We start from the raw sequence: 72,089 nt of genomic DNA, 5'->3' as shown, positions 1-72,089 counted from the left end.
TGTATGCAAAGAGTGGAATTCTGTCCTTGCAGACAAAAGAATTGGACTCCTTTTCGGTTTCACTCAAAAAGTGACAGAAGGAAAAGTTACGCAACTCTTCTACAAAGAACAAAATGAGGAGGAAGATTACTACACGATGATGGGAGATTTCTATCAGATGTTATTTGGAAACAATGGTACCTGGAATATTATCCGATCCTATGATGAAAACTTGTCACACCCAATCGTTGGATCTTGTAATGGTCTGGTATGTTTTTATGTTTCACACCACGGCATACAAGATCCTATCTATATTATGAATCCAACAATGGGTGAGCACCTCCATCTGCCACAAATATGCGATCCAACACCAATGCCACAAATAAGTTGGGATCCATGATTCTTCGTAGGGGGTTCGGCTATTGTCAACATACCGGTGAATACAAAGTATTTCAAATTCAAGTGGACGGTAAAGTGGACGTACACACTCTAGGCGACAACAAGGGATGGAGGAACATCAGATATTTTCATGGCTCAATAACCTATTTATATGAGTAACAAACTGACTCTCAAGAAAAATAACTTTCCAAACATAATCAAACTGTAACAATGAAACTTCTAGACAATTCTCACGTAAATAAACTCTTAAAACCAGTAATACGTGCAACCCAAATAAACTTCTATAAACCGTACCATGTCAACCATATTGGTTTATTCTTCATAGTATCTTGGTTTATTCTTCAAAAATTATAATAAAATCCGAGAGGGGAAAAGAAAAATGTAAAAAGAAGTGAGAATTTGAGATGCAAATGGTATAAGTGATTGATAGACAAATCAATGATGATATTCTTGAAAATGCACACGAATGAAAAAGATTTTGTGACTAATCGGGATTCTTTGTGTAGATGAATTATTGATTTGAAACTGGTGTTTGACACCAAAACACAAAACCAGAACATAAATGGGCAAAAAGAGAGATACTTAAATTATGGTACCATTAGCCCATATTTGTAGTGATAAATTCACGTTTTGTATTTTATGGATAGTTCATGTTTTATATTATCAACCAATGTCGTTGTAAATATTAAGATGTTGTCGTGACGGGTATTCTAATTCCAGGAGGTCAGCATTAGTGAATTGGTGTCTTTTCATACCTACTTCATGACGTAATGGTTATCCTTTAGATTTTGTTTCCTTTTAAATAAAAATTCAGTTATAGGTTTAAGCTATAACCGCTTATAAGATAAAACGGGCAAATATGCTTTAATTTCCTGCTCATTAAGGACGCGACCTTTCAAAGATAAAACATGCAAATATACGTTACTTGTCTGCTCATTAAAGACGCGACCTTTCAAATAATGCCTGCTCATCAAGGATGCAACCATTCGCCAACAGGTGTATTGGATGTCTATATAAGCATTACTCGAATATACTTGTAGCATTCTACAATATTAAGAAAATCTTAAATGCTTTAAAAAAAATTATAATCTTTCATCAGTATAATAGTGATGGATATGTTGCCGGAATTAACTACCGAGATACTACAGCACCTCCAAACTGCATAAAGCATTTTAGCAAGCAAATGTGTTTCCAAAGAGTGGAATACTATCCTCGGGGACAAAAGAATTGGACTCCTTTTTGGGGTCACACCAAGAATAGGGAAAGAAGTTACTCAACTCTTTTATAGAGAGGAAGATTTCAGCCCGATCGTAACAACCAACAATCACGACGCCCCGAATGATTGAACCCATGAAGATTTGACTAAGTTGCACCCAATAGTTGGATCTTGCAATGCTCTGGTCTGTTATTATATTTCACACCACGGCATACAAGATCCTGTATATGTTATGAATCCAGAAACTGGTGAGCACCTACATCTGCCACAACTACTCAAAGCCATGCACAACAATTCTGTCCAGCCAGTCTAGTTTTTCCTGGTATGAATGGTTAATATATCAGAAGTTTGAGGGAATTACAGACTAGGTTTTTGGGTCATGTTTTGATGTGAATCTTGTGAATAAGTTTGATTGTAATGGAACTACTAAGGAATTAGGGTCTTTTTGTAAATATGGTGGGTTTGACTAGTATTTGTAAATCTGGTTAATGGAATTGCAATTACGGTTTTTTTTTCGTGTTGATTTGAATATAGTGGGTTACATTTGGTATGCTGGAGATGTCTTTGTGATTTCTAATGGAAGGAACAATGGTATGTTAAACTGTGGTATGTTGAAATGTATTATATGATCTATGAATTTACTAAAGCATTATCTGAATTCTATCCAGAACTATAATCCTGGTACAAGGTAAGGTACTAATCCTAATTCTAGACGCATTTCATCTAAAGTGCAAAAACTGCTTCTCAAAACATACTACAATCTTGATTCACTAATGGTAACAATATCCTACACCCAAACATTATAACTGAGTCTAAGTTTATTAACAAAAGGTATAACAAGCAGTAGATCATCTGTCAAAGTCGTAATAACTTGACTCAAGATTGAGTCCGGTGAAACCTACATGATTCCACTGACCCACAAAACTACTTGGTGCTGGTGGAGGCATATACACATCTAATTCTAATCTAGAATGTATTCTGACCACTGAATTGTGTTGACTCAACGAGTTAATTACAAATGACTGATTAACAAACAAATATCAAGCAAAGAATTTAAAGAACCAATATTTTATAAAACTAAACCAAGCAAAATAATACCAACATCCTCAATATTTAAAAAAATAATTAATCAAAATAAACAATTTCTAAAAAAAAAACCACATTATTCAAAAGTTTCTTTGATTATCTGCTCAACTAAAATCATCGCATCTGGATCTGGTACTCGTGTTGCAGCATTAGCAGGCTGTGCTGGAACTTCAAGTACCTTTTGCTCTAGAGGTGTCTCCCTGGGTATTTCTGGTGCGCCAGACACAGTTTCACCAACAGGCTCATTCGAAGGAATGGGAGCATGGACACCATCCATTTCAACAGAAGCAGAAGCAGGAAGAGTAAGATTGTCAACGTGAGCTTGAACTTCAGCTAACAGGGGCATGCCAGGAACCTTACACACGCCATCAATGTTATGGTGATCCTTAGCTTTGTAGGTACAACCATTACTATCCTTGGAGTTGTTTTAATCCTCTTATTGGAACTCATTTTCTTCCTCTAATATATCAATCTATCTTTTATGCTGGTGTGGTATATATATATATATATATATAGAAAAACCCTAATTTTTTCTAGGTTAGGAGCATTATCTCCAATTACCTAATTTAGTTGTATTCCGCATATCACTCTCAAATAAACAAAATATAATTTCCATATTGATAAATATATTCTCATATACGCGTACAACACCACATTGATTTTAGTATATAGTATGATTTATCTAAATACGGAAAAATACACGAAAAAATTGCGTAAACACAACCATGTTGATTGAGTACATATATGCTTTATCTTACAGTAGATCATAATCATGTACTCTTCGCTAATGTGCATGCCTTGGCTAAACTCTTGCCAAATCTGTAGGTATCTGAAGTATCTCTCTCCATGATTCGCCATGCCTAATCTTCTCTGAACAAATTTCTATTTTTGGTGTAATTCCCTAATTCACACCTACTCAAAGCCATGCGCAACAATTCCGTCCAGCCAAGCGCTATAACCATGCCCAAATTCTCTTTTGGCTTTCGTATATTGGTCAACACCATAAATTACAGCTATATATGATTGGCAATAGCAATTATATTGGGATCATTTTTTTTCTTCAAAAGATTAATATATATGGTCATAACCCTAATTTCTTGTCTTCAAAAGATTAATATACTATGGTCATAACCCTAATTTTTAAATTTGCAATGGACACATAAAAGAATGTTGATAAACTGGAATAAATCTCACACAAACACGTGAAAATATCCGTTTCTTGTTTGGATCATGGATTTTTAAATAAGGCATGCTGATTAAGGATGCGACCATTGGCCAAACGGTGTAACGGTTCGCACCCCTTCGTATTACGCTTCACATTAACCGAATAGATTTTGAAACACCAAAAGACGTGAAAATTCCAACAGGTGTGTGTGGGGACACATATTGCATCCATTGGATGTCTATATAAGCATTCAACAAAAACGAAATCCTAAATACTTCTACATTAAAAAAAAATATTTCACCAGTAATAGTAATAGAAATGTTTCCGGATTTAACTCCCAAGATACTACACCTCCTCCCAAGTACAGAAGGTATTTTGGCAAGCAAATGTGTATGCAAAGAGTGGAATTCTGTCCTTGCATACAAAAGAATTGGACTCCTTTTCGGTTTCACTCAAAAAGTGACAGAAGGAAAAGTTACGCAACTCTTCTACAGAGAAAAAATTGAGGAGGAAGATTATTACACGATGATGGGAGATTTCTATCAGATGTTAGTTGGAAACAATGGTACCTGGAATATTATCCGATCCTATGATGAAAACTTGTCACACCCAATCGTTGGATCTTGTAAGGGTCTGGTATGTTTTTATGTTTCACACCACGACATACAAGATCCTATCTATATTATGAATCCAAAACGGGTGAGCACCTCCATCTGCCACAAATATGCGATCCAACACCAACGCCAAAAATTAGTTTGGATCCACGATTCGTCGTAGGGGGGTTCGGCTATTGTCAACATACCAGTGAATACAAAGTAGTTTGAATTCAAGTGGACGGTAAAGTGGACGTACACACTCTAGGCGACAACAGGGGATGGAGGAACATCAGATATTTTCCTTTTACTTTTTGGGATTCAGGTGTGTACGCACATGGTTGTATTTTTTGGATAAATTATTATTTTTATGACAATATTCAGATAGTGTCTTTAAATTTTGAGAATGAGACATTACAGTCACATTCGCCACCCCCACATCATATTTATGAGAATGGTGGTTTCAGTACTCCAATACCTGGAATGGTCTTGTCTGGAGTTCGCCTTTTATTTTACAACATTCACGGTATTTATGATCTCCGGATTGATTTTTGGGCACCCATTTCGGATAATGATATTCATGCACGGGCACCCGGTTCAGAATGGAATTGGTAACTTAAGAGGAGCATTGTCTTGGAAGAGCCTTCGAATCTATGGTGGCCGCCTTATAAGCTTATAGCCTTGGGAAAGAACAACGACGTCCTATTGCAAAACAACCGATGTTTAGCGCGTTATAATGAACTCACCAGAACTTTGACAGAAATTGCGGAGATAAGGTGGGAAAAGGTTAGAGTTATTCCTCACATGAGGAACGCCGTCTGGTTGAGGAATTTTGGAGGACAATCGGAAACATGTACTGACGATGACCATGCCACAAACATATTCCAAGTGTAGTGTTTTTGTTTTTGTTTTTGTTTTGATTAGAGTAATGTAGTTTGGTGTTCAATATATATATATATACTATATATTTTTAAAAGTACTATTTCTCATCTTTGATTTTTTTTTCGTATCTTGTTTGGACTAAAAGTTGTTTTTGAAATCTGAAGAATCAGAGTTGGTCTTATTTTGGGTAATAATAGTTGGTATTTTATTTAATGGAGTTAATGCTTTTAAACATATTCCCGACTAATTTAGAGGGGGATTTTCTTTTATGGTGGTCAATTTGGTATATAGGGAGGCATTTCTGTATTCCAGTTATATTTATGGTTATAAATTTTGCGAATCTATAGGGAGACTTTTATGTGTTCATTATTGTAGAAAATATGATATCAAAGACTTGATGAAAGGAACACAGAACTAAAACTCAAACAAACTTCTCTTCATTGATGTATTTCGACTCATGGATTGATGTATTTCGACTCATGGCTCAACAACCTGGTTATATGAGTAACAAACTTGACTCTCAAGAAAAATAACTTTCCAAACATAATCAAACTCTAACAAAGAAACTTCTAGACAATTCTCACGTAAATAAACTCTTAAAACCAGTAATACGTGCAACCCAAATAAACTTCTATAAACCGTACCATGTCAACCATATTGGTTTATTCTTCATAGTATCTTGGTTTATTCTTCAAAAATTATAATAAAATCCGAGAGGGGAAAAGAAAAATGTAAAAAGAAGTGAGAATTTGAGATGCAAATGGTATAAGTGATTGATAGACAAATCAATGATGATATTCTTGAAAATGCACACGAATGAAAAAGATTTTGTGACTAATCGGGATTCTTTGTGTAGACGATATATTGATTTGAAACTGGTGTTTGACACCAAAACACAAAACCAGAACATAAATGGGCAAAAAGAGAGATACTTAAATTATGGTACCATTAGCCCATATTTGTAGTGATAAATTCACGTTTTGTATTTTATGGATAGTTCCTGTTTTATATTATCAACCAATGTCGTTGTAAATATTAAGATGTTGTCGTGACGGGTATTCTAATTCCAGGAGGTCAGCATTAGTGAATTGGTGTCTTTTCATACCTACTTCATGACGTAATGGTTATCCTTTAGATTTTGTTTCCTTTTAAATAAAAATTCAGTTATAGGTTTAAGCTATAACCGCTTCTAAGATAAAACGGGAAAATATGCTTTACTTTCCTGCTCATTAAGGACGCGACCTTTCAAAGATAAAACATGCAAATATACGTTACTTGTCTGCTCATTAAAGACGCGACCTGTAAAATAATGCCTGCTCATCAAGGACGCAACCATTCGCCAACAGGTGTATTGGATGTCTATATAAGCATTACTCGTATCTGCTTGTAGAATTCTACAATATTAAGAAAATCTTAAATGCTTTAAAAAAAAATTTATAATCTTTCATCAGTATAATAGTGATGGATATGTTGCCGGAATTAACTACCGAGATACTACAACACCTCCAAACTGCATAAAGCATTTTAGCAAGCAAATGTGCTTCCAAAGAGTGGAATACTATCCTCGGGGACAAAAGAATTTGACTCCTTTTTGGTGTCACACCAAGAATAGGGAAAGAAGTTACTCAACTCTTTTATAGAGAGGAAGATTTCAGCCCGATCGTAACAACCAACAATCACGACGCCCCGAATGATGGAACCCATGAAGATTTGACTAAGTTGCACCCAATAGTTGGATCTTGCAATGGTCTGGTCTGTTTTTATGTTTCACACCACGACATACAAGATCCTATATATGTTATGAATCCAGAAACTGGTGAGCACCTACATCTTCCATAACTATGCATCCCAATTATTGCACGAGATCAAGTACTTTCTTGGTATCCTGTAATTGGGGGTTTCGGATGTTGTCAACGTACCGATGAGTACAAGGTAGTTCGAATTCACATGGATGGTAAAGTTCAAATACACACTCTAGGAGACAAGAAAGGATGGAGGAACATAGCATGGGAGATTCCTTATATTTTCCGGAGTTCAGGTGTGTACGCACATGGTTTTATTTTTTGGAAGGATTGTTGCCAGTGGGATAGTGGCATAGTTTCTTTCAATTTGGACACTGAGACATTTCATCAACATTCGCGACCCCCACATCATATTCCTAGGAGTGAATTACCATCAGTTGGGATGGTTATGTTCGGAGTTCGCCTTTTATTTTACTACATCCATGAGGCCTGCTGTGATGAGGGGATTAATCAGCCCCGGATAGATTTCTGGGCAACCATTTCCAAAAAAAATATTCATACATGGGCACGTGGCAGGGAATGGAATTGGAATCATAAGATAAGCATTTTCTTGGAAAAGGATGAGGATGAAGGGTCGCCGGCCTATTACCCGATAGCTTTTTGAAAAAACAAGGACCTCCTATTGTGGCAGAATGGGCGTTTATTGCGTTACAATGCACTCACCAGAACTTGGACGGAAATTTGGGGGACATAACTGTGGGAAACAAGCAAGGTTGCAATTATTCCTCATATGAGGAGCAGTGTCTCGTTGAAGAATTTTGGTGGAAAATCGGAAACATGTACTCATGATGTCCATGCCACTAACACATTCCTTGGGTTATCTATGTAGCTTTTTTTTTCTTGTAGTTGTGTTGTTTTTTGTTTTTTTTTTTGTATTTGGATTTGGATTTTTTTCCTATGTACAATTTATTCCTTGGGTATGTAGCTCTTTTTTCTCTGTAGTTGTATTTTTTTTTTTGGTGTTTGGATTATTTTCTATGTTGAAATGTACAATTTAGTTTGGGTCATTGTTTAACTAGACAACCTTTGGTTTTTTTCCTTTTTTTGCGTTACACCTATGGTCCAGCCGTCCGGTCCACCCCAACCCACCTAAGTAGTTAGTCGAAAAGTAGAACGATTATTTGGGTATTTCCTAAGAGATCATGATTTATTTTAGTTTGTTATGTTCGGAATGTATATATTAGATTAAAAAGGAAATTAGATAAACATGAAAATATTCATTCCATATCTCATTATACTGCTACAATATCTCATTTTTATTTAGTAATATGGAAATTGAAATATTCGGTGTAAATACCAAAGAATCGTGATTTAAGATAATGATGCAAAACCTAAAAAATTAGAGTTTTCAAATTACACCAAGCATAGAAAAAAATTAACATAGAGTATTAAGAGGGATTGTTGATATGAAATTGACGAGAGGATCCAAAAACGCCATAGACTGACGCGACCATTCACCAACAGGTATATTGGATGCGTATATATATATAAGCTTTATACTCGTATTTTCTTGTAGCATTCACAATAAGAAAATCCTAAAAGCTTGTAATTTTTGTTTACTACAAAAATCGTTTTAGCAAGCAAATGTGTATGCAAAGAATGGAATACTATCCTTGGGGACAAAAGAATTTGATTCCTTTTTGGTGTCACACCAAGAATAGGGAAAGATAAAGTTACCCAACTCTTTTATAGAGAGGAAGATTTCAGCCCGATCGTAACAGCCAACAATCATGATGCCTCGAATGATGGAACCCATGATGATTGGACTATGTTGCACCCAATAGTTGGATCTTGCAATGGTCTGGTTTGTTTTTATGTTTCACACCACGGCATACAAGATCCTGTATATATTATGAATCCAGAAACTGGTGACCACCTCCATCTGTCACAACTATGCATCCCAATTGCAACGGATCAAGTACTTTCGTGGTATCCACGATACAACGTAATTGGGGGTTTCGGATACTGTCAACGTACCAATGAGTACAAGGTAGTTCGAATTCACATGGATGGTAAAGTCCAAATACACACTTTAGGAGACAAGAGGGGATGGAGGAACATAGCATGGGAGATTCCTTATACTTTTCGGAGTTCAGATGTGTACGCACACGGTTGTATTTTTTGGATAGATTGTTGTCAGCAAGATATTGGCATAATATCTTTCAATTTGGACACCGAGACGTTCCATCAACATTTTCCACCCCCGCATCATATTCCTGAGAGTGAATTTTGGATAAATACTTACCCATCACTTGGGATGGTCATGTTCGGAGTTCGCATTTTATTTTACTACATCCATGAGGGAATTGATCGTCCCCGGATAGATTTTTGGGCTCCCATTTCCAAAGAAAATATTCATACATGGGCACCTGGCGGGGAATGGAATTGGAATTATGAGATAAGCATTTTCTTTAAAGAGGATGAATGGCCGACTCATAACCCGATAGCCTTTATAAATAACAAGGAACTCTTATTTTGGCAGAATAGGTGTTTATTGTGTTACAATACACTCAGCAGAACTTGGACGGAAATTTGGGGGGCACTACCGTGGGAAACAAGGGTTGCAATTATTCCTCACATGAGGAGCGCTGTCTCGTTGAAGAATTTTGGTGGACAATCGGAAACGTGTACTCATGATGTCCATGCCACTAACACATTCCAAGGCTTATCTATGTAGCTTTTTTTCTTGCAGTTGTGTTTTTTTTTTTTTGGTATTTGGATTTTTTTGTATGTTGAAATGTACAATTTATTCCTTGGGTTATTTTTTCCTTGTATTTTTTTTTTTGTTTTGGTGTTTGGATTTTTTTCTATGTTGAAATGTTCAATTTCGTGCATCAACATGAAAGTGTTTCCTCTAAATGTTGGGTCATTGTTTAACTAGCCAACATTTGGTTTTTTCCTTTTTTTGTGTTACACCTATGGTCCAGCCGGCCGGGCTACCCCAATCGACTTAGGTAATTAAATTAAAAAGGAAATTAGATAAATATGAAAATATTCATTCCATATATCTCATGAGATGATAATTTACTTTAGTTTGTTATGTTCGTTATGTATATTAGATTAAAAAGGAAATTAGATAAACATGAAAATATTCATTCCATATCTCCTTATATTGATAGAATATTCGATGTAAATACCAAAGAATAGGTGATTTAAGATAATGATGGAAAACCTAAGAAATTAGGGTTTTCCTTAGAAATATATATAAATTACACCAAGCATAGAAAAAATTAGCATAGAGTATTAAGAGGAAAAAATGAGTTCTGCTAAGAGGGATTGTAGAGATGAAACTGAAGAGAGGATCCAAAAATGTCCTCGGCTGATGGCTGGTCCTCGTAAATTGAGGATTATCATTACTGTGGACGGAATAACTACTGCTCCTGGTGTTCCTCTCGACGTTGTAATTAGTTCTGTTGTCAGTAGTGTTGACAATGATGATGTTCCTATTTATGATGATGCTATTCCTGGTGTTCCTCTGGACGCTGTAATCAGTAGCGTTGAGGATGTTGATGTTCCTGCTTATGCTGATGTTCCTACTGTAAATGATATGCTCCTGCTTCTATTATTGAAATTATTGATGAAGATCGTCCCAATGTTTCGGATATGGAAGATAATCCAAAAGTTAACAAGCATGATCTTAACAAGCATGTGGAGCCTGATGAAGCAGAAAATGACAAATCTGAGGATGACAAGGCGCCCAAGCCTGCTGGTTGGAGTGATCAGGTTCACCTCAGCATTGCAAGAAGAATTGTTTGAAGATGGGGGATGGTTCATTTTATATGTTTTTTTTTGATGATATGGTTTGATTTATCGATTTCATTTTGTGGACGCTTTGAAAGTTGTTTTCGTTTCTTGTTTCGTTTGCTAATTTTGTCATTCAGAAGAAGGTGATGTTTATGAATTCTTTTATTATTTAGGTATTGGAATCATGAAATAAATCAGATAATTATTTACAAGTTCATAGAGTTTACAGAATGCAATATACTCTTGCAAATTTATTTATTTATGAGGTGTGCATTCTTTTGGAAAAATAAATATAATTAGCTGAAAGAACGGAGGAAATGTAGAAAAATACAGTTTTCCCCCCTGTAAACAATAAGAATCAATTTATCACTTTAGGTTTGATCTTATTATCTCCTTGCCAATACTTTTAACAAAAATACGAGTTTGAACAAGTAAAGTGCTATTGAAAGTAAAGTACTGCTATACGACGATGTTAATGATAATGATCTTTGCGTGGAATTGGATGAGAATGAGGAACCAGAATAATGATCTTTGCGTGGAATTGGATGAGAATGAGGAACCAGACTAATCTGACAAAGAACCAGACTCATCTAATAAGTTCTTTGCTTTTTAAACAAGGTTTTTGATGACCATTTTGTTTTCAGTGGTGGTTTTATTTATTTTTTAAGTACTGCACTAGATGGAGGCTTTTTACGCTGATAGATAGGTTGACATTTATGTGATGAATGATTCACGTTGAACTTTATGTTTTCTGAAAATGATGAACATGAAAATGGATGGGTTTAGTTTATTTATCTTTATTAGCTTACTGTATGATTAGAATAATACGTTTCCTACATAGGTGCCACTAATGATTCGTACGTTTCCTCCCTAAACCAAGAATAATACAGGAGAAAACCCAGCTTAAAATTATTAAGGTAAATATTAAACGAAATAGGAAAGTACTTTTTTCTATAGCCTCTTCTCGAGTTGGTTAGAGATAGGAAACAAAATTTCGAAAATTTTGGGAAACAATTTTATCATAACTGTCTACGATATACTCTCTCATAAAATAAGGAAACTAACCATATTGGTTACACATCAAAAATTTGGAAATAAAAAAAGAAAAACACCAAAACTCTTTTGTTTGGCGGGTGATGAAAATGGATTTTACTGGGCGGGATGATTTCAAAAGGAAAATCAATTCCCGCCTGATGGTTTGGTTAAATTCCAAAAAGAAAAAGAAAGATGAGTTCGATCTACTTTTTCAGTTTTTATTACTCGGTTCATTCTCTCTATGAAATCATAATTCTACTACTGTCGTCTCTAATCTTTACAAGGAACCTACCTCTTCAGACTCGATCTTTGTTGTTGGTATTATTTCTACAACCCACTATCGAATGAATATTAAATTGATGTTAGATTTTTTGTTCGATCTCATGGAATCAGATGTTAGATCTTATAGGTTTACTAGTTAAAGCATGATTAGGGTTTTTATTCTATCACTTCTTATAGGTTTACTAGTTAAAGCATGAGTAGGGTTTTTATTCTATTACTATCTCTAATCTTTACAAGGAATCCACCTCTTTAAACTCGATCTTTGTTGCTGGTAATATTTCTACAACCCATTATCGAATGAATATTAAATTTATGTTAGATTTTTTGTTTGATCTCATGGAATCAGATGTTAGATCTTATAGGTTTACTTGTTAAAGCATAATTAGGGTTTTTATTCGGCTGTATCAAAGAACAAGTTAATGACAATCACGGGTTGTACGATGAGATGTGATTTCATTTTGTTACAACAATAATATTTTAGGCTTAAGTTACATACATGAACTATTATAAGATTTAGGTAAGGATCTTTCTTTCATGTTACTTAGTTAGGCTTTACTAGTTAGTTGTGTTTTACAAAATAAAAAAAAATAAAAAACTTAACGATGCTAATTTTTTTCTAGGGTTTTTGTTATTGTTTGGGTTGGATTTTTATTGAGATTTAATAACTCTACTTTGATCGACGATGTTGTGTCAATCATATTTATATACAAGGCTTCTCAAGATTTAATCATTTGAGTCTCTGTTACTTGGCGAGCCTGTAACGTCTGTATTTTAAGTTGCCACTTTTAATAATACCATGTTGTTGGTTGGCCAATTTGACTATATCTTCAAGATAAAAATGGATAATCATTATCTGGTGCTTTAGTGCGCTTGGATTTTGTAACAAAAAGTTATATAAGACCGTTTAACCGGTACCTTTCGCTTTGTGGATAACACAATAATCATGAGGAGATTTTGTGTGTTGCAGTGATGTTTTAGCCTCAAGTTAAATGCATCACTGAGTTCATGTTTGTTTTCTTTTCATATAATAGAAAATAGGTATAATACATGTTGCCTATCCTGTTAGGTTTAGCTAATATTTTCTAAAATAAGCTCAAATTCCTAACTGAGATGCACGTACCTACACAACTTTTGTCATGGCAGAAGATGATGATTACAACCAATGGAGGGAATCAGATGTTGAGGGGGATTCTGATGAAGAAACAGTGGATTTAGATGAGAGTCATGATGAGATTGTACAATCAGATGACGATGATGGTGGAGATATGCTCCACACTGCTAGATTTGAAGACTTAACAGGTAATGTGCGAAACCTTGTACTTACTTGTTTCTACTTAAACATCACATGGTTTCATATGTTGCCTCGGTTATTTCCAGAGTCAGAAGATTCTGAAAATGATGATTTGGAGGTGTTAGAAGAAAAAGAATTGGAAAATGCTCCAGAAGCAGAAAAGCATCCACAACAAGAAGACTCTACAGAAGTGATCATAAAAGAGAGGGGAATGACAAGAATGTTGAAGCCGCATAGAGACTTCTCGATAAAAGATGCCAAAAGAAGGGATATTGAATTTGACAAAATGTTCCGGCCTATTGGTAACCATAGAATTGAATTCAGTAGTTACCTAGGCTATTTGGCCCGTGATATGGTTGGCATAAAACATTTATGTTGGAAGGAAGTCCCTGCAACAACAAAACAAAATATGTGGGAGGAAATTCTGGTATGCATATGTGGTTATCAATTTGTCGTTTTTGTTGTCGAACTGTGAGTCTGTGATGAACATAAATTAGTTGTTATTGCAGTTTCAATATGAGGTGCCCCATGAGCTGAAGCGAGTGGTCATGAAGCGTCTACCTGTTCAGCTGCGGGACTTCAGAAGGAAATTGTACAACAATCATGTAAAACCCTTCCTGGAAATGCCGCACAAACTAAGAACTTTCCCCAAAAAGTACGAAACGGTAATGGACCAAGAGAACTGGGATAATTACCTTAATCATGTACTAAAATCGACTATATTTAAGGTATGGAATACACATTGCTTTTTCTGATTTTGTGTTTCGTTCTTATTGTCTATCCCAGCATACTAAAAATTATTTTTATTTCCTCTGCAAGAAAAATTCGGAGAGGGGAAAAAAGGCAATATCACAATCCAAGTTCCCACATCGGACGGGACGAGGAGGATACTCGGGATTAAAACTAAAATTAGTAAGTCTGTTGTCTTATTTATTATACACTGCACAGTAAAACCGGCCATATCAGATACTTCTGTTTTGTATGTCGTGTTGCGTGTCTCATATATGCAGAAACTTAAAACGGTATAGGGATGTGTCCTCTTACACCAATCTGTAATTTTGTCACATTAGACGCTTTGGAATAGGTTTTCTGTTTTACACAGTTAATATCTGTGCGGATGTAAATCCTTACTTGTTTCTGGTAACTACTAGGTCCAAAGCGGAAATGTTGCCGAAGAAGATCTTGAAGACCGGTGCTTCATGTGGGCAAGAGCACGCGAAAACAAAGACGGAATTGTTCCAGACGAGTTTGTCAGGAAGAAGACATCTGAAGTTGTGAGAAAACAGAAACTTTACAGTCCTCATGTTTTTAACCAAAGTAAGTGCACAGTAATTGCGCAAGGTTTAAATCAGAATTTAACACATTATTTGAACAGGAAGAGAAGCGGAAGATGATTCGAGAGGGAACTCTAACGGTTGGTCATAACGAGGATGCCCTAACAGTTGCGATCGGCCCGGATAAGGGTGGACGTGTCAAGGGGGCTGGCTTTGGAGTGACGGCAACCCTTTACTTTCCAAATGGAAGAAAACCAAGACACTCGAAAGAGAACGATGAACTGCGTGAAAAGCTGAAAGCTAAGGAGAAAGAATTAGAGTCTACTAAAAATGCGTATCAGAGATTGACAGATAACTTGTTATCTCAAGGAGTCGACATTGCGAAAATTGTGGGCAACAGTATCAGCAAGTCTGGAGGAGAGGTAAGTGAACCGAGTTTTGATTAGATTGTGTAATTTATTGAAAACATTGGCAGACAATATCTGATTTTTTCAAACAATGTGTTCAACTATAGTCACAGGATGCAGGACCTATCAACGCCTCCAATCGATCTAAGAATAACATAGGTCCAGAATCAGTTAAGAAACTTCAAAAAAAAACATGGGAAATCCGGTACGCAGAAGTCATCTGAAAACACCAAAGGGTCGGAGAAGCGGGTCTCTCCTTGTACTAAAACGCCGACCGTTTCTACTGAATCCCAACCGTCTTTAGTATCAAAAAAGAAGTCTTCGTCTCCTTCATCCACTGGGGAATCTCAGAATGTGCCATCTGAAAAAGTTACCATTTATGTATGGTTTTCCAACGCGTTTAAATTTTGAATCTTCCATTTACTATCTCTCATGCGCCTTGTGTTTCTGCAGGGCACAGGATGCAAACTTTGGTTTGGAGAAAAGGACAACATTTGTTGCCATTGGTAGAGCTTACACTTCAAAGAATGTATCTTATAAAATGAAGTCAGGAATGAAGAGTGAGGTTACATGCTATATCGTCATGGTTAGTGAAGTACTAAATGAAACCATCAAATTACCCTTTGGCACATCTTCTGGGATAAAAACTTTAAAAGATGTTGGTGATGCTGAAATTTGTTGGCCATCAAATCAAACCATCTTGGATCAAAAGGTTGGTTGCTATGCTTGTTTGCTTTATTAACTCATTGGATATGTTTTTACACAAACCAGTTATATATATATATATATATATCTTGTTTGATATAAGAGACGAATATGTTATCAGCTATATGAATCACGGACGTTAGTGTATATTTTAGAGAACCTTATAGAACGAGATATGTGGTTAGTTATTTGATTGTGAGTCAGTTGTGCATTTTTCTTAAATGGTTTCACTGCATAAACAAGGTACAACTTTCATTTCAATTTTCTGATGCAGGTAAGTCAACCAAAACATTCTGAGGCTGTGAAATCACCGGATCTACTCAACGGAAGCCAATCTCGTACCGCAATATCTGAGAAAGTTCCGAAGGTATGTATTTTAAACCAGTTACATGATCTTAAGACCATATGAGTCTGAAATATGCTATCAACTACTATATGAATCACGGATGCTAGGGTGTATTTTGGAGAACCTTGTATATTTGTTACCTATTCATCCGTGTCTTCACATTCACGGTAGAATTTGGCATATTTGTCACCCGAATATGGAATATTACTCTACTGCTGCAGGTAAGTCAACAAAATTCGGGGAAACATACTCTGGATGTGACATCAAAAGATCCACCAATTCAGAGCCAATCTGAGATCACGACAACTAAAGCAGTTTCTCCGGTATCTGTTTTATTTTTACATGCATTTTAAATCTCAATTTATTTTGAAGTTTTCGCTTGAAGATGTTCATATGCCATATATTTCCGCAGGGTAGAAGGTGCAACCTTTTTGACGAGCTGTCTAAGGCAGACGTCCTTGCTAGAGGTAGAGCTTTTATGTTAACAGGAAAACAACAATTACATGGAAAGGATGGGTTGGAGGTTGATTGCCATAAAATCCTGATTGATGAAGTAATAAAACTGAATTTTTGTTTACCCGTACGATTTGCTGGTATGGAAACATTAGGGCAAACTTTTGGAAAAGCAATTCCTTGGCCAAAGTATGGTGTTCAGTTTACCGAGCCTGCTAATAAGGTTAGTTTCTTGGCTTGTTTGATTTGTAAGTCGAATATACATAAACCAGTGTATCAATTATATAAATCACCGATCCAAGTGTAAATTAGAGAACCTAGAAAAATAGAAACATGTGTAACTTTCAAAAGTAACTAATAACTCTTTTAATCTTATGCAGAACCCTACCAGTAATTCACAACCAACTACTTCTCTGCGGAAGTCTCCTTCATGTAGCAACCCATCTGATGGATCTAAGAAGCAGTCTCCTAATCTTATGTAGAACTCTACCAGTAATTCCCAACCAAATCCTTCAATATCTCTAGAGAAGTCGTGCACATCTACGGCAAAACATCTGGATAAGACATCTAATGGAGTATGTTTTTTTTTGTTTTTTTTCTTCATAAATCTATATTGGTAATTCTAGCATCTTCTTTTTATATGATGTTCATATGCCGTATCTCCGCAGAAAGCAAAATACGACTTTTGGAATGGATCTAGGGGAAACGTCGTTGCTAGAGGCAGTATTTTACCTATGGTGCCTAACCAGAAAATACATGGACAAGATCTTCCTAGTAACTGTTATGCTGTCAATATTCATGAGGTTATAGTTCCATCGTTCGTGTTAACCGAACCAAGTGGTGAGTTTAAGTTATTAGGGGAAGCTAAAGATGGTTTTGTGGCATGGCCAAAAGATAATTGTTCCATCTCTGATGACAAGGTTAGTTTCTTAGCTCTTTTGCTTTGTTAATCAAGTATATAAATAGTTTTACATAAATCGTGTATTCAGTTTGATTAAAGAATAAGTACGAGACAGAAATATGTTAACACCTAAATGGAACATGAATTCCAGTGTAAATTTGAAAATTGATACTTGGTTACGGATTTTATTATGGGCGTCAGCTGTGAAAAATGTCGCGGCCTTCAGTGAAGTTGGCTTTATTACATTGTTGGAAAAAATGACTTTTGTCTGTCTCTTGTTGAGAATTCACATGACAGACGAATTTGCTTTGGATTTAGAATATATATATATATATATATATATATATATATATATATATACACATTTAATCTCTTGCTGCAGGAAACTCCACAGCATGGAAAGCCTCATGAGCAACCAGAACCAGTTTTAGATTCTGAGAAGAAATTGGACAGTGAAAAACTGAATGAGGAGCACCTAGCAGTCAATCCATATTCGGGGAGTCATGCATCCTCTGAAAAGATTTCTCAGAAGACTAAAAAGGCGCAGAGAAGGTTATATGTACCAACTGTGCAGAAGGCATTGAAACTTTCAGCTGCGCACTAGAGGAAAACAAGGTTTGGCACGTCGAGAATGTCACAACCTGATCCATTTCATGCAGAGACACCACCATCAAAAAAGTTGAAGAAAAACTGATGATTTTTGGATAAATGCTCATCTAACAAGTTCTATGCTTTTTTAAACAGGGTTTTTGATGTGTGAACTTTTAGATTACGTATTTTTTAAGTACTGCACTAGATGCATGCTTTTTACGCTGATAGATAGGTTCACATTTATGTGATGAATGATTCACGCTGAATTTTTATGTTTTCTGGAAATGATGAACATGCAAATGGATGGGTTTAGTTTATTTATCTTTAGTAGATTACTGTATGATTGATTACCAATCCAGATGAACCGTGGGCTGTTATTATGAAGGAAAAATATTTTCATGTTGTTAATCCTTTAACTGATATTGTGAACAAACAGGGGTCTTGGATTTGGCAAGGCGTATGCACAGGTTTGAATATAATTAAAAGACACTACATATGGGAGATAGGTGATGGTACTTCTGTGCAAATTTGGAAAGATACTTGGATTCCAAATATGCACAGACCTCCAGATAGTCATTTTAGCTCTTTTAATATGAAAACTGTGAATCAGCTCATTGACCAAGATTCTAAGTCTTGGAATTATGATATTTTGAATGCTTTGTTTGATGAAGATACTGTTAAAAGGATTACTGACATAAGAATTCCTATTGCAGGTAAAGATAAGCTGAGATGGGAGCCTTCCAGCAATGGAATGTTTACTATAAAATCTGCTTACAATGCCATCTTGAATGAAAACTTAGATACTAAGCCAACTAAGAACAACTTAGACATCTGCTGGAAATCCATTTGGAGATATAAGCTACCTCCCAGAATTCAGTATTTTATATGGAAATTCCTATATGGTTGCATTATTACTAAACATAGACTTGATAGGCTCACTAAACATAAAGATAGTAGATGTTCTATTTGTAGTGGTAACCTGAAACTATTCAACATCTGTTCTTTGATTGTCATCATGTCAGACATATATGAGATTCAGTAGACTCTATATTATCTACTATCCTCCAGGGTCTAGACTTACAAAATTGGATAAGTGGTTTCTTTCTAAAGGCAAACAATGGTATGCCCAAGGATTTTAGTCTGTATGAGAGTGCCAGTTTCATTTTGTGGCTAACCTGGAAGGCTAGATGTGATACAGTTTTTGAAAACAAGCCATTTAACAGTAACATTGTTATAAACAATATTGTCAGGCAGATTGAGGACTGGAAAAGGGCTAAAAGTATGCAAACTAGTAGCAACAGTGCTTTGAGAATAATTGATAAGAACTGGAAGGCTCCTATAGATGATATATACAAATTGAATTTTGATGCTTCCTATATTGATAAAACTGTATTATCAGGATGGGGACTGATTTGTAGAGATTCTGCAGGAAACACCATGGACTGCGAGGAGGTGCATCTCTAGCCATTGATCCAGAGCAAGCTGAAGCGCATTCTCTCCTAGAAGCAGTACAATGGGCTCACATTAAGGGATGGCGAAAAATTCACTTGGAAGGAGATTGTCAGAATGTTATAGCAGCTGTGAATGGGAAGGCTACAGCAGTTAAATGGACAACATATAATTTAATCCATGATGCATTAGTTATATTAAGTTATTTTGATTCTTGGGTTTGCACTTATGCCCATAGGGATGCAAATCATATTGCAGACTCTATAGCAAAGTATGCAAGAACTCAAACAATTTGCTTTTGTTGGTTTAATAATCTGTCTGTATGGATCAATCTTCTGATTCAACAGGATAAAAACAATATGTAAGCTTGCTTATCAATATATTTATTCTTTCCTATTAAAAAAAATATATTGTATGATTAGAAGAATACGTTTCCTACATAGGTGCCACTAATAATTCATACGTTTCCTCCCTAAACCAAGAATAATACAGGATACAACCCAGGTTAAAAATTTTAAGGAAAATATTATTCGAAATAGGAAAGTAATTTTTTTCTATGGCCTTTTCTCGAGTTGGTTAGAGATAGGAAACTAAATTTCGAAAATTTTGGGAAACAATTTTATCATAACTGTCTACGATATATTCTTTCATAAAATAAAGGAAACTAACCATATTGGTCACACATCAAAAATTTGGAAATAAAAAAAGAAAAACACCAAAATCTTTTGTTTGGCGTGCGATGAAAATGAATTTTACTGGGCGGGATGATTTCAAAAGGAAAATCAATTCCCGCCTGATGGTTTGGTTAAACTCCAAAAAGAAAAAGAAAGATGAGTTCGATCTACTTTTTCAGTTTTTATTACTCGATTCATTCTCTCTTTGAAATCATAATTCTGCTACTATCTTTAATCTTTACAAGGGACCTACCTCTTCAAACTCGATCTTTGTTGTTGGTATTATTTCTACAACCGAATATTAAATTGATGTTAGATTTTTATTCGATCTCATGGAATCATATGTTAGATCTTATAGGTTTACTAGTTAAAGCATGATTATAGTTTTTATTCTATTACTTCTTATATGTTTACTAGTTAAAGCATGATTAGGGTTTTTATTATATTTTTACTATCTCTAATCTTTACAAGGAACCTACCTTTTCAGACTCGATCTTTGTTGTTGGTATTATTTATACTACCCATTATCGAATGAATATTAAACTGATGTTAGATTTTTTGTTCGATCTCATGGAATCAGATGTTAGATCTTATAGGTTTACTAGTTAAAGCATGACTAGGGTTTTTATTCGGCTGTATCAAAGAACAAGTTAATGACGATGAGAGGTGATTTTATTTTGTTACAACAATACTGTTTTAGGCTTAAGTTACATGCATGAACTATTATAAGATTTAGTTAAGGATCTTTCTTTCATGTTACTTAGTTAGGCTTTACTAGTTAGTTAGGTTTTACAAAACTTAACGATGCTAATTGTTTTCTCGGGTTTTTGTTATTGTTTGGGTTTGATTTAGATATAACTCTACTTTGATGGACGATGTTGTGTCAATCATATATGTATATAAGGCTTCTCAAGATTTAATCATTTGAGTCTCTATTACTTGGCGAGCCTGTAACGTCCGCATTTTAAGTTTCCACTTTTAATGATACCATGTTGCTAGTTGGCCAATTTGACTATCATCTTCAAGCTAAAAATGGATAATCATTATGTAGTGCTTTAGTACTCTTGGCTTTTGTAACAAAAAGTTATATAAGACCGTTTAATCGGTACCTTTCGCTTTGTGGATAACACAATATTCATGAGGATATTTTGTGTGTTGCAGTGATGTTTTAGCCTCAAGTTACATGCATCAATGAGTTCATGTTTGTTTTCTTTTCATATAATAGAAAAGAGGTGTAACACATGTAGCCTATCCTGTTAGGTTTAGCTAATATTTTCCAAAATAAGCTCAAATTCCTAACTGAGATGCACGTACCTACACAACTTTTGTCATGGCAGAAGATGATTACAACGTGCCCCCAGAGGAGGACCAATGGGATGATGAGGTGGATTCTGATGGTGGCCATAGAATTTAATTCAGTAGTTACCTAGGCTATTTGGCCCGTGATATGGTTGGCATAAAACATTTATGTTGGAAGGAAGTCCCTGCAACAACAAAACAAAATATGTGGGAGGAAATTCTGGTATGCATATGAGGTTGTCAATTTGTCGTTTTTAATGTCGAACTGTGAGTCTATGATGAACATAAATTAGTTGTTATTGTAGTTTCATTATGAGGTACCCCATGAATATAAGCAAGCGGTCATGAAGCGTCTAGCTATTCAGCTGCGGGACTTCAGAAGGAAATTATACAATAATCATGTAAAACCCTTCTTGGAAAGACCGACAAACTAAAAACTTTTCCCAGAAAGTACGAAACGGTAATGGACCAAGAAGACTGGGACGAATACCTTAAGTATGTACTAGAATCTCCTATATTTAAGGTATGGAATACACATTGCTTTTTCTAATTTGTGTTTCGTTCTTATTGTCTATCCCAGCATACTAATGAAATTATTTTTATTTCCTCTACGAGAAAAATTCGGAGAAGGGAACATAGGCAATATCACAATCCAAGTTCCCACATCGGACAGGACGAGGAGGATACTCGGGATTAAAACTAAAATTAGTAAGTTTGTTGTCTTAAACCAGTTACATGATCTTAAACCATATGTCTGAAATATGATATCAACTATATGAATCACGGATGCTAGGGTATATTTTGGAGAACCTTGTATATTTGTTACTTATTCAATTCATCAGTGTCTTCGCATTCATTTTCTAAGAAGCAGTCTCCTAATCTTTTGCATAACTCTACCAGTAATTCCCAACCAAATCCTTCAATATATCTAGAGAAGTCGTCCACATCTATGGCAGAACCTATGGATAAGACATCTAATGGAGTATTTTTTTTATTATTATTTTTCTTCTTCGTAAATCTATATTGGTAATCCTAGCATCTTCTTTTTATATGATGTCCATATGTCGTATCTCCGCAGAAAGCAAAATACGACTTTCGGAATGGATCTAGGGGAAACGTCGTTGCTAGAGGCAGTATTTTCCCTAAGGTGCCTAACCAGAAAATATATCGACAAGAGCTTCCTGAACACAGTTATACTGCCAATATTCTGGAGGTCATAGATCCATCATTCGTGTTATCGGAACCAAGTGGTGAGTTTAAGTTATTAGGGGAAGCTAAAGATGGTTTTGTGGCATGTCCGAAAGATAATTGTTCCATCTCTGATGACAAGGTTAGTTTCTGAGCTCTTTTGCTTTGTTAATCAAGTATATAAATTGTTTTACGTAAATCAATCGTGGATTCAGTTTGATTAAAGAATAAGTACGAGATAGAAATATATTAGCACCTAATGGAACATGAATGCCAGTGTAAATTAGAAAATTGATATTTGGTTACGGATTTTATTATGGGCGTCAGCTGTGAAAAATGGCGCGGCCTTCAGTGAAGTTGGCTTTATCACATTGTTGGAAAAATGACTTTTGTATGTCTCTTGTTGAGAATTCATATGACAGTCGAATTCGCCTTGGATTTAGAATATATATATATAATACATTTAATCTCTTGATGCAGGAAACTCCACAACATGGAAAACCTCATAAGCAACCAGAACCAGTTTTCGATTTTGAGAAAAAATTGGACAGTGATAAACTGAATGAGGAGCACCTAGCAGTCAATCCACATTCGGGGAGTCATGCATGAAGCCTCTGAAAAGCTTTCTCAGAAGACTAAAAAGGCGCAAAGAAGGTTATATGCACCAACTGTGCAGAAGGCATACCAACTTTCAGATGGGAAAAAGATGAAGACAAGGTTTGGCGCGTCGAGAATGTCACAACCTGATCCATTGCATGCAGAGACACCACCATCAAAAAAGTTGAATAAAAACTGATGATTTTTGGATAAATGCTCTTTAAATTTTTTTTTGCAAACTGTTAGACCAAAGCTCAACATTTTTTACTGTGTTATTAATAATAATATGAATTTTTGGCATATATGAATTTCAGATTTAACCACAATTTATAAAGTATATAAGAGAATTTGGATAATGCCAGGTGGATGGTTTAGATGCGTCATATCTGAACGGCTTAGAGGCGTCACACGCGTAATATACACGTTTCGAGATTAATTGGCGTGGCTAAACATAACATAAAGACACATTAAGCAGATATAAATTGGCATGGATAAATATCAAAGAAAGCCACGCTATATGGCGTATCTATAAGTTCTCCGATGAACGTCTCCCAACGTTACATATGGACGGTCAACGTTACATCTGAACAGTCAATATTGCATCATCTTAAACGAGATCCAATGATACCTAATACATCCACGTGGATGAAGGTAATTGTAAATTGGCGTGGCAAAATATCACATATAGCCACGCTATATGGCGTATCTATAGGTTCTTCAATGAACAGCTCACAACGTTACATGTGGACGGCGTAGGATGCATATAATTTAACGCTCAATATTGCATCATCTAAAATGAGATCCAACGATTCCTAATACGGCCACGTGGATCAAGGTAATTGTAAATTGGCGTGGCTAAATATCACATATAGCCACGCTCTTTGGGGCGTGTCTCTAGGAAATTAGTGAACGGCTCACAACGTTACATGTGGACGGTGAAGGATGCATATAATTGAACGGTCAATATTGCATCATCTTAAATGAGATCCAACGATTCCTAATACGGCCACGTGGATCAAGGTAATTGTAAATTGGCGTGGCTAAATAGCACATATAGCCACGCTATATGGGGCGTGTCTATAGGATATCCAATCAACGGCTCACAACATTACATGTGGACGGTGAAGGATGCATATAATTTAACGGTCAATATTGCATCATCTTAAATGAGATCCAACGATTCGTAATACGGCTACGTGGACCAAGGTAATTGGAAATTGGCGTGGCTAAATATCACATATAGCCACGCTATATGGGGCGTGTCTATAGGATATCCAATGAATGGTTCACAACGTTACATGTGGATGGTATTCATCGGTTCCTAATGCAGCCACGTGGATGAAAGTAAGTGAAATTGGCGTGGCTAAAACATAACATATAACCACGTTAAACCTATATGGCGTATCTATCGGATAACCAATGGCTACGCCAAAAAGCAATTTGCGTGTCTAAAGTGAACCAAATAGCCACGCCAAAAGCAATTTGCGTGTCTAAAGTGAACCAAATAGCCACGCCAACAAGCAATTTGTGTGTCTAAAGTGAACCAAATAGCCACGCCAAAAAGCAATTTGCGTGTTTATAGTGAATCAAATAGCCACGCAAAAATAAATTTGTGTGTCTATAGTGAACCAAATAGCCACGCCAAAACAATAAATCGTGTGTCTATAGAGTACCAGTGCTTAAGTTTTTGGGACCCTATATAGCAACGCCTATATGGGTCTGGCGTGTCTATTTCATGCAGAAATAGACACGCATGGCAGGCGTGGCTATAAGCTACCTAAAACCACGCCATGTTGTCTAAAACCACGCAAGCAGAAGTCACGTCTAGTCCAAACCTAAATGGCGTGACAAAACCCCTATGGACACGCCAATTTGGCGTGGCAAAAGGGTCTCTGTGTACTAGTGTATGCCATGAAACAATGCCCTGTGCAGTCAAAAAGCTTGGAGAAGTTGAAGTTATCTTCATAAGAATTCGATGAAAAGATGGAAGATCCAAACCTAGCAAACTATATCAGAGTTGGTTTTGAAAGAAAAGATAGAACAACGATTTCTCCAATAGTTATTCCGGCAAAGATGAGTAAGCCACCTGCCCAAAATCACGAAACTCTAACTGCAAAACAGACAATCTACAGGCAAGAGAGACATGGGGGACATCGGAATGCTAATACGACATAATTTATAGTGGTGCAGAATATCAATGCTGCAACCCATCAACCACCTTCAATTACAGAAGTCATGAGTATTGTATGTGGGCTGGAATCAAGGGTAAAGAATGGATTGTTGAACGCTTCAACCATTCAAGGAAACAACGATTTGGATAAGGCCACATGGAACAATCAACAAAGGTCACGTGAACAAGATCATAGGGGGAGGTTACGTTAACTCTAATTTGAAGAAAATAACGGAAGTAACGGTACACACGTCATCACCCAGAGAGAAGTTAAGGCCAAAAAGGGGATAACAACTCCAGATACGCAACCCTATTAGCTTTAATTGATGAGATTCAAGATAGTATTCTTAATAGTACAAACATTGCAATTGCAGAGCAAAACCCTAAATTGGTGACAAATATTCAAAATTCCACAATTAATAATAATGATTATGAAAGTGATGATGGTCAATACAAGTCTGAATCTAAGGAAGACAAAAATGCAAGAAGAAGGAAGGACAATGGAAGAGAGAAGCTAGAAGGATAAAGAAGAAGAATTCACAAGAAACATGGGTGGAAGAGGAAATCATATTGGGGAAAAGTGTTATTCTTCACTAATGGATATCGATCAATTAACCCCTAAAACTAAAACCAACTTATCAGTGATGAATGATTCAACTACGGGTGTGGTGGCTGCTCTAAATCAGCCACAAGCTCAATGTTAACCTGTTCGTGGAATTTTCAAGGGTTAGGGAATCCCTCGACAATTCTTCACCTAAAATCCTTCATGAAGGCATGTGATCCAAACATTGTCTTCTTATCTGAAATTAAATTGGATCTCATATCGCAGTTAACTTTTACTAATCACTTGATAGTGCCATCTGCGGGGAGTAATGGTAGTCTAATTCTTATATGGCATGACTCAGTTAAAGTTAACATCAACCTTAATTCACTGTCAAGTCAACCAGATTCTGATACCTAACTAGGTGTTGTTATGTGTTTATGGGCCTCCTGCAAGAAGTGACATAAATAGTTTTTGGTCATCTTTCTCTAACTATATTGACAGTTTAAGTAATCTTTATGGCTTTATTGGTGACGTCAATTCTATCAAGTCTATGAAAGAGAAGAATGGTGGTAGATTAGACAACAACAACCACAATATGTAAATTAACAAAATGATCTAGGATAAAGATTTAATCGACATGGGATATTGTGGTCCAGATTTCACTTGGAGAAACAATAAATCTATGGCTACACCAATTTACGCTAGACTTGATAGTGTGTTATGCTCACCTAACTGGTGGATAAAATATCCGAATTTTGAAGTGTTTCATTTGCCGAGGTTGGTAGCGACAACTCTCCAATTTATCTAACTACTCACAGAATATGCAAAGAAGGAAGGTAGGTTACATATTTGAATACCACTGGACAGATCATAAATATTTTCAAGAAGAGGTGTAGAAGGCATGAAATAAAGCCACAGACAGTACTATGGACAAGATAAAAGAGGCGCGTAATAGTCTCACTGATTGGGGCAAGAAAACATTTGGTAATGTACAAAATATGTTGAGGATGCCAAGAAGGAGCTACTTGAATTACAGAAATTAGCTCACACTAGGGATATTAGAAACGAAGAATCTACTTTGAAAGCGAAGATTGAAGACCTTATGGAACGTGGATTCCCAATGTATATAAAAATACCCAAATCTTCTACATAGCAGTGAAACAGAGAAGAAGGAAAAATGTGATAGAAGTTATCAAGGACAATAACAACAGATGGTATCTGGTCATAAGAGCTTATCCAAACTTCTTGTTCATCACTTTTCCAGCAAACCTATGTGTTGTCATGTGCACCTCAGATATCTAGCTTACTGAAGTTGAGAACTAATCCATAACTGCCATACCATCTCAAGAGGAAGTATGGAATGTTCACAAGAGTATGGTCTTTCAAATCACCGAGACCAGATGACATACCCCTTATTTTCTAAAAGAAATGCTGGGACAAAGTGGGAGATGAGGTAACTTATTTTATAAAGCATTGCTTTGCTTCGTCAAGTCTACTCAATGGTCTTAATCATACAAACATAGTACTTATACCTAAAGGGAAAAGTCCGTCGAGGCCTACTGAATTTATACCCATAGATTTTTGTAACATATTGTACAAAATAGTGGTCAAATTAATTGCACAAAGACTGAAGCCATGTTGGATAATTTAGTGGACAAGGCATAATCTGCGTTTGTCTCGGGTAGGATTATTTTAGACAATGTCCTCACTGTCAAGGAGTTAATCCATTCCATGAACTAATCCACTCCAGTCTTAGAATCCTTTTCTCTTAAAAGAAAACACAAGTAAAGCTTGCGACAGAGGGTCTTGGAGCTTTTTAGGTCAACGTCTTAGAGTTTATGATATTTTTGGGGATACTTATAATCTAATCATGAGTTGTGTCACTTCGACTATTTTATCAATTATCATCAATAGTACCCCTGAAGGGCGATTTGCGAGTGGGAGAGGAAGCGACAAGGATGCCCTCTCTCACCTTACCTTTTCATTCTTTGTCCTCGGCATCTGTCATGGATGATACAAAAAATGGAGTCATGTTCTCTTTATAATGTATATAGAGTCAACATATGGGCCACATCCATATCTCATCTAATGTTCGCTAATGACTTATTCTTCTTTGGCACGGTGGACAATAAAACCATTCAAAGTCTACAAGATATCCTCTCTGTGTACGCAAGGTGGTCAGGTCATCAACAAGCCAACTTGGAAAAATCAGCCATTCTGTTTAGTAAAGGTGTTTGTTCTAATAGAAGAAATTATGTTGTTGATGGTTTGGGTATTAAACAAATGGAAACGAATGACAAATATTTAGGCTTCCAACTATTAAAACCATCGTATAAAATTGATTCTTTTGATTTCCTATTTGAGAAACTCACAAACAAACTTGCTGGATGGAAGATGATTTTTCTCAGTCATGCGGGGAAGACGATGCTGATCAAACATGTCCTTGGACTGATTCCACCATACCATATGGCTACATCTTTACTTCCCAAGGTTGTTTTCACCAAGCTTGACAGGATTACTCGAAAATTACACCACCAAAAAAGGCTCACTTCATAAATTGGAATATATTTTCAGAAGATAAATAGAATGGTGGACTTGGAATCAGATCTATGACTCAACTAAACAGAGCTCAAATTGCAAAGTTGGGTTGGAAACTTCTTGAAGACCAGAACTGTGTTTAGGGAAAAATCATGAAAACAAAGTATTTCAGAGACAAGTCTTTTTGGGAAACCAACCATATAAGCTCTTCCACTTGGAAAGCATTATGGAATGCAGAGAGGACTAAAGATCCTTGGCTCAATAATCATAGTAATTGCATACCTGAGCTGAAAGAAAACTCATAGTGGGGAATATCAATAAAGTCTCAGATCATATACTGCAAGGCCCTACCAGATGGAATGCAGAGCTGATTAATCAAATTTTTCAAGACCAATTAGCCAATAAAATCATGAGTATTTATCTACCAGATGTAGTGGATGACATCGATGATCAGCTTATCTGGAAACCACATCCTGACATTAAGTTTTCTTGTAAATCTTACATAAAAACCTTAAAAGAGAACTAGTCGAATACTTCTACTAGATCCAGTTATCTTTCCCTAGGATTTTTTTTGGAATATTAATAAACTTGCACCAAATATTCCTTTGTTTATCTGGAGAATATTACACGAGGGATTAGGTATCTTTAAAATTCTTAGGAAATTTGTAGCTAGCATCAATAAATATTTTAGACTTTGTAATTATGTTGTCAAAGATCTGGAGCACTTATTTTTCCACTGCCCAGTTCTGGTCACCACATTTTTTGGGTCTCCACTTGGATCCATAACTGAATGTTACCAGGGTCTGAGTTATAAACAAGTTATAGCTGGTTGACTTGCTGAAAAAAGATATTATGATGTTTGCAAGATGGACAGCTCTGTGCTTTGGACATTATGGAAAAACAGAGACGATAAAATGTTTAACAACAAGAACGACACTATCCCAAACATAATCAGAGAGGCTTTCTACTAGTTTAACTACTCTATTCCACTGCTTCTGGAAGAAGAATTGCAAGTTCAAGTGATTCAAACCAAGAGATTGGTAGCTAAATGGAGTCCTCCTGAGGCTAATTGGATTAAATTTAATGTGGACGGTGCTTTTGATAACTATAAGGGAGGATGGGTTGTGGTGGCGAGAGACTATGGAACGGATTTCAAATGGTGTGGAACTAAGTCACATGATGTTCTCAGTCCTTTCGAGGCTGAAACTGGAGCAATGCTTCTTGCTGCTGAATTTGCTGGTATGCAAAGAGTTACCATCGAAAGTAATGCTGAAAAGGTTGTATCTATGCTGATAAACAAAAAATCCCGCATTCCCTGGAAACCACATCAAATTATTCTCTAAATAAATAGTCAGATACATGTAGTCAAGTTCTTGTTTATCAAAGGAGATGGGAACTATGTTGCCCATATTGTAGCTAAGTATGCTATGTGGTGTTTTTTTTCCAACCCTTGTATTTTGTCGAACAAAATTATCTCTTAGTTTTTCTTTTTCTCTCTTTTCTGTGTAAATACAAAAAAAAAATGAAAAAGAAAAAATGGAAAGTATGTTAGAAGCACATGTTGAAGAAGATGCAGGGTAATTTTCGGAGCCTTTGAAAACTTCGGAGCAATGGTCAATCTTGGCCGTCGCTAATTTGACTTAGTCAAAGTGCGATTTTCTTCATCACTTTGATGATTTTTCTCTCCTTGATTTAGGTGTTTAGAATATCTATCACAATTCTGTGAGCGTTTCTACTTCTTCTGAAGTTTTTTTGTCCTATTTCAAACTATTGAGTGGTTTGGGTTTTTTCTATCTCAATACTAGGGTTTGGAAGTTGTATGTTCTAGTGTTTTGGTTTTGAAGATGGATGAAGTTATATGAAGTATTGGTGTAGAGGTATTAATGAAGAAGATGAGGAGGTAAATGAAGATCGATTAGAACATAGTAAAGATATAGTTTTCAAGTTTATCTCAGGCAGAGAATATAACATAAACATTCTCAGTGAAGTTTTGTCCAAGGCCTGGAAACCATCAGGAGCTATAACCATTACAGATCTAGGCAATGGTCACTATAACGCGAGATTTACACTTCTGTGTGATGTCTTTGCTGTGATGCAGGGAACTCCATGGTCTGTGAAGGAAGATTTGATGTTAATGGAGAAGGGAGTTGAAGGCTACCTGTTAGAAGATTATGATTCAAATACGGTGTTTTTGGAATTCACATTTATGGGCTACCTTTTAGTATGATGAAATCCAGTATAGTTTTTGATATTACAAAGACTTTTGGAGATCCAGAACCAATTGATCAACAACTGGCAAAGAAATGGGGGAGATTCGCAAAGATCAGAGTTAAGCTAAACATCACTAGACCCCTACCAAAAGACATGGAGATTACTCTCAGATCAAATAAGAAGATCAAGATCACTTTCAGGTATGAAAAACTGCCTAGGTTGTGCTTTTATTGTGGTTATTTTGGTCATCAGATGAAACAATGTCCAAGTCTGTCGAAGAAACTGGAGGAAGATTTAACGATCAGTGCGGAGGAAATAGAAGTTAAGATGAACGATCGAACTCTAGCAAGGTACAATGAAGAGATTCAAGCATATTACAGGTCAAATGAACCGGGAATCATCAACATCAATCAGTGTGTAGAGGCAGTGAAGAGGTTGAATGTAAACACTCAAGGGACGTTGATGAAGGGAGATGGAAGGGACGAAGGGATGGATGACACGCGGTATCTACACATAGATCTAAAAGCTTTGAGGATGGATGAACCAGGTGGCAATAGAAGAGATAGTACTGGAAGCACTGAGGTGGCGTTTGTACATGCTGGAAAAAAAGTAACGGCACAATATGTAGAAGGGAACAAAACAAAGTCTGGCGCTGCTGTGTTGGATGGAGGTGAGGTGGGAACGAGTAAAAGTGTTGAAAACAAGACGACAGCAGATCCAAGAAAACCACCTGGCTTTAATAACAATGATGGCAGAACACTAGAAGGTGGAGCAGAGGTTGTTGAGTGGGACAGCAAATATAGATAAGCATGACACACAGCAGGTATTGGGTGAAGGGTTATGTACACACCCAAATAGAGTGGGTGCCAAGCACATCAAGGTGAATACGGATATGGATCTACCAGTCGGGTCAAAGAAAGAAAAGCTCGACACTGACCCAATGCCACTTCCCGACCAACGGAAGAATTCGGCATTACACCCAAATGTGGAACCACCACAACCAAACCCTAATAATTTGTTGCGTCACCATGAAGTTAATGATTCAGCTTCTTCAACAGCAACAGAAGGAAACAATTTGAAGAAGAAGAAATCAGGGTGGAAGAGAGCAGCGGGAGCCTCAAGAAATCAGCAAATAGAATAAAATCATGAAGGTTCTTCGAGTGGATCGAAAAGATTGGCTAGCCCTATGGATATTGATCTACCAAGGAAGAGGATTACATATACATCTACTGCTCAAAAGGGTGTGGTGGCTGCCCTAAATCAGCCACAAGGAAGATGTTGATTTTCTCTTGGAACTATCGAGGATTGAGAAACATCTCGACAGTCCGCAATCTGAAGGCGTTTCTCAGGGCTTGCAACCCTCAAATTTCTTTCCTAACAAAAACTTTGATTGGCGAGTTAAAAGCTAGTAATTTATTCAATTCTCTAGATTTTGATAACTATAAAGATATACTTGCGATTGGAAGAAGCGGTGGTTGTGCGGTGTTATGGAAAATAGTGTTGATTTAGAAGTAATAAGTGCTGACAAAAATGTAATCCATTTTCGGATACATTCTCTGACTGGAAGTGATTGGGATCTCCTATGCGTTTATGGACCTCCCCAAAATCACTTGAGAAACAAATTCTGGAAGGGATTATCCCAGTATGCAGCTCAATTAGCAAATCCTTGGTGTCTGGTGGGTGACCTCAATGCCATCACTTCAACAAATGAAAAGCATGGAGGAAGTCAGAAGTTGAGCAATGCAAACATTGAATTTAGGAATTTTATTCAAGATAGAGGGCTAATTGATCTGGGATATACTGGCCCTGCTTTTACATGGTCAAATGGAGCTATTGTGGAGAAACCAATTTTTGAGAGGTTAGACAGAGCAGTGTGCACTGCAGATTGGTTCTTCATGTTTCCAGACAATGGGGTGCTGCATCTGCCTAGAATAAGTAGTGACCATGCACCAATTCTGGTGAATACTCATAGAACAAACAAAAGAAAGAGAAAACACACAAATAAGTTTGAGTATTTCTGGATTGAACACCCTGGATTCAAAGATGTTGTTCATAACTGATGGGTTGGAAGCCAGCATGATACTATCAGGAAAATTATGGATGTTGGGAAAAGGCTGAATGAGTGGAGCAGAAAGACATTTGGGAATATATTCAGAGCTGCAGAAAAGTGCAAAGAAAAACTACTAAAGGTGCAATAGGAGGCTCACTTAAGAGACACCAGAATGGAGGAGAAGAAGCTTTGTGAGGAGATTGAAAATCTAAATATACTGCAACATAGATACTATGAGCAGAGAAGCAAATTCAAATGGATCCCAAATATGGATAAAAATACCAGAGTGTTTCATATGTCAGTGATGCAGAGGAAGAAAAAGAACCAGATTGATGCTCTAAAACTACCCAATGGCACTTGGATAACTGAAGCAAATGAAATCATCTACTATTTGGTCAACCACTTTACTTGTCTGTTCAAGAAGGACCCTGAAGAAGATAGATACCATATACAACTCCAAGCTGAAGCCCAGATATACAGAAGCTGCAACAATACCATATCTTTGGTACCTTCTAAAGAGGAGGTGTGGAATACGATTAGGAGGATGAAAAGCCTCAAAGCTCCAGGCCCAGATGGCATGCCAGCCCTATTCTATAAAAGCTGCTGGGAGACTATTGTAGATGAAGTCACAAAGACCATCCAAGATTGCTTTGCCACAGCTTCTTTGCCATAGGGTATCAATCACACTAACATTGTGCTGGTCCCAAAGGTAAAAAATCCAACTCTCCCCTCTGAATTTAGACCTCTTGCTTTGACAAACATCATGTATAAAGTTATCACAAAAATTTTGGCTCAAAGACTTAGAGTGCACCTAGACAAACTTGTTGACAAAGCACAGTCGGCTTTTATCCCAGGTAGGCATATCATAGATAACTTAGTGACTTCTAAGGAAATTATCCACTCAATGTCCACTTCTAAATCGATATTAGGAGCATTTGCTTTGAAAATTGATATTAGCAAGGCCTATGATTGAATAAGATGGAGATTTTTAAGTCACTGTCTTAGAATATTTGGTATTGTAAAGCACACACATGACTTGATAATGCAATGTGTTGGCACTGCTAGCTTCTCTATTGTTGTAAATGGTCAAGCAGAAGGGTATTTTGTTAGTGAAAGGGGCCTCAGACAAGGTTGACCTTTATCGCCATATTTGTTCATTCTCTGCTCCCAAGGCTTGTCATGGTTGATGAGAAGAATGGAGGCCAATGCTCTATATAATGGATATAGTATAAACAGAAATGCCCCGGTGGTGTCTCACCTCATGTTCGCTGACGATTTGCTGCTATTTGGTACACTGGATAATAGAACCATTCATACACTGATTCAAATTTTGAAGATTTATGGTGCATGGTCGGGCCAAGTTACAAATATGCAGAAATCAGTTGTCTACTTCAGCAAAGGTGTAGAACATCACAGAAAACTGGAGATTGCTGGAATTCTGGGAGTGAAGCAAATGGAGAGTTTTGACAAATACTTGTGCCACCAACTACTAAAATCATCTCATCTTACAAACTCACATGACTTCCTTGAAGAAAAGTTCAACTCCAAAACTGCAGGATGGAAGCGTATATTTCTAACTCATGCTGGAAGAACAATGTTAATCCAGACAGAGTTAGGTCTGATCCTACCTTACTACATGGCCAATTCTCTTCTACCCAAGAAGACCTTAAACAATTTAATCAAGATTATGAGGAATTTCTGGTGGGGACATGACAAGGAGGTCAGAAAACTGCATTTCATCAACTGAAGTCAGTTTGAGCTTGAAAAGGAGAAGGGTGGATTGGGGATAAGAGATCTACATCAAGTGAACAAGGCAATGATATCCAAACTGGTGTGGAAGTTTCTGGAGGATGAAAACTGTCTATGGGAGGGGGGGGGGGGGGGGGTCATGAAGGAAAAATATGTGAAGAATGGTAATTTTTGGGAGGTTAAAAAACCGAATAGCTACTCTGCTACATGGACTGCTATGCTGACTGTAAGAGAAGACATGAGAGAAAGATGTTGCTGGTCATGGTGAATGGTGAGAACATCAAGGTCTGGTCAGACCCTTGGATACCAGGTCTGCCACAAATGAGACCTGAGAGAAGAGCAGATGATGAATATATCACAACTACAGTGGAGGATCTTATTATCAAAGAAGAACACAGGTGGGACGAATCCAAGCTCCAACAGCTGTTGAATCCATCAGAAGTGGCAAAGATAATGTATATTCATCTATCTGAAGCTAATGGGGATAACTGCAAAGACAAACTGATTTGGATACCTCATCCTAAAGGTGATTTCTCTTCTAAATCTTTTCTCAAGACTATGAATGACATGAAACCTTCAACTTCGGAAATATCTGAGTTCCCTTGGAAGAAATTCTGGAGCATAAAGCATATACTCCTAAAATCATGATATTTATGTGGAGATTACTGAAAAATGGACTACCAGTGTCCAAAAACATCAAGAAACACATAAATGGAATAAATGATGAATGTAGGTTTTGTGATTTGCATGCTGAAAAAAATGAGCACTTATTCCTATACTGTCAAGCAACCCAGGCTATTCTATTTGCTTCTCCACTCAGTCTAAGAATTGGTGAGCAAAATGACAAGACCCCACAAGATTATGTAATGCAATGGCTTGCAGATGGAGGTGATTTTTCCCCACAAGAATTTCAGGTCAGTTGAATTTCAGTATATCAAGAAAAATGTCAACCAAGTGGCACATAAGGTTGCATCCTTAGCTGTTGAAAACCACTCATCGGATGAGTGGATTACTTCCCCTCCTTGTATTGCTCAACTCATTGTAAGTGAGTATTCTTTTACTCTGTAGAATACTGTCTTTCTGTTTTTTTCCCGTTCAGGAAAAAAAAAACCACCAAAATGTCCATGTCGAAATGTATATTATCCATTGTCCAATTAGACAATTATTCAGTAACGCTGATCTCCATAGTCCATACTTTTCTTTCTCAGAAAATCCTGTACTTAGGCCTGTCAATATCTGTCCGATATCCGGAATCCGTTTCCGATTATTCGAGATCCTATAGGATTTTATCCGTTTTATCGGATATCGGATATAATATATTATCGGATATTTCTTTTTTACCATATCGGAATCGGATTAGCATATATATGTTTGTTTAGATATTCGATATGCTAAGGAGTAAGGACGTACTTGTAATTTTCTCCTACCCTAGTTATTTCACTCCACTAGACACTAGTAGTAGTCGAGGACTCGAGAAGTCATTTCTTTTTTTCATTTTTTCTTCTCTTCTTAGTTTCTCAGTCGCCTCTCGTCGCTCTCGAGTCTCCACTCTGTCTCTGCCTCTCTAGATCAATCAATCACTCAGTTGTTTATCAATCACTCACCCGCTCAATCAAGTACTGATTCTCTTCTATTTTCTATGTTCGATTTTTGTGTTCGATTCATCGATTCACATGAAAATAGGGTTTCTGTCTTGCAATCAAAAATTAAGGTTTGATATGACTTACATGTATGGATGAAATTAGAGAAAATTTAGAGATGGGTTTAACTTAAATATGGATAGTTATTAGTTTTAGGGTTTGATTGGATTGATCTATTTTTGAGATGGTTTTGTATTCAATGATTTTTCGACCAACGGGTTTTGTATTTGGTAATTCAACTGCCTCTATGACTATAACTACCTATTCTCATCAATTTATGCTTGTACTACATAGGGTTCTTATGTTCTGAAGCTATTTTTTTTTACAATTTCTTTGCTAGAGTTTGAATTTGGCATGTTGTGTTACTTCATGATACAGTAAATTTGGGTTTGATATGAAAATTGGTTGAACTGGAATGCAGATATGGAAAATTTGGAAATCAACGACGAATGAAGTCAAGAGGGTCAGAGGCTGGAGCCTGGAGAGGAGAGTGAAAGATACTTATCTTACTTTCTATAGCATTTGCTTGTGTTTCTTTTCATGTATGTGTGTGTAAGAGACTTACTTAGAGACGTAACTACTTAAGAGTAATGTTTTAAGACTTTTTGAAGACAATTTGGATGGTATGTATGAGAAATTTAACTTAAATATCACCTTTGCTGCTCTGCATATGTTTTACAGACAATAGTTGTTTTTCTTGTCAGAATCGGATATTATCGGATAAATATCCGATATCCGATAGCTTAACCTATCGGAATCGATATCTGATTTTGATATCCTATAGGATATTATCGGATATCGAATATCCGATAGTGCTTAACCTGTCGGATATCAGAATTCTAAATATCCGACGGATATTCTTCCATTGACAGGCCTACCTGTACTGGCTCCGCTTTGGTATACCAGTTGTACGTGGGTAAAGATAACCCAATTTCAGTAGCCCTTTTCAAACCTTTACAGGGTAATGTATGACCCCACCAACCACATGGAGGAGGCCAATCACCACATCCATTTCTGTAATGTGTTTAAATCATTAAACTGCAAAAAAAAGTAATTAGTCCATATCCATCTCTCTTGTTCCTCTCTCTTTCCTCAACATCCTGAATCCTTGATTTTATCTATTTATATACATTTAAAAACTTAAGTCACATTTTACTTCCCCTGATTTCTCCTCTCATTAATATTTTGCAGTTCATTTAGATTTTTTTGATTCCACAATCATCTCCATGAAATGAGTAAATCAAAAAACATAATCACTGCAATTATCTTCCTTTCATGTTTTCTTATCATCTTTCCCTCAAATTCTTCAGCAGAAAAGAACAGTTATTATCCTTTCTATAGAAAGGGATTCAATCACACATCCGATTCCGAATTCTTCACAACTCTAGGTACAGCTTCAATTCATGGAGGAGCTCTTCAAATAACTCCAGATACAATGAATGACAAAAGCTATCTCATAGAAAAATCTGGTCGAGCTATGCTCAACCGCAGATTCAAGATTTGGGAAGAATCAAAAACTGGAAACGCTTCTTTAGATGTGATTCTTTCTTTCAATTCAACTTTTACTATAAATGTTTATCCCACTGTACCAAAAGTATCCCCTGCTGAAGGTTTAGCTTTTATAATTGCTCCTAATATTATTGATTTTCCTTCGAATAGTTATGGTGAGTACTTGGGGTTAACAAATAGTTCTACAGATGGAAATCCAAACAATAGATTTGTTGCAATCGAGTTCGATACATCCAAACAAGCTTTCGACCCGGATAATAACCATATTGGGTTAGATATCAACGGTGTTAATTCAACCAAAACAGTTTCTTTATCAGATTATGGTATTGTTATCGCTCCGGATCAGGATGTGACGAAGAATAACACAGTTTGGATCCAGTACAATGGCACTACGAAGGTTCTTGATGTTTACATGGCACTTGAAGGAAGCCCCAGACCTAAGCACCCGTTACTCAGTGAAATCATGAACCTAAAAACTCATCTCAACCAGTACTCTTACTTTGGGTTCGCAGCTTCAACTGGAAAAACAGCTCAGCTCAACTGTGTTCTTATGTGGAATCTAACGGTTGAAATTATTCCAGAAGAGAAAGATCATACAAAGTTATATATTGGATTGGGTGTTGGAATTCCAGCAGTGATAATTCTGGTAGTTCTACTGGGGATTTATGGGTATTACTGGAATGAACGAAGACATGTCGATGATCCTAATATTTTAGGAGCATTGAAAAGTTTACCAGGAACACCAAGAGAGTTCTTGTTCAAGGAGTTGAAAAAAGCTACAAATAATTTCGACGATAAAATGAAATTAGGTCAAGGTGGATTTGGGGTAGTTTACAAAGGTGTGTTAGCTAGTGAGAATAATACACCTATTGCAGTCAAGAAATTCTCAAGAGAAAGCATCAAGGGCAAAGATGATTTCTTATCTGAACTCACCATCATCAATCGTCTCCGCCATAAACATCTCGTCCGCCTTGAAGGTATATCCATTTTTATCCTCAATTCCCAGTTCATTTTACCATTTTTTACTGATAATTCTGTCATTAGAAGTTGAACTTGAATTAGTCTTAAATGTTAGTCAAATCTGCAAAACAAGATCCTGATACATTAATTTAACTATTCAGTTTAGACTTTGATTTCATTGACTTCTGTTTGGTCTTAGTGTTCAAGGATAGATCTTTCTGGTCTTAATTGGACCATTCAAATCTTTATTTAGTTTATTTAAGCTTGGCATGGTCCACAGTGATTCTTCCACTATGCTTCATATTTATTGTACTTAAAAGTAAACGGGGGACACATTCAACTATGGTTGGTCTAATCGTGATAACTATAAATTCGTTACTTTCAGGTTGGTGTCATAAAAATGGAATGCTGCTATTGGTTTATGAGTACATGCCAAATGGGAGTCTTGATCATCATTTGTTCGGTGGCTCTGAGAAAACATTGAGTTGGGGTCATAGATACAAGATCACGTATGGTATTGCTTCAGGTTTGCATTACCTCCACAATGAATACAACCAGAAGGTGATACACAGAGATCTCAAAGCCAACAATATATTACTCGATTCGAATTTTAATGCTCGATTAGGTGATTTCGGTTTGGCTCGTGCAATTGATAATGAGCGGACGTCGTATGCGGAGCTCGAAGGTGTGCCTGGAACAATTGGATATATAGCACCGGAATGCTTTCATACAGGGAAAGGCACCAGAGAGTCTGATATATATGGATTTGGAGCTGTTGTTCTTGAAGTGGTATGTGGTCAACGACCATGGACTAAAGTCGGAGGGTTTACTTGTTTGGTTGATTGGGTCTGGAAATTATACCGAGAAGGGCGAATTTTAGACGCAGTTGACAAAAGATTGGGTGAGGATTATGTGCCAGAAGAAGCCGAGAAACTGCTGTTACTAGGACTTGCTTGTTCACATCCTATAGCAAATGAAAGACCAAAAACACAACTCATCTTTCAGATTGTGTCCGGATCAGGGCAAGTTCCTTTACTTCCTCCTTTCAAACCTGCTTTCGTATGGCCTAGTATGGAACCTCTTGACGGAGATGAGCGAAGAAGTACGACATCTACGCCTGATGAAACACCTATGAATTCCTCGTTTTATGGGACTTCAGGGTGGAGTTTGGATGGCGAGAGCAGGGAAAGCTACGTCAGATACAGTGATATCACCACTAAGGTCTAGATTCTTCTTTTGCTGCTGCATATATCCATTCTCATCTTGTCCTTAGTTTGTGCGCGTTTAGTTCTGAATGTAACTGAAGTACAGGTGTGACTGCAGACATATATCCTTGTCTTTCCAAGTGCAAACTTGTTGCTCCTTTTCAATATATACAAAGTGTAAGCTTTTGTCCTTTAGTTTGTGAACGTTCATAGAACGTCTAGTCAGTGAGATGGAATAGGTTGGAATTCTTCTCTTTTTTTTTCTTTTTTTCTTTTGATCTTTCTTTTTGGCTTTAAAAGCTAATGTGTTGTGTAGTAGTAGTGGTTACACTTACTGTACAGGATTGAATAAAATTTATTGGGATTCTTTAAACAAAAGTATTGAATTATGTCATAATGTTCATACATCTTTAATCCTCACCATGCTTTTTATTTTATTCTGATTCGTATATCTTTGTTCTCTTTTCGTTTTGTTTTCCTTTTTTCTTTATCTTTTTTGCGACATTATGCAAAACAGACTACTGAATAAGCAGAGGGAATCATCCCATAGAAGATTTTCATCTGGTTTTGTCATCCGCAATGGTGTAGTTATACAGGCTTTTTGCCGTAAGTTTACTCCAATTGGGGATATTACTACACTTATATTTTTGGGCATATGGTAAATATATTTGGAAACTAGGACCTGATTTGATTTGAAGAGAGCTTGACTTGGTGCTCGTTTGAAGCATGAGTTTATGATTCAGGCTCAGTCTCAGATAGAAATCTTGATAATTAATTAACGTCACAGTATAGAGAAAGTAAAATGATGAATGTATTATTATTAACAGAAGATCATTGGCATCGACAAACTATCACCGTAACGCGGGACAACATTCAAATTAAAAACATTTAAGCATTTGTCGCTTCATACTTTTTTATTTATTTTCTTGGACACCTCATTGGCATTTGGCAGTCCACAATTTTACACTCAATCGTGAGCTTGACTGGAAAATAGGTGTTTGACCAATTCATAATGATTTTACGAATTTACAAGTACATTGCATATGATAGTACAAAACCACAGGGAAAGTGATATGTTGCCTAAATCTGGCGATTTTTATTTATTTCTTCTTAAAATCTTTGTCAAGAGACAAAAAAACGTGAGACAATTTCAATAGAGGGTTGTTTTAGGACAATCTGGATGACATTGAAAATGACGGTCGATACTGAAAATCATTTACAATTTCCGTTTGCTTTCCAGGAAGCCTATGAAAAAACACAAGAAAGAAAGAAAACAACATGCAGATTTGAGAGGTTGATGTAGATGCTTTATCCCTTAGGCTTTGTAATGCAACATTTTTCAAAAGGATGACCACGTCTCAATAAGAGGAGTATTCTTTGCGGGGTAATTACTACATTCAACATAATTAAACTCGAAACAAATTGGCATATATCTTGTCATTCTATACAGTTCATTCACACGGAAACCGTCATAAAAAGTCTTGTTTTTCAACATCATACCAAAAAAAAAAATCAGGAAAAGAAACTAACTCGATGGATATATCGATCAAACTGAGTTAGGAAATCGAAAACCTTACAGAAAATTTTCAAGATCATACAAAAGTCATACAAGTTGTAGTGCACCAATTCTTGTCTAACAAATATATCCCTTCATAATTAAAAACAGTTTCAATGTACCTTATTCTCTCTCGTGGCAGGAAGCACCGAACAAATAACACCATACTAATTTTGAAGATGAAACCTAGATGTATCAAAGCACAAGGTAATGATTGGATCAAATCAAGTCCAACGTTCATCAGAACATGTAAATAACATGGACTGGAGTTTTCTAAGTTTAGCATAAATAAGTATTTAAATGTCTTTATTGGATTGAATCGAGCCGACTCGGTTTTGGAGAAGTTGTAACAGTTGCAGTAATAAATGAGCTTGATGATGATCTTGAATGGGTTGCAACTGTCTTTTGATTACTTGAGTATCTACTAAGCTTGTTGTAGTTGGTGAAAAGGTTTTGTGAAATAGAATTGGATTAAGTACATCACCGGTGATACCAACATACAAACAAACCATAAACAACAACCCAAATAAACTCAGACAGAGGAAGTATCACATAATTGAGATAACAATAATCGAATCTGGAGACATCCCCGTAAAACTATTACTGAAAATAGACAATTAAGAAAATAAACAAGTAAATCTAAAGCTAAGATAGAAAATAGGTAAAACCGAAATCAGAAACAAGAGATACCGGAGAAGATGTTGTTGCAGCTTGGTCGGAGATCAGAACTGATAAAGAGTATTGTTATCTTCTCTTATTTAGAAATAAATAAGCGTAAACTAATTCAACCAATAACCAACAAAACAAACATAGAAAAATCAGGAACAGAAACGGAGAAACCAAATGACAGAAATGAAAACCAACAAATTTGATTTGAACCCAAAGGCAAAGTTTAAATAAATCACCAACAACTTTGATTTAAACACAAAATAGGAAAAAAAAGTACAAACCCACTGCTTAAAAACAAAGTAGAACTGAACTGCAACTATTTCAATAGATCGAAGGGAAGCAGTAGAAATCCTAACTAATAGAAACAATCTAAATAACGAAACTAATATCCAACATAAGAACAAGCTCTAACCAAGATCCAAGTTACATACTAAAGAAGCTCATTATATAAAAATCAAACATAATACTAGATAAGCAGAGGAAGATCCAAGCCATGATTTACCAATTTTTCGTTCATCTGTTCAGTTTCTTTCTTTCATCATATTTTTGTTTACTTTATGTATTTTCTTCACTCTATTGAGTTTCTCTTCACTCTCATTAGACTCTATATCGTCTTCGTGATGTTTTTTCTTGTTACTTTGAGTACGCTCAACCAGGTCTAATATTTCTTATTGTAACATCGGTCTTGTCACAGATGTATCATCACCAAAATGGATAATATAGAAGTTTTTTCTTTTTTGATCTACCCCCTCCTATTAGGAAGTTGTAATTAGTTTTCCCCTTCCATTCTTGGCCTCTCGAACATGACCCCAAGTTTCTCTGGTTTGGATGTGAGAATGTGAATTTTTCATCTTCTAGTGAACTCATGATCTAGGCTCACATTTGAACGAAGGATTTGTTCTCGCTCTTACTTATTCATTCGTTTTGTTTCGCTAAGTGATTTGGTCGGATTCCTAGTATCAATTTAATTAATTATTTATTTCAAATTCTTGCCCACATATAAATATTAGAAGACAATATTTATCATCTTTGGTTGTCGAGCCTTTCTCTAAGGAGATGTGTCCTACTATCAACAGGTTACGTGAGGTGGAGCTGATAAAACGTTTTTTACTAAGTGGAGTGGCAAGGATGTCTTGATTGCGCAGATCTATATTGATGATATCGTCTATGGATCTACATCCAAGATATTTGCTAAAGAATTCCAAACCTACTTAGGTGAAGAATACGAAATGAGTAATATTGGTGCATTAGAGTTCTTTTCAGGCTTACAAATTCAACAACATAAGGATGGGATTTATATCTCTCAAGAGAAATATGCCAAAGATATTTTCAAGAAATTTGGGGTTGAACAATCCACTGTGAAGCTTACTCTCATGTCCACAATATGGAAACCACAAAAAGATGACAAAGGAGTAAAAGTGGATCCAAAACTTTGCATATCCATCATTGGTCGTCTCCTTTACTTGAAAGCCACAAGACCTGACATTGCCTTCAGTGTAGGTTATTGTGTAAGTTTTTAAGCTAATCCCAAATAGTCTCATCTCGCAGTGATAAAATGGATCATTTGATATGTTAGAAATGATATTGTATTTGGTATATCATAAACCTTTAATACTAACACCAATATTACAGCTTATTCTGATGCATTCAAGGCGGGATGCGCAAAAGATAGAAAGAGCACATCAGGAGAATTTTTCTATGTGGGACTAAATCTTGTTGGATTGCATCACAAATTCAGATCCTTGTTGACATGCGAAGCATATTGCATCGTAGCAGGTTCATGTTGTACTGAACTCTATGGATGAAACAAATGCCTACTGATTATGGAATTGATATTAGAACTATGAAGATTTTTCGTGATAATTGAAGTGCAATTCGAATAACTGAGAATACAGTTAAGTGTCCGAGAATAAAGCACATTGACATAAGATATCACTTTATCAGGTTTCCCTTTGAAAGCAGTATTGTCAACATAGAACATGTGTCTTCTGAACAACAATTGGTTGTCACTCTCACCAAACCTTTAGACACCCGTGCATTCAAATCCTTCGATAATCTATTAGTGTTGTTATTGTTCACTAATTTAAGCTGGTTCAATTACCCTTGGTTCTATTCATATATTTTGGGCAGGAAAGCTTGAGTTCGAATGAAGGATTTGTTGTCGCTCTTACTTATTCATTCGTTTTGTTTCGCTAAGTGATTTGGTCGGATTTCTAGTATCAATTTAATTAATTATTTATTTCAAATTCTTGCCCACATATAAATATTAGAATACAATATTTATCATCTTTGGTTGTCGAGCCTTTCTCTAAGGAGATGTGTCCTACTATCAACAGGTTACGTGACAAGTTGATTGTGTTGGTTTGAATGATTTAAAATCCTTTTTGGAATTCTTATTGTTGTCTTTTATGCATTTTAAAAATGTGTCATTATTTGACTTGGTGCTACCACGTTGGTAATAGTGATTCCAAATATAATGACTTGAACTGGTTATCTACAATTTTATCCTCTTTGTACAACTTCTCCCTGCCTATCTGACTCCTAAGCAAGAGACGAGTACAAGATCCGTGAGAATTTTTACATAACTAGCTAAGAAACTTATGCACTAAAAAAATATATCTTATCATAAAGTTGATGTTTAAACTTAGGATACAATCAACATATTTTGGGGAATATCATTCACCTTAGTCTAACATATGCATGCGAACTATTCTTTCTTATAATTATTTTCTCAAAGGAAATGTGAGAATTTACTAAAATCCATATTTCTGCATTGTTTATTCTATGATTGTGTATATCACAACTTGTTAATATTTTCTGAGGAACATGTTTCCTGTTGATCTTTCATCTAGTATTTTTTTTCCTAAAAATACTAGTGTTTGGTGTTAAGTTTTTTTTTTTTTTTTTTAAAATCTAAAATGGTCGTTGTGTTATTCTATTTATAATGACATCAAATGGGGGAGAGTTTAACGTTAAACTTATGCTTAATTTTTATATCATTATGGGGAGTGTGGCTGAAGAATTATATGAGAGAATTGTACCTATAACTCTCTCCCTGGTGAAAATGCTACATCTTTAAAAGATGGTATGTTATCTTCTAGTCTAGATATCTCCTTTTTGGGTAGTTCATTATGATCTCTATATATTTTCCTTAGCAAATTTTTTGACAAAAAAGGGGAGAATTATTTAGTAATACTCTAATAAAACATACGGCTTCTCGAAGCAATGTGAAAGGGGAAGTGAATTACCTGTGTGTAGGAAACTACAAAACTAGCAAAAGAGGAAAGTAAAGACTAAGGGGAGAATATATCACCGTAATATTGCTTCAAAGTTTTAGTACAATGGACTTTGAAGTAGGAAAAAATACTACTCCCCGGTATAAGAATCATTGAGTAGACTGGTGTTGCAATAATATGCAGATACATAGAAGAACTTGAAGTATGAAGTTTTCAAGGAGATTTGAAGATTCAAGAAATTAAGCATTATGGAGATTGAGTTGATTTTTTATTTATTTTTTGAATCCATATATAGATAAGTTTTATCACTAAAATTGAAAAACGAGGAGATTGCTAGATTATTTCTCGGTTGAATTCACAAGTTTTGCCATCTCAAGATTGTTGTCAGTGTTAGATGTACAAAACTATATCTTAAGTTTTAGTCAATTAAATTCAAGTGTCGGACTAGGATTAGAGCATGGTAGTTGAGTATCATCTATCACCGAATACCCTCAAAGATTGAAGGTTGAAGGGCCAACGAAAACATTTACAAGAACTTCATCAACATGAAGTATGTGAAGACCGACTTATAAAATCTACTCAAAAGATCTAACATTCTATCTTATGAGATTGTGTCATATGATTTTAGTAGATTTACTATTGTAGAGAAGAAATTTCGAGTTCAAGTTTATCTTGATTTAATAAAGAAATATGATTCAAGCAGTGGTAGTTCATAGATCTTTAACAATCTTATACAAAAGCAATTTATTTTTCACAAACTACTTTCGTTGAATGTGATCTCTGAAATACTTCTCAAGTAAAATAGTTCACGAACTTTTTTGGGTATTCGTACCTAGTATGCATACCTTAGCCATTAGGAATGATTCTGAACCCAATATGAGAGATAAAAGTTCACGAACTGCTTGGGGTATATATACCCGGTGTGCATATTAGGTCATATTTGACATAGTTCTACGACCTTTATTTTTAAGGTGTTAAGTACGCAAACTTCCAAGGAGTGTGCATCCACGATATGCATACCATGTCATATTTGACATAGTTTTGGAGAAATTTTTTTAAGGAAAAAGTAACCAAACTTCCTAGAATATGCATACCTAGTATGTATGCCTTTTCTTTTTACAAAGAAAAAAGTTCAAGAATTGTCCAAGGGTATTGCATATCATTTCAATTTGGACATGTTTACGTACACTTTCTGCAAAATCAAAAAAGACATGCACTATTTTAAAAGAGCCTTTGTACTTTTGTATATTAATTAATGAGAGATCCTTGTACTTTTGCTAAATCTCTCATGAACATTTCTAAGACACCTTTATTCACAAAATCTTATTGGGATTGTGGATTATTGTTCAGTCTTCACTGTTCATGAACACCATTATTGATGGAACGTTCATGACCTCACTTGGTCATGGTGAACCATTTTTTTACACCGTTCCTTAACCAACCGAACCATAATGCAAATTTTTTCTGATTCAAGGAAAAGTTCTCACATGCTTACATGATTCTTAACTTGGAATTTCATCTAATTAGAGAAGTTATTTTGCTTGAACTGCAAAAAATCTTAGCTTGAAGCCTTGATAATTTATATGCAACTAGATCTCTCAATATCTGACACTCTATTGTCCTAGTTGCTAAGTTAGAGTCGTCCTCTGAAACCTAGGTTTCTTCCCGTATTAGGTTACATTTTAGAAGACTTCACTTAGGAATTCGTTCAACCCGGTCAAACTATATATTTTTACATAATAGCTATTGAATATATATCTTTCTCTACCGGTTATTGTAATTTTCGAACTATAGATAAAGAATAAGATAGATAGAAATCACAAACTTCTTTTCATCTCAGACTTCGTAATTCCACAAGATATGTATCTAAAGATTTTTGTTGTGAGATGGTAGTGAGGCTTCTCTTTTATAAGAGTGTATATGTTCCATATCCTTGAGTTTGTTGGAATTGTTTTACTGCAAATACATTTCCAAACTTTGATTGAAACACATCTTAAGGGAAATCAATAGGTTTTTCTTTTATAGCAGATAAGTATTAAAAGTCTTTACGAGGTCTGAAGCAAGTTTTATGTTATAACGGACATCAGTTATAGGAATCAAGTGAATAAATTACGATGGATTCATAGACGTACAGGAGAGCGACTGCAGTTGAGTTCCTTAGAGGGTGAGTTCGGTCTAAAATATATTCCAGTCTGAAGTCTGATGGTAGACTGGTTTTTTCTTTTCGTTTAATACAGTATGATGTCTAAAATGGAATAGGCCCCCGGGATTTTCTGCATTGCAGTTTTCCTCATTAAAAAAATTCTTGTATGTTGTGTTTTTACTTTTCCACATTGATTTTTTTATTTAATTTGTCAAAATTACTACACATGTTCATTCTTCTATCAACAAAAAGTTGGTGGTGTACTTTTTACCCCCTCCTTTCAGGATCTATGTTACAGAAAATAAAACACACAAACAATATGTCACTTATGATGGGTATTCAAGCATTTTCATTAGTATTGGAGATATGTATTAGTGGATCTATGTTCCACACAAAAAAAATTAGAGAAATCAAGTGAAAACCCTGTCGTAAATTTTTTTTGGTTTATTTACTACTGATTTCCCCTGTTTTTTCTTTTTAGGTGCGGGTGATTGTTGAAAATCATATTTTTCAAATACTTTGGGAGTATCATCATGTTCAATTACTTCTAATTCTTTTGTAGTTCTGCTAAAAAAAATTATTGTCACCATTTTTTATGCAAGCTTAGATTATTGTCACTATGATTTTTCACTATGATTTTTCTTTTTGAAAAATTATTGTCACTATGATTTTTCTCAATGGTTTGTTTTATGTGGTACCGTTGGAGGAAATCAACATTGATTTTCGATATTTTTTATTGGGGGTTGATCAAATAGAATTTAATATCTAATTTGGTTCTTCTCTAATATATGTCGAACGTTACTGAAGTGATTCTGTCTTAGTAAATGTTTACTGTTAATGATATTGTTATTTTGTGAGAGAATAAATGGGATCGTGGTAGAAAAGGTAGTTGCTTCACAAGTTTAATAGTAAGGTAAGTATGTTTCAAAGAACTTTAAACCCCTGGATAGGAATAAAATCTGTTTGACCCTATGTTAACTAATTGTTTGGTCGGGTTAGGAGCAAATGATAAATTTCTCTTAAATTAATCATTTAGTCAAATCAGTTATATTACTTTCTTATTTGATCTCAACCGCTAACAATTATTTATTTATTTTTGGAAAGGAGAATAGGTTAAGGGAAACCCCAAGAGGAAAAAGAAAAGAAAAAAACCACAAAAACTAGAAATATAAGCTCACGCAGTCCCATCAGAACTAGCTAACATGGATTTGGGTTCTAAAATAAACTTTACCAGATGCGTCCTCCATCTCAATTTTCTTCAAGTCTTCGTCAAAAGATTTTGGGTTCTATTTCCACGAATCACCAGTAGGAGTATAATTAGCCAATAAGTCTGTTGCTCTATTGACTTCTCTGAAGGTATAAGTTGCAGTAAACCCTTGAAAGCTAGCACGAGTATTTTGATAGACTGCAAATTATGATGGAAAATCCAGGAAGGAGAAGTGAAAACGTAGGTTCTCTCACAATCAGAATGTTATAGAGACTAGTCCGTGAACCTGATTATACCGTGAGAGTACTTGGACGATTCCAAAGATCAATATCCACGAATCAATCAAGTCGTATCCAACAATTGCGATGGACTTATCTACTTGAATTGATTTTTACGTACACCCCGTGATATTTCAATTATAAAGATAAGAAATATAATACGGAAAAGAAATAACACAGACACCATAAATTGTGTTAACGAGGAAACACCAAATGCATAAAAACCCCGAGACCTAGTCCATACTTAAACACCAAACTATATTAAGTCGCTACAGACACTAGCCTACTATCAGAACTTCGGACTGAAATGTAGTTGAGATCAAATTAAACTGTCACGTAAATTCAGTTACAGCTGCGCTCCTTATGCCTCTTGAATCCCAGCAGGACTCTGCGCAATTGATTCCCTTAGCTGACTGCCTTTACATCCTAAGAGTTGCTTCAACTTAACTGAAGACTTTAAACCAATCTGCCTCCCACGGATAAGCTTATATGTGACTTTCGTTCTGATCAAAGATCAAGGCGAGGTAGAAAATCGATTGCAATATACAAAGTTTACCAACCTCAAAATCTGGTCTTATGACTCCCGAAGAGCATCCTAGATTATTATTCACCTCACAAGTATAAACTTGTTGAATCACAAAGTCTAAGACGAAGAAACTTTGTGATTTCTATCTATTTTGTTTGTTGGGACAAGGCTCGACAATCAAAAACAAGATCAGGATACAAGAACTATCAACATAAAGATAGTTGGACTTGGCTTCACGAATCCCTAGGTGAAGTCTTTTTAGTCGCTAAACCCTAGAAGGGTTTGAAGGAGAGGACGAATCTAGTTTACAACTAGGACACATAAGAATAATGTCAGGTATTCAAACATCCCAGCTGTTTGAGGTTCTCCTTTAATAGACTTTCAAGATCAAGGTTGGTTTGGATTTAAGCTAAGGTAGCTTTGGAATCAAGAAATCAATAATCACTGTTAGATAAGAAACTTGACTTAAGATTAACATAACAAAATATAAACCCTGGTTAGGAATCTTAGGATGAACCGTAACAGAACCGTGTATAATACTTGGTTCATAAAAGTTAGCCGAAACTAGCCAATTGAACAATAAGCTTATAACCATTTTCATATAACACTTTAAGACATTCCTTGAGTCACAAATATGATCAATCATGTCTATATGCATTCTTAAATAAATAATTCAAATGCCTATTATCTCATAGAAATAATTCTGATGCATCTGAAAATATTCGACACGGTAAGAACGTGTATCGGGCACGTGTACTGTACATTTCTTGAATATCTTTGTCATAGTACGTGTAACGGGTATGTGTACCCTTAAGACAAAAACAAATTCAGGGACTCACAAATCTTTTATGGTATGCATATTGGGAGTGTGTACCTTTCTGGTTTTGAAACCAACAAATCTTTTCCGGTTTGTATACTAGGTACAAGTACCTTCCTGGTTCACGAGTTCACAGACTTTTTATGGTATGGATACCGGGTATGCGTATCACAAAGTCGCTGCCGAACTATAGCTATGCCGGTACGTGTATTAGGTGAAAAAGCGGGGGTCTAACAACCACACCCAATATTTCCTTTAGGAAATCTGTATGGACTAACCCCAATATATTTCCAAGAGAATCAACTAGACAGTCAGACTCAATCAACGAAAATACATCCAAGAGTTATACCTCAATTTCTCAAATCAATCTGCAATCGAACATATAAAAATCTGTGAGTCGGATTAATATGAGAAATAACTTGGATGGTACCAAAGACCAATATCCAAGCGTCAATCAATTTCAATCAACAACCAAAGGTTGGATTCATCAATTGATTGAACTACGCATAACCTATGATACTTCAATTATATAAAAATATAATGCGGAAAAGAAATAACATAGACACCAGAAATTTTGTTAGTGAGGAAACCGCAAATGCAGAAAAACCTCGGGACCTAGTCCAAATTTGAACACCACATTGTATTAAGCCGCTACAAACTCTAGCCTACTACAAGTTAACTTCGGACTGGAATGTAGTTGATCCCTAACCAATCTCAAACTAATTAAGGTACAGTCGCATTCCTTACGCCTCTTGAACCAGCTGGATTCTGCGCACTTGATCCCCTTAGCTGATCTCACCCACAACTAAGAGTTTCTACGACCCAAAGTCGAAGACTTGATAAACAAATCTGTCTCACACAGAAAAGTTTATTGAATGGATAAATCTGTCTCCCACAGAAATACCTACGAGTTTTTGTTCCGTCTTTTGATAAATTAAAGTGAACATGAACCAATTGATACACCGAATTTATATTCCCGAAGAACAACCTAGTAATATCAATCACCTTACAATAATCTTAATCGTATGGTAGCGAAACAAGATATTGTGGAATCACAAAGATGAGACGAAGATGTTTGTGACTACTTTTTATCCTACCTATCGGAGATTGAATCTCGAGAAAATCTTAGAGAAGATAGTACTCAATAGGATAAAATAAAGTAAGATCAGAACACGCAACTACAGAGAAAACAACTGGGTCTGGCGTCAGAATCCCAATGAATTCTTTAAGTCGTTAACCTATAATGGTTTTAGAAAAACCTAGGTTAAAGGAGAATCGACTCTAGTCATAACTAGTATCATACATGAGGTGTGGGGATTAGGTTTCCCAGTTGCTAGAGTTCTCCCTTATATAGTCTTCAAATCAGGGTTTGCAATCAATGCTATCTTGTTAACAAAGCATTCAATATTCACCGTTAGATGAAAATATGATTAGATTCAAGCTAATATATTTCAACCGTCAGATCGAACTTAGCTTGATACACAAATGAAATGTGACTTCATTTAGATACGGGTAACCGTACCTAAACGTGTACACATTGTTGGCTCAACAATAGTTAACCGAAGTTAGCCAAATGAACACTTAAATATCAACCTTGTTCATCTTAATCACAACTAGTTCAAATGACTCGAATGAAGCTAGTTCTAGAGTTGTTCAATTTTTTATATTCTCATAGAAGTATACAAGACACAATTGAAGTAAAATCGATTTTGATTCACTCGAATCAATTCATGAACATTAAATCCACGGTTTGCAAAAGATTGTGTTCCTTATTATATAAATGTATTTCTTCATAAACAAACAGATTTTAGAACTTAACCCACTCAAGTATGCAAACAGGTACGCATACCTAAGTAGCCAGACTTAGTCTGGGTTTTCCAATATGCGAACGGGTACGCATATTATCGTACATGACCAAACTCAGTTGAATTCCCGGACTTGAACTGTTAAGCCGGTACGCATATGGGTATGCATACTAAGTTCCCTGACCTCAACTATCAAACCAGTACGCATACGGGTGTGCATACTTTGGTTCTCGGACTTGGAATAACTTGCAACAGTTATCATACAAGTACGCATACTGTGCTATATCCAATCAATGATTAATCATTCCAAACTCCATGTTAATCATTGAAACATTCTTGGAATACGGGAATAGCTGTCTCACACAAACAATTAGCTTCAAAGAAATTTTCAAGTGATCAAGATCAATACAAAACATTCCGAGTCTACATCAAATGACAGTCTCACACAAATCATGTAAGATGTTACCAGGCAATTTTCACATGACCATCTTTTGACTTTCGTCAAGAATAAAAATGAACTTGGTTAAATTGAAAGCTTACCAACACATATTTCGAGAAATATGTAAGCGAGTCAAACTCAGCTCAAGATATCAAATGTGTATAAACTAAAGTCTATATAGCTATACGACTTTTGTCTCAATAGGAGATAAAATAGAAATAGAATTCTGAATGATATATGAGTTCAAGTCTCCACATAGCTTTTTTTGATGATGTTCCACAAGCTCCCCATAGTAGTTATTCGTCTTCAATCGATGAACATCGTGAAGTCTAAAGCTCAATTACACAATCTATCCTAATTTGAGACATAACTATAAGTAGACTAGAAATCAAGACTTATAGTTTTGGCAACTAAACTTGATAAACAAGATTGAGATAACAACGCTTGCGAGTTCGACCGAGCAGTGCTCTAACAATCTCCCCCTTTGTCAATTTTAGTGACAAAACTATCAATACATATGGATACAACATAAATAAACTTTGTAGCTTCTCATCCAAATGCTTGATTTCCTTGGTTGTTCAACATTACTCGAAATCTTCGTCACTTCCAAAAACTCCAGTGATTCTGAACGTATTCAACTCAGCATCATAGTTGTTGAAGATCTGTAGACATAATAATAAGAAAAACTTTGTTCTCAATTATTGTTATACAGTTTCATAGTATTATTACACAACATCAAAGTTCAATTGTATCACAATTTTGACAATAATACTACGGTGATATGTATCACTCCCCCTTAGTCAATACTTCATCTCACAATGAAATCCACTTCCCTTACATAATGATCCATAAACCATATGTATTGGTAGTGTGAACTACACAATAATTCTCCCCCCTTTTGTCAATATAAATTGGCAAACGTACGTGTTAGAGAATTGCTCGGTCAAACTCGCAAGCATTGCTATCTCAAGCTTATTTGTCAATGCTAGTGATCAAAACCATAAGTCTTGATTTCTAGTCTACTTATAGTGATGTCTCAGACTAGGATAGATTGTGTAGTTGAGCATTAGACTTCACGGCGTTCATCAATTGAAGACGAAGAACTACTAAGGAGAGCTTGTAGAACTTCATCAACAAAAGGTATGTGGATATTAAAATTCATCTATCACTTGGAAAGTCTAATTCTACTTTATCTCCTATATTGAGACAAAAGTCGTATTACTATATAGTATTCGATTATACACATTTGAGATTTCGAGTTGAGTTTAACTCGCTTACATATTTCTCGAAATATGTGTTGGTAAGATTTCGCATCAACCAAGTTCATCTTATATTCTTGACGAAAGTCAAAAAAATGTTCATGTGAAAATCGCCGAGTAACATCTTACATGGTTTATGTGATACAATCATTTGGTTTAGACTTGGAATGTTTCGTTATGATTATTTCAATAACTTGAAAATTGTTGTGATGCTAATAGTTCGTGAAAACAACTATTTTCATCCTCTAAGAATGTTTCAATGATTGAAATAGAGTTTAGAACAATTAACCATCATTGGATTATGAATATAGTATGCGTGCTTGCATATATGTGATCCATGACCGGAACTATAGTATGCATACCCGTATGCGTACCTGTTAGTTGAGAAATTCCGAGATCCTAAGTACACATACCCGTACGCGTACTGGCGAAGGGTTTGGGTCCGGGAATTTTTGTTGTGTTTGGAAGTATGCGTACCCATTTGCATGTTGGCGAACCCAAACTCAATCCGGCTACTTTAAGTATGCGTGCCCGTTTGCGTACTTGAGTGGTTAGAGTTCTGGAATCGGTTTGTTCATGAATTAATACATTTAAATAATAAGGAATGCATTCTATGCAAACCATGACTATAATGTTAATGAATTCATTCGAGTGAATCAAACCTATTTTGCTTCAATTGTGTTCTTGAATACTTCTATGAGAATATAGCAATTGAGCAACTCTATAACTAGTTTCATTTTAGTCATTTGAACTAGTTGTGGTTAAGATGAATAAGGTTGATATGAAAGTTTTCATATAACTAACTTTGGTTAACTACTGTTGAGCCAACCTAGTGTACACGTTTAGGTGCGGTTACTCAAACCTAAATGAAGGTACATTTCATTTGTGTATAACAAGCTAAGTTCGATCTAACGGTTGAAATATATTAGCTTGGATCTAATCAGGTTATCATCTAACGGTGAATATTGAATGCTTTGTTACCAAGGTAACACTGATTGCAGACCCTGATTTGAAAACTATATAAAGGAGAACTCTAGCAACTGGGAAACCCAATCCCCACACCTCCTGTGTGTTACTAGTTGCGACTAGAGTCGATTCTCCTTTAAACCTTAGGTTTTTCACGAAACCCTGTAGGTTAACAACTTGAAGACTTCATTGGGATTAGAAAGCCAGACCCAACTATTTTCTCTGTAGTTGCGTGTTCTAATCTTACTTTTACTATTGTGATTTAGTATTATCTTTACTAAGATTTGCTTGAGATTTATCTCCGATAGGTAAGATTAAAAGTAGTCACAAACATCTTCGTCTCATCGTTTGTGATTCCACAATATTTTGTTTCGCTTCCATATGATTAAGATTATTGTGAGGTGATTGATAATACTAGGATGTTCTTCGGGAATATAAGTGTAGTTTATCAATTGGTACTGTGCACCTTGATTTATCAAAAGACAGAACAAAACTCATAGGTATTTCTGTGGGAGACAAATTTATCTATTCCAATAGACTTTTCTGTGTAAGACAAATTTGTTTATCAAGTCTTCGACTTTGGGTCGTAGCAAATCTTTGTTTTGGGTGAGATCAGCTAAGGGAATCAAGTGCGTAGAATCCTGCTTCAGAGACGTAAGAAGCGCAATTGTACCTTGATCAGTGTGAGATTGATTAGGGATCAACTACATTCCAGTCCGAAGTTCATTGGTAGTAGGCTAGTGTCTGTAGCAGCTTAATACAGTGTGATATTTAAAGCTGGACTAGGTCCCGGGATTTTTCTGTATTTTCGGTTTCCTCGTTAACAAAATTTCTGGTGTCTGTGTTATTTCTTTTCCGCAATATATTTTGTTATATAATAGAAATATCATAGGTTGTGCGTTAAGTTCAACCAGTTCTTGAATCCGACCTTTGGGTTGTTGATTGAATTGATTGACACTTGGATACTGGTTTGTGATACCGTCCAAGTTATTTCTCTTATTCAATCGGGATCGCAAATTCCTATTTGTTTGATTGCAGATTGAATTGAGAAATTGAGATATAACTCTTTGATATACTTTTCTATAGATTGAGTCTAACTGTCTTGTTGATTCTCTTGAAAGTATATTGGAGTTTGTTTATTCAGATTTCCGAATGAAATATTGGGTGTGGTTGTTAGACCCCCCGCTTTTTCAATTGGTATCAGAGCTGGCAAACACATTTAAGACCTCATAAGTTTGTGTTTGTAGCAATCTGTTTTCTGTGGACCTAAGAAGTATCTCACAAATTAACGTACATAGAGATGTCTTCCAAGGTTTCTGACTATGCCAAAAATCTTGGGTTTTCCTCAAAGGATAACTCTTTAGCAGATTCTTTTAAATCCCAAGGGAAAAGTAAGAATTTTGACATCGTGTCAGAATCAGAAATGGAACTCACCAGATCGTTAAAAAAATCCGCTGATATCATTGACTTTCAAGATTCTAAAATCAAGACTCTTGAAGAAAAGAATAATCATCTCATTGATGAATTCGAGAAATCTCTTGAAAGGGAACGTGAACTCTATTGCTTTATTGAATCTCTCTCTAACAATATCGAAAAATTGGTTCAAGAAACTACTCTACAGGGTGAAAAGATTAGTATGCTTGAAGATACTGTTAGAGAGGACTCAATTAGAGAAGAACGTTTAACCAAAACTCATTCATCAGAAATAAATAGTCATCATGTTGAAAAAGAGAAACTTGTTGCATCTCTTCGATGTGCCCAAGAACAGTGTAATAACTTGAAAAAGGAAAACTCTTTTTTGATGAGTAAGTCATCCTTTACACCTCTTTCTGATATTCACAAGGTTTTACCAGGCGTAAAGAAAATTCCCTCCAAGGAATTATCCAATATGAATCACTTGCAAAATTTGCATGTGCTGGAAAAGGTTATGAGTCAAGGCAAATATGTTTCTAATCCAAGATGTTGTTCCTTCTGTGGGAAAAATAATCATTATGCTCTTCATTGTTTTGCTATAAAGAAACAAATTTCTGATCTTCATAATTTGCTTCTTTTTACAGTCAACATAGTAAATCGTATGACGACATCTACAATGAATTTGTTTCCTACAGAAAACCAGAATTCTTATAAGAATGATCTCTCTCCAAGAAATCGTCACAGGTTGCAAGTTCCTCTTAATGGTATAAACTCTTGTACCACTAATGAACACATTCCCTGTGTTTGTAAGAATAAGTCTGGCAAACCTAAGTCGAGAAGATGGAAGTCCTTCAATTCTTCCCTTCTGGAACCGATGTGTAGCGGTCCTAGACTTAGTCCACAGAAAAATCCTTCCAATGGATTTTTAAAAGGGTTTATGACTACTAATTCTTCTGGAATAAGTTATAATCAATGGAAAGAAGGGAATACACGATACAAACGCACAAATGATTTGTACAACTCTTCTCCCATAATTCATAGTGAGAATACTTCTCACTTCCTTACATGATTCCAGGTAGTTTCATCTTTGTATCTATCTTGAGAGTTGTAAGGATGATGTTGTGGAATCTCAAGAATAGTTGTATGTTTTTATGCGTCTTTATGTTAATTATCCGAGCCATTCGATCCTGCTGATCATATCTCGTGCTCTAATTTGAAGTGAAGCTTTCTAAATTATTGAGCCATGTTAACAAATATTGTGTTTTTCTCTTGTTGGATTTGTTCTAAATCCTTTCTTCATCTGTGACAGGTCCACGAACGTCCGTGTCCTCTTCATAAGAGTTCATAGGGTTTCCATAACAAGAGATTCCTTCTCTTGTTTTCTAACATATATATATATTCTATATTGTGTTGCTCAATCCCTAACAAAAATTATATGGAGAATTCTTCAAGATTTCAAGAAATTGTAAGTCTTGACATGGAGGAGGACACTCAAGGACATGATTCGGTTCAAGAGCTTGTTTTGAAGAAGATGCTTGCAAGGAAAGAGCACAACTCCTGGATTGATGAATCTGTCAAGGGTTTAACTCGTTTTCAGGATGATTCAAAGGCTGAGTTTGCAAATCTTCAACTGCAAATAAATCATCTTTAAGATGGTCAGGCCAGAATCCTTGCTAATCAACAAATCTAGATACGAAATCAGAAGAAACTCATCGTGGACTGCGTTAAGGCTAGAAAACTTGCTCATGTTTTTGATTGCAAAGTTAGTTTTCTAACTCATGAACATGGAGTTTCCACGGTCAAGAGAGTCAAGGAAATCAGCGACACCTTCTATGATGGATTCATTGAAAGGTATGAAGTTATCAAAGAACAATAATAATTGTCTAGGAAACTTCTTATGAGAATTTATTCTTGTGTTTTTAAGAAGGAACTAGGGTTTGGAATAGTCATTATTGTGAGTACACATAGATATTGCCAACGTTTTCATCTTGCAATGTTTTTAGATTTATTTATTTAAATTCTAAGTTATTTGGAAGATGATTTTTTGTAGTATTAATCTTTATGGTTTTATATATTGCAAATTGTTATGGATATGTTGTTTACGTCCGTGAACCTTGACTGTCCCATATTTTCTCACAAGTTAACTCTATTATATGGCGGTATGAAAATACTGATAAAATATAGATTGAACTTTTGACAAACAAAAGTTAAGCCTATTATGTCTGTTTGTATCGTGTATAAAATACACGGGAGGCATGCAGGGCAGATTAATGCCAGGAGGCATGCAGGGAAAGTCAATAGGCATGTAGGAAGTTTCATGCAGAGTTAATTCAAGGAGGCATGTAGGCAGTTTCATGCACATTTAATTCCAGGAGACATGCTGGGAGATTAATGTCATTTAAGTTTATCTTGAAATTAATTATTCACCTGTATAAATAGGGACAACCTGGTAGAAGGAAAGGGAGGGTGGTTTTCAGAATCAGAGAAAAACATTGTAATACTTGTTAATAAAATATCTCTCCCTAAGGGGATTTCGTCCCTGGATGTAGGTATCAATCGCAGAACCACGTTAAATCTGTCTTCTTTATTTTTCTTCATTAGTAACTTAACCCTAATTACACATAAATCATCATCATCAATCTTGTTTAGTGCCTAGAAATATTTCTTGGTGCAAACATTGGCGCCGACTAAGGGGATTCGTGTAAAACAATCGTGTTTTATCATTGAGATAGGTGCGTCAAAAGCTCAGAAATCATGTCACGAATTTCCATGTAAAAATCAACAAAAAAAAGAAAAAATTAGGGTTGAAGAAACCGTTGCGAGGTTGAAGAAACCGTTGCAAAGGTTGAAGAAACCATTGCGATGTTGAAGAAACCGTTACGAAGGTTGAAGAAACTGTTGCGAAACAGTTGAAGAAAGCGTGGTCAAAACAGTAGCAGCAAGTATTGTGAAATCCAGAGAACAATAACAGTTATAACTGTTACAGAAATGCACCCGCTTCATCCAAATCTTGTTTCGTCAATAACTTCTTCGTTTGAAGTCCGAATTGAGTGATTTTTGGCTCGTTAGAACCGTTTTTCAATTCCCTACAGCATGGAAGCAAAAATTTCTGTGTTCGAGAAACTTTTATATGCACTTGGGGCAGCAACATGATCGAGTTCGAGGTTCGTGGATAATGACATGATCGAGTTCGTGGTTCGTGGATAGCGACATGATCGAGTTCGAGATGAGGATTGAATAGACCCTTCAATATTGTCACACCCCAATTACTTTACCTACTTAGCTAATAGGATTACAACCTAACTGAAGTATCAAATCTAGATTGTTGATCATAAGAATCATAATTACATAAAGTTCTAACAATAAAACCCAAAGTCTCTGATATGGTATAAATGAATTCCTTCTGATAGATATGAATACAATAATGTGTTGTTTTACGTAATAAAGATACATATAATAAAAGATACACGACATCTCTATATCTATAAAGCTCTAAGATACGGAAACAGAAGTCTTCACGTACATCGTCTTATCTGGAAAACTGAAACCGAAATGGGAACGAGTGAGCAGATCATCCCAAAGGATGCTCAATGAAAACATGTAACTCTCAAATAATCACTAACATGCTTCGCAGTTCTAAAAGAATATAAATTGAAAGAAGCAAGAAGTAACTAATCGTTTAACTATTTATGCATCATGAAGCAGGTGTCACTCTAGCCTCGCCAAACTCATTGGAGAAGACGACACAATAGCAACTCTAATCAATAATAATAACATCGTCCACACATAATGCCCATACAAACCATGATTCAAAATATTACCATCAAGATTAGAAAGTTAGACAAACAAGTATAATATGCACACAAGTGATTTCCCCAAAATAAAGTAGTATATATAATAACGAAACGGGGAAGAAGCCGCCCTACTAGGTAATATTATAAGGGGGAAGAAGCCGACCTACTATATATTATTTATATACTATCGAAATGGGAAAGAAGCCGCCCTACTAATATATTGAAACGGGGAAGAAGCCGACATACTAAGTAATATTAAAACGGGGAAGAAACCGCCATACTTAACTTAGCAAAGAGCCGTGGGGAATCACAGACACTCCTTGCGGGGAAAATCATACAACACATATTACACGCACATCGAGCCACATACAAGCATTTACATAGATAATAAAACACACAAACATGCCAAAAGTAATAAAGACTCATCATGCTCGCAATAGAAAGAATTCTCAATGATTACAAGAAGGTTACAGAGTTCCCACCTGATTTGACGACAAGCCATGCCTACCTCGAGATCCTCAACCCACTAGTTTATTCTTTGAATCGATCGTTTTTAATACAGATTAACTGTTAATCACACAATCACTCGAAGAGTTAGCCAAAAGGCTCATACATGGCTCATATCATAATTCATACAAGTCTCTAATTAAAGACTAAGGTAACTATCTAATTGCTCTAAGCCCATTTATGGTTCTACAACTTTCATTCTCTACCTTTAACATATCTAAGGTTTACTAATTTCAATTAGGTTGGTTATGTAGTCCATTCAATGGGTCTTATGAAGATCCACAACTTTGTAGAAGGAACCAAAAGGCTAATTCGGACCATAAAGGGTCCAATTCATCGAGATAGGAAAACTAATCTAAGCCCAAGTTCACGGGTCTGATCCGGCACGACCCACTAGTCTGGCACATTACACAAGGCCAGGACCAACTGGGTTAACTAACGGTCTCTAACTGTCAAAGGAGTCACCTAACAGTCAACGTCTAAGTCCAGTCAACGGTCAAGTCAATGGTCAAAGGTCAAGAGTCTAACTCGGTCCACTGAGTCTGTACTGAGTTGAAACGATTCAATTCAGTCAGATACACTGAGTCAGCTGAGCTGACTGCTGACTAACAGGCCAATGCATATGCCAAAGCCTTTGCACAGCCAAAAGAAACTGTTGCACCATCATGGTGCAACAACAACACAGACCTGCACCAAACACTAACCAAAACTCTATTTATAGCTTCACTTCTCACAAAAGCTTCACAAGAGCATTCTTAATCACAATTCATCTAATCTGCTTCAATCCATACATCAACCTGCCACCATTAATATTCACAGCAAACCCTTTAACATACACCTCAACACCATATTCAGCTCCCTTTCATGTCTTGCATACACTCTTCCACAATTGTGCATTTGAACTGCAACATTCTTTAAGACATTCAATTATAATTATCTTCATCACAACTGCAAAAATCCTAACATTCATCAATCAAGAGTTGCGACCACCCTCAACTTCAGTAATGACTACTCTTCCTTCCCAACATCCAAGTATTTCACATCATCATATCTCCATAACTAAGCTTAGCTCATACACCTTAACTGGAATATCACTTAAACTCAATATCATCATCTCATCATTTTCTCAGACCAAGCGCACACACAACCAATACAACTCTCCTTTCAGTTCTGTAGTTTCAATTCCAACTAAGACCAAAATCATCATTGAACAAAACCCAACTACAGTTACAGCTCCACCGACATCTTCCCCATTTCACCATTTAACTCAACTTTTTTCTGTAGTAACGATTAGACCTAGCAGTCATATATACTCATCACTTCAGTTCAAATAGCTTAACTTAATCATTCATCTAAAGCTCATCCTCTTCCAACTGATTTACATCGACTCCCTTACAAATTCACCATAACCAGTTAACACCCTTCAGCTCTACTATTCTCATTCATAACACCTGCAACCTCGGTAAACTTCAGTTGCACCACCAAGCCACCATATACAACCAATCTGTTAATACCTTGCCATTATATTCTTATCCATTACTTCCCGATTAACACAACCAGAAGCACTAGTTCAACTGAATCGGAATATCCCCTTCACAGTCTCAAGTCGAGACCACAATTCAATCTTCATCTATCATCCAAACTCAGGAACCCTAGGTCTGATTATAAAAACCCTAATTCCCAAATTGATTTGATATAGAAACTAAAATTAAACCTCGACAACCCCTTAAACTATAATTAACAACAAACCCACAAAACACATCACCAAATTATACTGAAATTCATAAAGAAAATCAAACAAAGTCGGAACCCTAAATTAATCTCCGATTTACCTTATTTATTGATTTTGAGTTCACCAGAATAATAAACCACCACCATCAACTAACCCTCGATCGTTCCCTGCTTCACTTGATCATCTAAATCGCTAAAATTTAGATTCCTAATTCACAGGGACGGACCTACCCATGGGCTCAAGGGGGATAAAGCCCGGGTGATCTTGCTAGTCCACATGCCTAAATTTTTTTTATTTTTTTGCTCGACCAAGCTTCTAGCCCGAACCTTAAAAGAAAATTTATACTTCCTGAGTCCGTCCCTGCTAATTCACCAACAGGTGAAGAACGAGAAGAAGAAAATAGGAGAAGAAGGAAACAAAAGAAGAATAAAGAAGAAGAAGAAGAAGAAGAAGAAACAGAATAAGTACCGAGTGTATCTTCTCGAGTGGAAGATAAGGCTGACGAGAATTATTAAGGCACCCAAGAATTTGATAAGGGCCAAGCGATTTATAAGGGAAATAAATATTCTACCCTTCGCATTAATCTGATGATAACTTCTTCCTCCGATGTCCCAATGACACGCTCGGGTATTCCATTCGCATAAATTTTTTGAGTTCTATCTAACGGTACTAGTTTCGTTTTTAGATCTTTGTTAGGTTAATTTCTATTAATTAAGGTTCATCTCTAATTAATCGAGTCATTAGCGGCTTAGTCGTCTCTTGACTAGTCTAATAGCGTTGACGGGTCGAGGGTCCTGTAGTTGCAGGAAATCCTACACTACACCCATCATATGATTTCACTAACATTCAGCTCATTTTAGATTAACAATCTTAATTTTATTGATGAATCTTTGAACAATCTTACAAGAAAAGATAAAGGAATCAAGAATGACCCTTGCTCTAGATTTTCTCTCTCCTATTTACTTGTTTCTTACCCGGAAAAAGATCTCTCTCCTTTTCTTCACAGTTGAACGACTATTTATAGGGAAATACATAGTGGATGACAGCTAATCTGTCCTTTATTTTCGGATATGGCTTGCGACATTGTCGCAACCTTACAAATATTAATCTCGCAAACTCTCTAATTTTCGCAGGGTCATCACATCTTTCTCATGATTTTAGCTGACGTCGTTTATTATATCGTTTCTGAAATAGTTATGCGACGCTGTTGTGTTGTGTTGTTGATAATTTCGCTGAGATATTACGGTTGCGAGATTCTGATCCTACATCTTGCCTCTTCTCATATCTTCTCTGCAAAGTAGAGAATGATGTGAGAAATGCCGCAGCTGTTCATTTCTTCAAATTCTGCATTTATCACACGTATTCTTTCTTCCATCTGTTTCTTGACACGTTTTCTGTAACCGCTGCTTTTCAACGGCTCATGTCTTTTCGTCTTAATGGTGTTTGTTTCTTAGAGTAAAAAATTTTCTTTATATATTCTTCTTACTCTTCTTTTTACTTTCTCTTCTCTTTTTATTCTCTCATCTCTGCAACTCTATTGTTCTTCCGTAAATTCCGTTACCGTAATCCTTCCTTCTTCAATCTTCCTACTTTTTATTCATTCTCATACTCTATATTCAAATATGCCTCCAAGTGGCCATAAACATGAGAAAAACTTAAAAGACGTCCAAAAAGACCTTGCAGAGAAAGGTTTCACGCTTTCTACCATTCCTGGTGAAAGTGCCAAGTCAATTCTTTCTATCAAACTTTTTCTGATCAATATTGTGATGATCAATCAATCATAATTTTGCTAGGTCAAATTCTCGCAGGTCTCCCCATTCCTCTTTACGACCCAGATATTCCTCTGTTTTATGAAATTCTCGCTCATTCGGGATTTTCGCGAGCTATCTTCCAGTTGAGTGGGGATTGCATCCGTCTGATGCTAGAGTTCGCTAATCGTGGTGCTGGTAAAGGATCTCTATGCTCCAACGAACTTAGGGATCCTAAATTCGTAGACTTAGAAATAATTGCTGAGAAATATACAGTAGCGAGCTTCTTTGAAAATTATGAACTGATCTCCATGAAGAAAGAGAATACTCGCTGGGGTATTCGTTTGAAAAGGAAAGATAACATTGACGAAGCGAAAATACTTATGCAAGATATTTATTGGCATTCTGTTAAGAACACAACTCCTCGCCAATCCAAAGATGATAAATGGTGTGTTTTTCCCTTGATGCTAATAGGGCCTTATATTGCTGGATCAAATATTCTTCCTGAGAATCTCGCTACCTATCAACCTTGGGTATTCTCTTGGACCGAGAAGGAGAAAGAGGTATGTTTCTTCCAGTTTTGCTCACTTTATATTTCTTTATTTGTCTTATCTTTATAAACTCCTTGATGAATGCATTTAGTTTCGGCTATATGATTGCATCTAAAAAGTTGATATGTGCTTTCTTTTGGTCATGAAGTGTCTCTATGGAAATTTTATTAGGATCCCACTAGTTTTCGCACCTTTGCCAATTATATTGATAAAAAGGGGGAGAATTAATGTGTAGTTCATACTACAAATACATATGGTTTTCGGATCATTATGTAAGGGGGAGTGGTTTTCATGTGAGATGAAGTATTGACTAAGGGGGAGTGATAATATCACCATAGTATTGTTGTCAAATTTGTGATACAATTGAACTTTGATGTTGTGTAATAATACTATGACACTGTGTAACAATGATTGAGAGCTTTTGTTTTCTCATTGTTATGGCTACGGATCTTCAACAACGATGATGCTGCATTGAATATCTTTGGAATCATTGGAGTACTTGGAAGTGAAGAATATTTCGAGTAATGTTGAAGAACCAAGGAGATCGTGCATGTGGAAGAGAAGCTGCAAAGTTTATTTATTCTGTATTCCATATGTATTGGTAGTTTTGTCACTAAAATTGACAAAGGGGGAGACTGTTAGAGCACTGCTCGGTCGAACTCGCAAGCGTTTCTATCTCAAGCTTGTTTGTCAAGTTTAATTTCCAAAATTATGAGTCTTGATTTCTAGTCTAATTTTAGCTAAGTCTCGGGCTAGGATAGAAAGTGTAGTTGAGCTCTAGACTCCACGACGTTCATCATACAAAGACGAAGAACTACTCAAGGAACTGGTGGAACTTCATTACTACAAAGGTATGTGGAGACTTGAACTTATCTATCACTCAAAAGTCTATCTACTCTATCTCTTTTCTTGAGACAAAAGTCGTATTGCTATATAGACTTCGATTATACACATTTGCTACTTCGAGCTGAGGTTATCTCGCTTATCTATTTCTCGAAATATGTGTTGTTAAGCTTTCATTTTGGCCAAGTTCATCTTTACAAGTGATGAAAGTCATGTTGATTATTTCAATATCTTGAAAATCGCTTTGATGAAAAATAGTGTATGAATAACCGCTATTTAACATCCTCTAAGAATGTTTTAATTATTGAAATAGAGAGTTTAGAACATGTAACCATCTTTGGATATAAGCATATAGTGTGTTCGCACATTAGTGTATAAGTCCAAAACCGGGAACCAAATGTATGCATACTTGTGTGTATACTACATGGTTGATGGAGACTGGGTAAGTATGCGTACCCGTACGCATACTGGCGGAAGTTCACGACCGTGAATTTATGATGAGTTTGGAAATCAAAACCAACTCAATCTGGTTACCTAAGTATGCGTACCCGTACGCATACTGGCGGAAAGTTTATGTCCGTGAATTTCTGCTGAGTTTGGAAATCAAAACAAACTCAAATCCGGTTACTTAAGTACGCATACTTAAGTGTGTTACTTTCTAAAATTGGTTTGTTCATGAACTAAAACATTTATATAATAAGGAATGCAATTTTCAAACCGTAGCTGTAATGTTCATGAATCGATTCGAGTGAATCAAAACCTATTTTTCTTCGATTGTGTCTTATATACTTATATGATATCTAAGCAATTGAACAACTCTCTAACTAGTTTTTTTGAGTCATTTGAACTAGTTATGGTGAAGATGAATAAGGTTGATATGAAAGTGCTCATATGGCTAACCATTTGGTTAATTACTGTTGAACCAACTAGGTGTACACGTTTAGGTACGGTTACACAAACCTAAATGAACGTGCATTTCATTTGTGTATAACAAAATAAGTTCGATCTAACGGTTGAAAGATATTAGCTTGAATCTAATCAGGTTTTCATCTAACGGTGAATATTGAATGCTTTGTTACCAAGGTAGCACTGATTGCAAACCCTGATTTGGAGACTATATAAAGGAGAACTCTAGAAACTGGGAAACCTAATCCCCACACCTCATGTGTGATACAAGTTGTATAAGCTAGAGTCTATTCTCCTTTCACCTTAGGTTTCTATCGACACCCTGTAGGTTAACGACTTGAAGACTTCATTGGGATTGTGAAGCCAGACCCAACTATTTTCTTTGTAGTTACGTGATCTGATCTTGTTGTTTCTATCGTGATTGAGTGCAATCGTAAGATTAGCTTGAGATTAATTTCTCCGATAGGAAAGATAGAAAAGTAGTCACAAACATCTTCGTCTCATCGTTTGTGATTCCACAATATCTTGTTTCGCTAGTCGATTAAGATTATTGTGAGGTGATTGATATTTCTAGGCTGTTCTTCGGGAATATAAGTCCGGTATATCAATTGGTTCATGTTCACCTTTATTTATCAAAATACGGAACAAAACTCGTAGGTATTTCTGTGGGAGACATATTTATCTATACATGTAGACATTTCTGTGTGATACAGATTTGTTTATTAAAGTCTTCGACTTTGGGTCGTAGCAACTCTTAGTTGTGGGTGAGATCAACTAATGGAATCAAGTGCGTAGTATCCTGCTGGGATAAGAGACGTAAGGAGCGCAACTGTACCTTGGATCAGTGTGATATTGATTGGGGTTCAACTACAGTCCAGACCAAAGTTAGTTTGTAGTAAGCTAGTGTCTGTAGCGGCTTAATACAATCTGTTTTCAATCTGGACTAGGTCCCGGGGTTTTCTGCATTTGCAGTTTCCTCGTTAAAAAAAATTCTGGTGTCTGTATTATTTCTTTTCCGCATTATATTTTGTTATATAATTGAAATATCACAGGTTGTGCGTTGAATCGATCAATTGATAAATCCAACCTTTGGTTGTTGATTGAAATTGATTGATCCTTGAACATTGGTCTTTGATACCGTTCAAGTTAATTTCTCTTGTATTCAATTAGGCTCGCAGACTTCTATTTGCTTGAGTAAGTATTGAATTAAGAAATTGAAATATAACTCTTTGATATACTTTTTATCAAGATAGAGTCTGACTATCTAGTTGATTCTCTTAAAAGTATATCGGAATTAGTCCATACATATTGTTAAGAAAAATGTTGGGTGAGGTTGTTAGACCCCCGCTTTTTCAGACCATATACATGCCAAATATACGTGAATGATGTATCTGCTCAACACTGTTGACACGGTCCATAAAATATTGTATTATCACCCTTTTTTTTTTCTTTTTTTTTTGTAAGTTAAAATGCATTCCAACCAACTAACTTATGGAGTTAGTAACCTTTGCATCATTATTAGTAGAGCCATCTAATGTTAGGCAAAAGGTCTCAACTCAAACTTTAGATTTATCTACTTCTAAGGCTTGCAAAATACAAGACGGAGGTACATTCCTCCAGTTAACAAGAGTACAACATTGTTTTGCCTCTTTAGCCAGTATATCGGCAACATTGTTTGCTAATATAGGAACATAAAAAAAATCCCAAAAAGTTTTGACAGAGATTAAATTCTCTTTTTACTTCATCCATAATTTTCTGATTTTTCAAGTGATTTGAGATGGCCCATTCAGGTAATCAAAGAGGTTCTTACAGTCACCTTCAACACTGAAATCTGCTAGTCCTTCCTCCATTGCCCAATCTGCTGCTTGTAAGAGTCCTAAAGCTTCTGCTTCTTCTGGGGTTGTCGCTGAGATGGATCCTGCTCTGCACTGTTCGAAGTTCCATGCATCATTTATGAGAATTAAAGAGAAGCCTGCTGGTGCATTCATTGAAGTCAATGTTACATCCAGGTTAAGATTTTTTTAAAAAGATCTAGGAGCTAACCATCTAGGTTTTTTCTTTAAACTAATTGGGGTATCTTTAGTCAGATAGTTGTCTTTGTACCAGAAACTCAAATGTCTTTGTATTTCTAATGCTAGTTGAGTATGAGTTTGCTGCTTCTTTTCTGATGACCTGTTACATCTTTCTTTCCATATGAACCAGACTTTTGTCAAAACAATTTCTAGAGGAACAATTGGGTTGTCATTTCCTAACCAATCTTTGCAAATATCTAAGAACTTTTTGGCTCTATCATAGTTTATATCTACTGGGGAAGGCTCAGATGCCTAAACAGATTTGGCATAAGGACAGTGAAATAAGAGATGCTCTATGGATTCATGTTCTACACAACCGAAAGTACAATTAGGAGATACATCCTTCATGAATCTAGATAATTTAAGGCTGGTAGAAACTGCATTTTGTAAGCACTTCCAAATAAACATTTTAATTCTTTGAGAGGTATTTAAATTACATAAAACTTTCCAGAAAGAGTCAGGTTGCCCTAAATTATAGTGATTCACGGTTCTTTCATTTAGCTTGTTATACATGGATTTAACCGTGAATTTTCCTGAGTTAATAAGAAGCCATATGAGGGTATCTGATTTAGCATTTAAACTGTTATCTAAGGTAATTCTAGAAAGCGAAATTGGGGGATAAAAAAACTAATTGGGAGATAGAGGAAAAAGACAAAAACTGGATCCAAATATCAAATCAGGTTCACCCCTTATCTAAGTATTTTTTTAAATCCTAATCTACCCCTCACTAATTAGGTTTAGTGGTTAATAATAATTAGTAAAAATCTTAAGTATTTGGTAAATGATTAATGTGTATTTGTATTTGTATTTGTATTTGGGTGAATGAGATGAGAGTAGAAAGATGAAAACTTTTTTTGAGAGGGAACTTTTTTTGGTGAAAGTGGAGGACGATTGTGAACAGAGAATTGCTGCTAAGAGGTTGAAAATTTAATTTTTTTTTTCTTAGAATCCACCACTGTTTGATGTGATTTTATATAGTGGTAAGTAGAGTTGTCGTTCACTCGGACTTGTTGAAATTGATTCTAGGCTTAAATATAAATATACTAAAAATAAGAAATTATATACAAAATATTTCACGGGATGAAGAATTCACTGGGACTCAGGATTTCACTGCTTTCATATTCAAGTGGTTCAAAAATTAATCCTAGACATTTATCGCTCAAACAAAAGAAATATCAACTCTAATATTTTGCCAAGGATAGATTTCGTAAAACATCAATTGTAAATTACAAGCATAGTGTATCTAAAGCACCTAAGATTAAGCATACACTATCTAACAAGATGACAATTGATTAATAGAAATCATAAATTATTTAAAATCAGTGAAAAAAGTAAATAAAAGAATTAATCAAATTACCACATTAATGAAATCCATCTTCCTCCGTCATCCCAATGTTGGGTTTAGCTCATTAGGTTGGAAACACGCTCGAAATATAATTTCATTGCTCAAAGTGTTTACAAATAATGAAAATGGGAGAAAATTATTAACGCAATGATTTTATTTTCTCTCCCCAACTCTCCCCCCTCAAATGTGCTCTCTAGCTCTCTATTTATACACGCAAATACACATTACTCAAATATATTCTTCCATAACTCCAAAATCTTCTTCTTTTTAATTAAAAATATCTTCAGGAATTTTTCCTTCTCTTTATTCTCCATATTTCTTTACTAAACTCATATCTTCTTTAATTCGCAGAATAAAATCCAAGATAAAATCTTCCAAGGATATCTCTCTTGTTTAATACAGGATAACTTCCTTTTTCTTCAAATTCTTCATGTTTATAAGGAAAGAAGATATTCTTATCTTAAAGATAATAAATTCTTTACCGGTGGAACCAAATTTCCCGCAAATATTCTTTTTGAATGTTGAAGATGAAGGGTTCCTCTTATCCTTCTGTTGGGGTGCCGATAGTAATTTGGGTGCTGAGAAAAAATTTGGGCTGCACATAACCGCGGGTTCCCCTTAGCTAAATCTGAGGTCCACTTAGCAAATGTCCTCCGGGGGTGCCTTTAGCAGTTTTTCGAGCCGATTCTTCCAAAAACGTTTATTTTCCAAAAATATCTACAAACACACAAAACACCAAAATAAGTACAAAATCGAGTACCAACATAGAGAAAATTGTGGACAATTTAGACACAAAAATGTGTCTATCAAATACCCCCAAACTTATCATTTGCTAGTCCTCGAGCAAATTTATTCTAGAAAATAAAGTCTACACTTAGCATGTGCAGCAAGCCGTTAAACCGCTAGGTGGCCCTAGCGGCGGAGTGTTGTCTCCGGGGGTTTACCAGAGGTGTATCCACAAAACCTTTACTCCAGACCATAGATATCTACGCAGAACCTTGGAAGGCACTAAAGAATCTCCTTGGTTGGCATACTTATTGATTACAGGAGGAAGTACCCTGATGCGAAATTCCAATTGATATACACGAGTTTGCACTCAAGCATACTAAAATTCATATAAAGTGACAGAGCTCTCACTCAGATAGTTTCTGGACATCATAAACGGAGTCAACCAATCACATGGAAAGATTAAGAAGATGGATAAAGAGAAAAGATAGATAGTTTAAAGTGAACAGTATTTCCCATATCTGTCTGAAGGCCTCTGCCAAGATGGACCTATCCTAATGGACTGAGATACCGATCTGACTAATATCAACACAACTGGCATATACAAGGGGACCAGTGGTCGATAAACCTAACTCTAGGTCAACACAACTGGCATATACAAGGGCACCAGTGGTCGACTTTATTTAATTTATTCCGGTTGGTCTGATGGTCTGGTCTTAATTTATTTTTATTTTTTTTTGTGTGTTTTTTTTTGGTATCTCAATCACCCTATTTCACCCTAGCAAAGGTAACAACTTGAATCGTGTGCCCCACCAAATCACTTAAAACATAAAAACAGAAGGATTAGGATTCAACGAGATATGGCGAAACTATCATGTTTTTTTTAATTCTAACACCTGAGCTCTGTGCTTTTATGAATAGACTCTTTAGATGTTTCCATCAAATCAGATTGGTTCCTCAACTCCTACAACCAAGATGTTTCCATCCACTTACATAGGTTAGTGCTATCCTTAATAGGCATAAATTTCTAGGCTCTGGAGTTTATTTATACTGCAACTAAAAAGTTTCTCCCATACCCCCAAACTTAAATCTAACATTGTCCTCAATGTTCTAAAGATAAAATTAAAAGCATGAACAAGGAGAAACTGTTACCACTTGAAGCAAAAGAGTTAAGGAAAGATATTACCGTGTTGCAAGAGCATGGGTTACCTCCCAAGAAGTGCTAAGTTTAAAGTCTTCAGCCAGACATCAAAAGGAATTAGTCACCTCTTAGAATCATAAAGTAATAGTCGAAATAACTGTGGATCACCAAAACCAAATAGGGCTCTCACAAGTAAAAGTAATCCGCAACATCCCAAGAAAATTAGCAAATAAAGCACACCCTTGTCTAGTTTCATGTTTAAGACAACTACATATAGATGTGGTTCAGGTTTAGGTTCTATAACAGGGTCTAGATAAAAAGCTTTCATTGGTTGGATTTCCTCAAAGGCATTCTGAATATCAGGCTGAAGAGTCTGGAAATATCAAGTAAGAACTTAGAAGCGCATAAAAAAGCCTGAATAACTGGGGATCCTCTAAGTCAATCAGATTTGACTCACACAGCTGACCACAATGAAAG

General features: G+C 35.9%; 3 protein-coding genes across 3 annotated transcripts; all 3 read left to right on the top strand.

The window, feature by feature from the left end:
- Positions 1-32,308: 32,308 nt before the first annotated feature.
- LOC113359711 lies at positions 32,309-33,019 on the top strand. The gene is made up of 2 exons (XM_026603302.1): positions 32,309-32,779; positions 32,897-33,019. The coding sequence occupies exons 1-2, from the start codon at positions 32,309-32,311 to the stop codon at positions 33,017-33,019; spliced, it is 594 nt and encodes a 197-aa protein (XP_026459087.1).
- Positions 33,020-33,043: 24 nt separating this feature from the next.
- On the top strand, positions 33,044-33,544 carry LOC113359710. The gene has a single exon (XM_026603301.1). It carries the CDS (start codon positions 33,044-33,046, stop codon positions 33,542-33,544), a length of 501 nt encoding a protein of 166 aa, XP_026459086.1.
- A 3,788-nt stretch (positions 33,545-37,332) lies between these two features.
- On the top strand, positions 37,333-40,325 carry LOC113356751 (probable L-type lectin-domain containing receptor kinase S.5). The gene is made up of 2 exons (XM_026599959.1): positions 37,333-38,746; positions 39,115-40,325. The coding sequence occupies exons 1-2, from the start codon at positions 37,492-37,494 to the stop codon at positions 39,954-39,956; spliced, it is 2,097 nt and encodes a 698-aa protein (XP_026455744.1). The 5' UTR covers positions 37,333-37,491; the 3' UTR covers positions 39,957-40,325.
- Positions 40,326-72,089: the final 31,764 nt, after the last annotated feature.

This window comes from Papaver somniferum, chromosome 3, assembly GCF_003573695.1.
Source record: "Papaver somniferum cultivar HN1 chromosome 3, ASM357369v1, whole genome shotgun sequence".
In the NCBI taxonomy this organism is placed as follows: domain Eukaryota; kingdom Viridiplantae; phylum Streptophyta; class Magnoliopsida; order Ranunculales; family Papaveraceae; genus Papaver; species Papaver somniferum.
Note: the sequence above shows the minus strand (reverse complement) of the source record. Positions and strands in the feature narration are given on the sequence as shown.

Coding starts and splice junctions, on each gene's coding strand:
- LOC113359711 (XM_026603302.1), top strand. CDS start 32,309: ATGGAAAATAGTGTTGATTTAGAAGTAATAAGTGCTGACAAAAATGTA. Junction 32,780..32,896: donor GTGACCATGCACCAATTCTG/GTGAATACTCAT, acceptor GTTGGAAGCCAG/CATGATACTATCAGGAAAAT.
- LOC113359710 (XM_026603301.1), top strand. CDS start 33,044: ATGGAGGAGAAGAAGCTTTGTGAGGAGATTGAAAATCTAAATATACTG.
- LOC113356751 (XM_026599959.1), top strand. CDS start 37,492: ATGAGTAAATCAAAAAACATAATCACTGCAATTATCTTCCTTTCATGT. Junction 38,747..39,114: donor ACATCTCGTCCGCCTTGAAG/GTATATCCATTT, acceptor CGTTACTTTCAG/GTTGGTGTCATAAAAATGGA.